Consider the following 71,409-nt stretch of genomic DNA (forward strand, 5'->3'; position numbering starts at 1 on the left):
CAAATTCGTTAAAAAAAACAGCTTAAAATTGAAATATAGACTCATACCTTTCAGGTATCATATTCATGAAAATAACCAAAAATTGAGGAATAAAGTTATCCCATTCTTGTCGCAAATTTGCAAAAAAAAAAAAAAAAAAAAAAAAAAACCCGACGAAAATCGAGCAGTAAGTTCATTCCTTGCTAGTGTCAAATTCTTGAAAATAGCAAAAAGTTGACCAATAAGTTCATTCCTTTCAGGTCTAAAATTCGCTAAAATAGCTAAAAATGAGCAATGAGTTGTTTTCCTTCTGGTGTCAGACTCGTGAAAGTCGCCAAAAATAGAGCAATAAGTTCACTCCCGTCTGGCCCCAGTTGTTCAAAGAGCGGATAATTTTATTTACTGGATATTTCGCTATCTGGCCGATAAAATGTGTGCAAAATTTTCTCTAGCGTCCTATAATTTGTTAATAGAGTAGAGGCATATGTCAAATTGAAGTACGTGATTATGTGGAAAACTTACCAAAAGCGTTGGTTGGAGTACATTAGCTCTTCTGGACAGCAACTTATCCAGTGGGTCATACAGTATATATAGTTACCCGTTCGATCTTTTCTGGTCTCAAATTCGTGAAAATAACCAAAAAATCGAGCAATCAGCTAATTCCTTTCTGGTCTCAAATTCCTTGATAATACTCAAATTCTTGATAATACCCGAAAATTGACCAATATAGTTGGTACCTTTCTGGTCTCAAACTGTTAAAAATAGCTTTAAATCGAGGGAAAAAAGCAAGATATTGAGCATGAAGTTTATTCCCTTCTGTTCTTAAATTTGTGAAAATAGCCAAAAATTCGGCAATACGTTCATTCCTATTTTGGTCTAAATTCGGGAAGATAGGAAAAACCGAGCAATAAGTTCATCCTTTTTTGGTCTAAATTTATGGAAATAGCTAAAATTAAGCAACACCTTCCGTCCTTTATGGTCTCAAAGTCGCGAAAATAGCCAAAAATGGAGCTATAAGTTCATTTCCTTTCTGGTCTCAAATTGTTGAAAATAGCTGGAAATCGAGGAGTAAATTCATTCCTTTCTGGTTTCAAATTCGTAAACATGGCTAGAAATCGAGCCATAAGTTCATTCCTTTCTGCTCTCCAGTTCTGGTAAAAAAAAGCAAAAATTCAATGAGTAAGTCCATTGGTTTTGCTCCCAACTTTATTGAAATAGCCAAAAAAGAGACCAATTAGTTGATTCTTTTTTTTAAAATAGCTAAGAATCGAGCAATAACTTTATTCCGTTTGGGTCACAAATACTTGAAAATAGTAAAAAGTCGACTTTTCAGTTCATTTATTTCTTGTCTCAAACTCTTGAAAATAACCATAAATCGAGCAATAAGTTGATGCCTTTTCTGGTCTCAAATTGGTCAAAATAGCTAGAAATTGAGGAATTAGTTCATTCTTTCTGGTCTCCAGTTCTCGAAAAAAGCCAAACTTCGATGAATGAATTCATTGATATCTGCTCTCAAGTTTATGGAGATAGCCAAAAAACGGAGCAATAAGTTGATTCTTTTGTTAAATTGGCTAAAATCGAGCAATAACTTTATTCCTTTCTAGTCTCAATTTCTTCAAAATAAGCAAAAATCGACTTTGCAGTTCATTCCTTTCTGGTCTTAAATTTGCGAAAATAGCCAAAAACTGATCACTATAGTTGATGCCTTACTGGTCACAAATTGGTGAAAATAGCTAGAAATCCAGGAAAAAGTTCATTCCTTTCTGGCCTGAGATTGGTGAAAATATCCGAAAATCGAGAAATAAGTTGCTTCCTTTCCGGTCTCAGATTCTTGAAAATAGCCAAACATTGAGCATTATCTTTAATCCTTTCTGGTCTCAAATTCGTGATAATGCCCAAAAATCGACCAATATAGTTGGTACCTTTCTGGTCTCAAATTGGTGAAAATAGCTTTAAATCGAGGAAAAAAGCTCATTCCTTTCTGGTCTTAGATTCGTGCATAAAATGTCCGAAAATCAAGCAACAAGTTGATTCTTTTCCGGTCTTAGATTCTTGAAAATGGCAAAAATCGAGCGTTAAGTTCATTCCTTTCTGATCTGGTCTCAAATTCGTTAAAATATCCAAACATCCACAAATAAGTGCATTCCTTCCTTGCCTGAAATTCGAAATAATTGCTTAAATTCGAACAATAACTTTATTCAGTTCCTGTCTCAAATTTGTGAAAATAACAAAAAAGAGCATCATGTTAATTTCTTTATGGTCTCAAATTCGCGAAAGTACCCAAAAATCGACCAATAAGTTCATTCGTTCCTGATGTCAATTTCGTAAAAAATAATCATAAATCAAGCAATGAAGTCATGCCTTTCTTCTCTCAAATTCATGGGGATAGCCAAGCAACAAAGCGATAAATTGATTCTTTTTGTTAAAATAGCTAAAAATCGAGCAATAACTTCATTCCTTTTTGGTCTCAAACTCCTGGAAATAGTCAAAATTGACTTTTCAGTTCTTTCCTTTTTAGTCCAAAATTCTTGATAATAGCCAAAAAACGAGTGATAAGTTAATTCGTATCTGGTCTCAAATTAGGGAAAACTGATCTAAATCACGAGCAATAAGTTGTTTTCTTCTAGGTCTCAAATTCATGAAAATGTCTAAGAATCGAGGAATACGTTTATTACTTTCTTGTTTCAAATTCGTGAAATTAAACGAAATTCGAGCAATAAGTTTATTCCCTACTGGTCTTAGATAACGTCACTTATAGCAAAAATCGAGGAATAAGTTCATTCCTGTCCTGTCGCAAATTCGCAAAAATAGCCAGAAATCGAGAATAAGTTCATTCCTCTCTGGTCTCAAATTCGTGAAAATAGCGGCCAATGGAGCAGTAAGTTCATTGCTTTCCTCTCGCAAAGTCGTGAAACTAGCCAAAAATTGAGTAATAAGTTCTTTTTACTGATCACAAATTCGTTGAAATAGTTAAAACACAAGAAACAAGTTGGTTCCTTTCTTGACTATAATTCATGAAAATAGTTAAAAATCAAGCCATAAGTTTATTCGTTTCTGGTCTAAAATTTGTCAAAATAGCCAAAAGTGAAGCAAAAAGTTCACTTCTTTGTGGTACTCAAATGCGTGAAACAGTAGTCAAAAAAAAAAACAAAAAAAAAAACAAGCAATGAGTTCATCCCTGTCTGATTTCAAATTCTAAATTAATTCCTTTCTGGTCTCAAAGTCGTAAAAACAGCCGACACTCGAGCAATAAGGTCGCTAATTTCTGCTCTCAGATTTGTGAAAAAAGCACTAAGTTGGATCCTTTAATTTCTGGCCTCAAATTTTTGAAATACCCCAAACTCGTTAAACGTTTATTCTCTTTCGTCTCAAACTCTAGAAAATAGCGAATGGAGTAATAGTTTCTTTCCTTTCAGGTTGAGTTCATGCTTTTCTTGTTTTTAAACAATTAAAATTGTTCTGTTGTGTTATGAGTTGAGTAGGTTTGTTTCTGTTGTTCATATGTTGTGTCCTGTTGTTGCATTTTGTTGAACAGAATTGAGTTTAGTAGGTCTATTCTGTCAGTTTTGTTCTTTTGTTGGGCTGTGTTGAGTGGAGTTGACTGTAGTAGGTTTATTATGTTTGTTTTGTTCTTTTGTTGTCTCCTATATTTTGTGTTGAGGTTTGCTCTTTTGTTGTGTTGAGGTTTTTTTTGCTCTTTTGTTGTGTTCTATTGTTGTGTTGTGTTGAATGAGTTGAGATGAATTGCGTTGAGTTGAGTAGGTTTGTGTCCTTTGTTTCGTGCTAGGCGCTTGTGTTGTGTGGAAGGGTTATTAGATGGAAGGTAATTGTATTATGTGGTGATTTGTAGTGTTTCACAAAAACCAATGGGTTCATTGAATAACAAAAGAGGAGGGTTCATTCTGTACACTGTGCGCTTAGTTTACTGATTCCGCCCAAACCATCCGGGTGGTGTCGCACTTTTATAGGCAAATAACAATAGCTTGATGGCAAAACCAATCAGAAGCAAATGGTGTCATCATGTAACCAACAAGAAAAAAGCAACAGAATAATTAATACAAAGAATTTGACATAATTAAAATGGAGTTACATAAGTGGCTGAAAACATAAAAAGAGAACTCAAGTACTTTAAGGTCTCCTTCAAAGACCCCCAGCAAAGATTTTAAGGAACCTCTATTCTCTGTCGAGAAAATAAATTACACCATAGAGGAAACTCATTCCATAAACTGCTTGACTTTCTTGACCAAACGGAAGTCTTACTAAGTGTCACGTGACATTCCTTGGTTGATGACGTCACATAACTTGTTTTTGAAAATGGGGAACATTTATACTCCAAAATTTTAAAAACGTTTTCCATTAAAATATTTAGTATGACTGTGCCAACCTAATTCCGCTTTTTAAGGTGGTACTCGTTATTTATCTTTTAAGATATTTGGACATTTATCATGTCACGTGGCCCATTTTCCTTAATTGACCGTTTCTCTTAAGATGTGGACATCATTAAAATGCGGGATGATAAAGCCCTCAGAAAGGCTCATCGAGTAAGCAACAAAAAAGATTGATATAATATAGCTTTTTGTTCCCCATTTTTCAGTAAAGATTTTAACCGTTATAAGTCGTTTTCAGGTCACGTGACTAGAATCTGATACAGCAAATTTTGGAAAGTTAATAAGGACACCGATAATAAAATGTTAGCCAAGTTTCACAGAGATCGGACAAATGCTCCCCCTCCAAATAAAAATGTGCATAACAATTAGGCTGGTCAAGCCTTAATACACTTGAGAATGAAGAAAGATTAGCAATATTATCGTAAATATTCGCATTTAGTAAACGCTTTCGCTACATAAGAATATAAATAGATTCCCGTGAGATATTTATGACATATTAAGCTATTTGAAGACAAGAATTCAATCATGGATTCTCCGCAAAATTGACCGGAAACAACCTTTGTTTCAGTCTTCGCAAGTAGGTTTCTTGACGAATTCGGTTTGCTGGTGGGTTGACGTTATTGCAAAACCAGTAGTGTTGATCGTTTGATATAAAGTCATTAACTACCTTCCAGTTTGTCCCTTCCAAAGCATAAAGTTAATTGTTCGATTCCTGCAATAAGCTTAAAGCATCGTAGTATGCAGATAGTTTCTGTAACAGTATATGATTTTATTGTGAATACCTTGCGCGCCACAATTTCTCTTCTCAAATTTGTAAAAAACAGCTTGAAATTGAAATATAGACTCATACCTTTCAGGTATCAGATTCATGAAAATAACCAAAAATCGAGGAATAAAGTCTTGTCGCAAATTTGCGAAACAAAAAGAAAAGAAAAAAAAAACTCGACGAAAATCGAGCAATAAGTTCATTTCTTTCAGGTCTTAAATTCATAAATAAAGCTAAAAATCGATTATTAAGGTCATTCATTTCTGGTCCTAAATTCTTGAAAATACGCTGAAATCGAGTAATAAGATCTGTCCATTCTGGTCTAAAATTTGCGAAAATAGCTAAAAATGGAGCAATAAGTTCACTCCCGTCTGGCCGCAGTTGTTCAAAGAGCGGATAATTTTATTCACTGGATATTTCGCCACCCGGTCGATGAAATGTGTGCAAAATTTTTCCTATAGTCCTATAATTTGTGAATAGAGTAGAAGCATAATATTATATCAAATTAAAGTATGGGATTATGTGGAAAACTTGCCAAAAGCGTTGGTTGGAGTACATTAGCTCTTATGGATAGCAACTTATCCGGTGGATAAAGTTACCCGGTCTTTGAACAATTGGGCCGGGTCTCCAATTCATGAAAAAGCCAAAATTTGATGAATAAATTCAATGATTTCTGCTCTTAACTTCATGCGAAAGAGCCAAAAAGGAAAGCAATAAGTTTATTTCTTTCTGGTCTCAAATTCTTTTAAACGACTAAAAATCAAGCAATAAGTTCGATCCTTTCTGGTCTCAAATTCGTGAAAAATAACCAAAAAATTGAGCAATCAGCTAATTCCTCTGTAGTCTCAAATTCATTGAAATAACAAAAATCGAGCAATAACTTCATTCCTTTCTGGAATCAAATTCATTAAAATAAGCAAGTTGTTCACGGCTCGGATAAAGAGAGCCGGAGAGATGAAAACGGTATGGGAACGTTATGCAAGCAGTATTGAAGGCAAACATAGGAATATTTTTGGACAAAATTGCAATTCAACCGTAAAAATAGTCTTACTTCGGGGCTGTTGCACTGTTTCTTCAAAACAGTGTTGTCATTGAAATTCATTTCCAGAACGAAAAGAGGAAAACCGTGTAAATAGTCATATTACTCAGAAACAAACAGGTACATGAAGTGGTAATGTCAGCTCCAGATTCCTGATTTGCAAGCCGATTAGACTGTAGACCTTGGTCTGATCCACTCTCCATGTGAAACTGGGATTGCCTGTAGCAAGAGGTCGGAGTTTCTTGCAAATTTACAACTTTGTTGCGCAAATATTTGATATCAGTTTTCTCTAGTATATCCTGAGCAAGTGGATAGTGTTTAAAATGCAAAATATATATAGACGGCAGATTAATCCTAACGGCGGTGGTGGTGAAAAATAAACAAAATGGCTAGAACAACTGAACTGTAGGATTTGGTCTGCTGTTTGTATATTTTGCCCTCGAAATAATTTACTGATCCAGGCCTAAGTTTTTCAAAGAGCGGATAACTTTATTCGGCGGATAAGACGCTATTTAGCGGATAAAATGTATTGTTTGGAGTACATTTTATCCGCTGGATAGCAATGTATCCACTGGATAGAGTTATCCGCTCTTTGATCAAGCAGAGCCAGGTCTACAAGAGATCCGGAACCACCTGGGATCGCGGATTGTCGCTGTGGTTTGGAAAATTTTAGTTGATAGTGTTTTATGCACTCTCTGGTGATACTCATCTTCCAGTGATACTTGGTGAATAGACCATTTTCGAGTTGGTTTGAACCTCATTGCAAAAGCGAGGCTATGTGCAAAGTTTTTGTCGTGAAAATAAGTTTTCATTCAAATGCAAACAAAACTTATTTTCATATGAAAAGTTTTGCACTTAGCCTCGCTTTTATAGTGAGGTTAACAGTAACTCGGAAATGGCCTCGGACAGGATCCCATTCTCCCATAACATCAGCTAGCGCACTTCTAAACTACGGCACGCCGGTGAGGCCCTGGGTCCTCTTGCCCTACAGATGCACTATGGGTAATACGCAGAAATCGAGCATGCGTGTTACTAGCACGTGTTCATATGATGTCACCACGGGCTCATGAAAAGAAAATTTCTGCTAGTTTTATGACTTCTAGGCAAGGACTTAATTCAGTTTCTACCGACTGAACGCTGCTTCAGTGCGAGTTAGTCATTAAACCTCGGAAGAAACCTCCAGTGACATTATTTATCCGTGCAAGATTTCGAAACGGGAGTTAACCACGACGAATTGGCATTCAAACGTTAAGAACTCTTCGGTCCAAGGCGGACGGAAGCGAGCGGCTTGCGGAGAAATGGCCATAAAATGTTTGCACACGGACCATTCATCCGCCGACCAACAGCACAAAAGCCAGAAGATTCAGCCTGAGGAAGCTCAAGAGTCCACAGTCTCTAAAGGTAATCGCTAGGATTGTACCGGAACGAAAGTTAATGAACGAAGAAAGAGTTGAAGTTCTTAAAATATGAATTTGTCAGGCCGGGGGAGAAACTTACGACTTAGTGGGCGGAAATTGATTGATCTTACATTTATTGTCACTCGTTTGTTAATTTTGCGTGATCAGTGATGTAAGAAGGCAAAACTTGTTGGTACCTTCGTTTAATAATCGTCTTGAAAGTTCATTAGTTTGTCGCTCTTGGAATCAACTTCTGCCGGTTTCTTCTTTCTTTCTTTGATCCCTACGTCAGACGGAAAAACATTGATCACGCGAAATGACAGTTTTGACAAGTATGTTCACGTGATAGTACAATTTAAATGTCTGGTCCACTCGGACTGGTGTTTTATGTGGATGTATGTTTTCATGATTTGATGAGCTGTGCCAAATTCTCCCATTATTTTGATACTGAGCCTACTGGCATGCCTGGGTAAGTTAAAATACACTTTAAAGTTTATAATTTTTTTATAACGTACAGTCATACTAGATGTGAAACCATCTGTTACATTTGAATATTGAAGTGAATAGGCCTTATCACGGTTTTCGACGCCATTTTGACGAGTAGGCAAACACGTCTGAAATTACAGTGTTTGTATGGAAATCCGTTGTCAAATAATTTTCATAAAACATCGCTTCTGAAAAATTCATGAATTGGAAACTTTTAGCACTAGTTAAAAGATTTTCAGAAAAAAAATTGGAGGGATGTAGCTGTGCTAGAAAGCGTCCAGTCGTGTTTTGAACTTTCCATACATTTGTCTCTATAGCGAACCAGCAGTGAACTGCTACTAAAAATAGTTCACGGGAAAAAATACAGAGAAATGCATTTCAGGGCCAAAACTGCTAACACATTGACATTAACACCCGTCTTGCTCCATGTCCTCTGATAAAGGTCTACATGAGTTTTACATTATTGAACCCTTACTGAATTGAGTTGTATAATTAAGGCTCTCAGTCGCTTTACTTGATATAGGTTACAAATTTATCTTCTCGTATATCTGGTGTAGTGTAACAGGTAAAGGAAATGTTATGTTACACTGTAATCACGACAATTTAGGTTTCTTTTGTTCTCATAATTATGACTTGCAAACGTGTACCAGATTGAAATATTACATACGAAATACATGTGTAAAATGTATATGTACTGCGGATGAAAGATTAGATAGAAGAAAAGGTTCTCGCAGTTACATGTATATATGCAACCAGACTGTTGTGAAAAACCTGAACGGGATTTGAGCCCATGACCTCTGCGATGCTAATGCCGTTCAAGCCTGAAATTTTTTTTAGGTTTTTCGGAACAGTCTGGTTGCGTATATAGCTGCGAGAACCTTTTCTTCTATCTGATATGTACCAGATTGCCATCAAAGCCTGGTTTGTGGCAATCTACCTGTGAGCACCTTACAGCACAAGCACATCAAAAGTAAGTGAAAATCAATTAACAAGAATGTTTGAAATAAACACCATTTTGTTATTCAGTGTATATATGGTCAAATGTTCTGACTGGCTCACTAAGGGATCCTGCAATAACAATGGATAAGTTATTTTTTAATAAATTAATAGACTGATATTCTTCTGCAGTGCAAGCTAACCTACATGTACAAGAAACATGGGATCTTCATCAGATGAAGTATGATTGGTTTAACAAGGTAAGTTGCTTATAATAATTATATAAGGCACCTCAACAGTTGTGGTAATGTTACAGATGTACACCTCTGTTAATGTGTTCAAGAGGTCATGTGTATTTTAATAAAGTACATTTCATGTTTTCAGATTAATGACTTTTGTCAAGTTCTTTGTGAGCTGTTCTTACATGTAACAACTGAATTTTAAATAAATTCAAGACTAGTAAAGAAATCTTTTTCTTTCAATGCCATTTGTTTGTTTGTCAAATCATGTAATAACACAACATACTTGTAAAAATGGATTATTGTACAGTAAGCTGTAACTGGCAAATTTGCTGCATACACGTGTACTGTACATGTGCATGCGCTCATACAACGACTGTAATTTGGTTTGACTGTTAATCTCTTGCATTAATTGATTGGCTTGAAATGCAACTCGTCTGACACAGTGTTAATAATTGTTTTCACTTTCTGGTTTGAAATAAAATAAGTATTATCCCAGTTGGGTTGGCCAGAAGATCAGCAATTGTGATTAATGCTTCTCTTAATTAATTATTTGTAGTTGCCAAAATGGACTTAAATAATATCTTGCTTTAAAAAATAAAAAAAAAGAAGCTGATCCCTCATCCTATTATATTTACATGTATTATAATAATTATTTTTTATTTACACACCAAATGTCAGGATAGCAGTAGGCAGGTTGAAAGTTTAAGAAGAACGAGAACAGGTTTGGTTTTTGAAAATGTGAAGAGCAGAAGAGCTGTCGAGACATGTTTGCAAAACTCAAAACTGTTGTCATTTTTGTTAAAAGTATTTGGTTATGACAATTTAATGGCCAAAATATGGAGTTACATATTAACAGAAACGCTTGTTGCAAGGTCATTGTTTACCAATCTTTGGTGATCTTCTGCAAATTGGTTGTAAAAATTGGGATCAAATGACATGTGTCTATTTTTCAAACTGCAGAGCTGGAATCAACAATATTATGAAGAAAGTTGAACTTCAAGATATTTAATACTATGTGTCTGAATTTGCTGCAGTTCGTAGAACGCACGAAGCAGCAAATGTTTTGTTGTTTTCACAGTTCACCTCTGTTTTGACAGTTACCATAAAGATTGTAGTGAGAAATAGGATAAAAGGGTGGAGTTTCACAGAGTAAAATCACTCTAGACTCACTGATGGCACTAGCACTGATTTTCATTTTTGTCTTCAGAAGCTTTGTCCATTGCAGTAGTCAGTTTCCTTTTTATAACTGTGCAAGTGAAAAGTTGTGTGGTTGGGAATAGGGCTAACCAGAAAAACTTACTAATGGCTGGTGACTTGCCAACAGTGCTTGTACAGTGCACAGCTGCTGTCCATGTAAGTGAACTCTCACCTTGCGGACACATCGCTATTACGGACACCCTGATAATACGGACAGCAGCTAAATCGCTGGCAAAAATAAATTATAGACCTTCGACTGAAGTAAATTCCTGCCATTACGGACTCGCGCTATCAAGGACACTAACTCGTGATCCTGAGGGTGTCTGCAATAAAGGGAGTTGACTGTACAGATACAACTGTAATAACGGAATTGGTCATAGCAAGTTTGTTCGGGACCCACATTGTTGGGTGAGTGGAGGGAAACAGGGAGTGGGGGGGGGGGGGGGTATAGAAAACACCACCTGTTTCATGAACATACTGTAACCAAAAAAAATTTATTGGCATTAAAATTTGAGTTGACACAAAAATTAATAGTCAGTAAGCAAGAGTCCGCATTGCTAGAATTAAACAAGAAAAGTGAAGTTTGAATCTCATTGTCACTTTGTACAGCTGCTTGATAGAGGGGTGGCTATGCAATACAGACACCATCTTCTGAGGTTGAGGGAGGGGGCTGTAGGCAGAGACCACCTTCTATTTTGTGGTTTGGTGGTTCAGTTCAGGTATAGTAGTTTTGATCACTTCCCTAATGCCATGCACTTCTGTATCCCATACATGTTGCAGCAGTGTTTGTTGTAATGTGCAGCCCTTATAAATGTCGACAACAAGACGCTCGAGTAAAGCAAGGAATTTGGCTTTTTTTATCAATAGACTTGTTGTGACACTGTGTAATTACTGCAGGTGTCCGGATTGACATTACTTTTTTGTTTGCTCTAGGGAGATACCATTGCTGTCCATGTGTATGTGAAAGATGTCATCAAACCGTGCCTTGATATAATCCTATATGATGACGAACTGCAAGTTAAATTTTCTACAAGGTTTGTTTTAGTTTTCTTAATACTGAAGGTACAGGGGAAGATCGTAAGCCATTAAAACAACTTAGATAAACTATGGGGCTGTGAAATTACATGTAAATGTTTGGTTTTATCAAACTCCAGAATTTATAATGTAAATTGCCAATGTAAAGGGGTACAAAAGCTGTTGTTCCAAGCATTCTTGTTCCTGAGTCATACAGTATACACTTAATGTGTGGTCCCAAGGGAAACAGTTAGTTTTGTTTTCCTGAGAGTCCTGGTTGAGGGAAACATCAGGACTCGAGTGAAAACAAAACTAACTAGTTTCCTGAGGGACCATGCATTAAGTGCTTTGAACTATAATATTATATTTAGACTTTCCCTTCAACAATCACCGCAAACAACTGAGAGGGCAACAACTGCGGAATTGTATCCCGGTCGGGATACATTTGTATTTATTTTGATCAGGGGCACGTGACCAGGAATCAACCAATCACAGTACTTGTTTAGTTGAGTGAAAGTCTAGGTATATAACAATATTTGTACATGTACTTTAGCTTTGATGATGGGATAATGTGTGAAGCATCAGTTTTTCTCTCTCTTCATGACCTCCAATTTACCTTATAATTTATTTGGTAAAATCAAACAGTCATCAAAACAAATATTCTATGCTCGGTTGAAGTATTTTGTGCATTGTTCAGTTAAAACCACCCTTTACATGTATATGCCTCTCTTCCACAAAGCCTTTTGGTTACAAATAAACAGATTGTCTGGAACCAAACTAAAATTGGCTATAGGTGATGATATCATAAGGGTTAACACCTTAATTTTAGTCGTATTAATTTGGTGACTCTTTCCCTAAATTTGACATAATTAATTTTGTTGCTTCAATAAATAGATAATGTAGCCACTGCTAATCACTCAGCTCTCTACTTTAACACTTTATTTGATATCTTCACCATTGCAAACTCATCCCGACGGTAAACAAATCCGTACCAGAACGGTTCTTGAAATACAAAGATTAAATAAAAGATGTTAAAAATAATACTACAAGTAACGACATGGAATAAGCAACTGAGAAACAATAGAAAAACAAACGACTAACACAAGAACGTACCTAATCGGTGATTCTACAGAAAATTAACCAAGACGGGAAGAACGGCGAGACACAACTATACAATACTGAAAATGATGCGCACACTGAAAACTTATGCAAAGAAAACTGGCTTAAAAAGGGTAAAAGGAGTGACAGAAAGGCTATTTACATACATAATGATCTATAAAGGTGTGGGGGCGAAAGGTATGAAAGATGTAACACACACAAATAAAACAAAAGTAGGTGAAAATTAGCCGCGCAGAAAAAGCTATAACTCGCTGTAACAGATAAGGTGATTAAGGTCGGTGCCTACTAATACCGACGGAAGTATTTTTGTCCGGCTTATGACTATGCGGGAAAAGCAGATCTTAGCAAGGGCTATTGGAATCCAAAAAGAAAATAAGGGGTAACCATGCATTTTTCAGAGATAACTAAGCAATAACATCTCCAAAAAACACCAAAATATAAAGCAATGTATGGGATTTTTTTTTTCCCAAATTGAAGCTTAATTATCTCTGAAAAATGCATGGTTACCCCCTATTTTCTTATGAGATACCAAAAGCATTTGCTAAGTTCTGCTTTCTCTGTATAGTTTTAAACAGCGCAAAAATATGCCTGTATTAGTAGGCACCACCCATAGGAAACCCAAGTATCTCGAGATGCGCAGAACGTACATGTATGCGCAGTAACAATAGTAGGCACCGTCCATAAAACTGTTGTTCTGCATTGTTAGCTTGGGGAATGGAAATGAATGTCTGGTGTTATCAACAAAGTTGATAAGGTACAGGTACATCTAATTTGGCCAACGTAGAGTACCTTTCAACTCTGTTGATCATTAACCAAACATTTTGCTTCAGTAAATAATCGCTTTGAGGTAATTTCTGTATTTTAACTTTTAAAACCAGGCCATCTGATAGGGTGCGATAAAAAATCAGAAATTGTGCGATATTTTCAGGGTAGATTGTGCGATAAGAAAGGACTATTATGCGGTAAATTATGCAAATTATGTGATTTTTCCCTCAACTATTTTAAGCTTGTTTTACTAGGATTCTGAGAAAGAAAACCACTTTCGTGCTGCAATGAAACTAAGTGCAGACGTGGAATTTTTTCAGATAAGGCATTTATTTATCACATTCTGGTTTATTTTTTAAGAATTGTGCGATCGGATGCGATTGCGAAATCGCGCCATCGCATAATATCAGATGGCCTTTAATACAAATAATTGTACATGTATGAAATAATTAGCTACCATTGCATGTGTACATGTATAATATGTGCATAATTTCTTTTTAATATTTTCAGCAACAAGGAATTTCTTAAGATGTATTCTGGCACATCAGCAAGCACACAGTTTTCGTGGAATCTCAAACTAAGGTTAGTCGATAATGTAAATAAAATATACACTGATGATGTCAATAAAAATTTATAAATTAATGGACTGCAATCTTGGTACGCGACACAAAACAATTGAATGTCAAGTTGTTCACCCTGCCTTAGTAGGTGAGTTGTGAGAGAGCCAGTCGCTGCTTACATGTACAAAAAATTTAAACCACCATGGTGACATGACCATTGATGACAAGGGAGTCAATTTCAGTTCTTCCATCCTCTTATAACAGTAGCTTTCTTGAGCTCCTTGACTTTAGTGCTTATGTTAATCATGATTGGAATGGCAGTGCTTACAGTGCGTGTTAATTATTACTCAGTGACTGTCAAAGAAAGAAAAATTGTACCTGGTTTGCTCACGTACAAGGTAACCCATTTAGCTCAGATGATCATTTTGACATTATTTTGATGCTTTGTTTCTTCTCTCCTGACTGTACAGGGACAAAGTGGACATAGCATCCTCAAGAAGCAGGGTAGCAAAGGCCTTCATAGAAATATCTCTTAAGAAGAAATCACCTGGATTATGGAGCGGCTTAGAGAAACCAAATATTCCAGGTATGAACTCCAGCATCTTTCAGTTACTGTAATTAAATTAATTGTTAACTTTACAAGTCATATAATGACTTTGTATGTACATGTATGTTAGTTGAATTTTGTGTTTTGGATTTGAGACACCATTTATCCGTGTACATGTACCTCTCTCCTAGTGTACAATGTACAAGTTTTTCTCCGCAAAGTATGTTTCATGAGTACATTTTTAATTATAAATGTGTACAGTATTTGCTCAACTGAATGCCCACGTTCGATTACACTGTTAGTACTATCTTCTCTCAAATGGGTGCCCCATTGTGAGGCTGTTATTGGCAACTGGTAGCCATTTATTTTGCTGGGAACACAGTCAATATGGCAGGCACCTCAGAATTTGCAAATGACCAAAAAGACTGTGACTGGCAGAGGAGACATTCTTTATTTCTGACTTACTACCTTTCTTGTGGAGTTTGAATTGTTAAATTTAATATCAGCCTCTCCCTTAGGTCGTAAAAACTTTCTAAGGAAGCGTACAAAAGTCCTCGGACCAGATCTTTTGAAATCGTTGTATTTATTCATGAAGGTGTACATGTAGAAGGCAAGCTTTGCTTTCCTTTTGTACCCCACTTTTTCTTCAAGTTGTGAGGTAAAGCCGTTCATTAATTACTTTTGCATTATTTTAATATTTAATAAATTATATGCAGTAAAATGACAAAAATGATGATGATGATGATTATACATGATTGTCCATTTGTTTATTGTTAAGTACATCCAAAAAACTATTCACTATTAGGTAAAAAAGGAGGCAGTATGTCAACGGACAGACCTTTCACACATCTTTTCAAGGCCACAAGTGTAGGTCAGAGTTCACTTTCAAAGGAGACAGTGTGTAATGGGGTACATAATAAACTTGCTGACAATACAGAGCACTCAGAGGCCTGTAGCAGCAGAGAAACCACACATGGCATTTCATCAAGAAGTAATTCAGATGCACAAGTGGATAAAGAAACTGTTGGTACCATTCCTGAGGAAAAGGTTCTCCCAAGTCAGGACCCTTCAGCAGTAGAGGGCTCTGCCTCTTGTTCATCATCAGGATCTGCTGGTGCAGTGGAAAATTCATGTGATGCTTGCGGTTCTTCTGATGGAACATTTATGTCCAAGAATGATGATGGAAAACTTTCACCAGAAATGTGTCATTTGAAAAATTGCGAGGAATCAAAACCAGAGTCAGACTTGAGTGAACTAAGAACTACAGATTCAACCGAATCAGTAAATGGACATTTAAATTTCGAAACTTCGACAAATCCTACTCCGTCGGAAAATGATTTGGTTAACGTTGCTTCAGGTTATCAAGCTCAGAAGGCTACTGGCACATCAACTGCAGAGAGTCTAACAACCACATTTAGCTCACTGTCAACTACTGTACAACCAAGTTCGTCCACATCAACCTTGCCTTCGGTTTCTTCTTTTGACCTGACAAAGACATCTGTAAGTGAAACAGCAATTCCCGTACCACCTCCCATCCCACCACCTCCCCCACAGTCATCATCTGTGCGGGGGTGTGGTGACGGCCAAGTCAAGACAGGAGTAATGGGTGGAAGTCAAAGTGACACCACTCACTTGTCATTCAGTGAGGCCATCAAGGCTGCGGCATCTAAAAATGAGGGTGTTGCTAGAGATGGTTTTGATGGCTTTAACAACCAGCCTGAGGAGCATGCTCATGTTGGTCTGACAGGGCTGGAAAATCTTGGAAATACATGTTATCTCAACTCTATAATCCAGTGCTTGGCAAACACTAGGCAGCTGAGGGACTTCTTTCTTGGTGAGTAGACCTTGACATTGCTTCTGGCAATTGTAACCTTCAAGTATTGATTTACTGTAGAAAAGTGAGCAAGGAGCAAGTTACATGTATGTAATTACCTTTAGAGCAAGTACTCCTCCAAGAGTAGTGCAGGTGTAAATCAGCAGGTCACATACAGTGCACGTACTCTTACACTGTACATGTAACTTTCCAAAGGTGAAGAACTCGGAAAAAAAGGAAAGTAGGGAAGATAAGAGATAATCAAGCAACAGTAATTAAAAAAAAAATCTTTAGAATGTAGAATATGATGCATGACATTTTCTGTCCATCTTGTAGCTCAATTATCTCTGAAAATGGGTGGTTACTCCAATTTTGTTTTTGGATACCAATACACATGGCCCTTGCTAAAATCTGCTTTTCTCTCATAGCCATAAACGGTGCAAAACGTACCTTCGTAATAGTAGATATTGTACTAAGTTTCAGACCATCTTTGAGATGTACAGAATGTTCAGTACATGTTTGTGTAAAAAAACTGCAGGAGGCACTGTCCTAAAACCAGGCACTTTTAAGTTCATACAGACAGATTTTTGTGGCCCATTGGTCACTGAATCAACTAGTCTGAAATGTCAGCCGTCTCCTCCCCCTAACCCACAGGGTGCACTCCCCCTGTGAGTTAGGGGGAGGAGACGGCTGACATTTCAGACTATGAATTAACAGGGTTTCACTGAATTTGATTTCAAGAGTGATTTTGATTTTAATTCCTCCCAGACTATCATTTCTTATAAAAAATGTACTGTATCTGGATTATTGCATTAATTAATATAATTATGATAATCTTTACTTAGCTGGCAGCCACAAAGATGACATTAACACAGAAAATCCCCTGGGCACTGGAGGAAAACTTGCTGTTATTTTTGCCAATTTGATGAGAAACCTGTGGTCTGGAAGAGAGAGGTCATTATCTCCTTACAAACTGAAGGTAAAAATTTACAGCTGTGTCCCTGTATGGACTGTGAATACTGTACATACATGAACATGTACATGACTTTACACATGTACAGCTGTATGTTTTCAGTTTAGTTCTTTGTTAAGGCTGATTTTTTGCATGCTACAAATTGTCTGCCAGACAGAACTAGAGTGCAATATTAATATTATAGTACATTACGTGTATTTAGACACCCGCTTTTGATTTTGAATTTCAAGTGAAATGGTAGTTTCTTTGAGATTGTCAGCCAGACAATCTGTTGCACTGCAAGAGATTTTCTGCTTCAGGCTGATTTCCAATGTACTTTTCATGAATCGATAACAAACTGGGTGTCAAAAAAACATCCGATTTGTGAGCAGGCATTGCTTTACTGCCGGGCAAGAATTTAATTAATAAGTTTATTTCTCATGTGTTTATGTTCTTGGTTTCAGGGTATCGTTGGTGAGAAGGTCTGCCAGTTTAGAGGTTTTATGCAGCAGGATGCGCAGGAATTCATGGCGTTCTTGTTGGATGGATTGCATGAGGTAGGACTAAATCTTATTGGCAATTACCATGCAATATTACATGTATGCTACATGTATATTGTAGCATCCATTTGACATTGAATGGAATTGCTTCACGCTGATGAAACTGAAATTTTTAGACCGCTGTAGACATGACGCATGTAGTCCTATAGTAACTTCACAACTCAACCAGTACAGCGAAGAAGGACTGTCAAAGGTTGAACCATCACCCTCCAGGTTGTTGTTACCAATAATAATAAAATAATCCTCCTTGCCTCTGTCTGCTAAGGTTTTTTTGGAGTCAGGTTTGTTACAAATGAACCCAGCAGCTTGCGATTTGAATTATGAATTATTGCAGGGTTATTCGCAGTGTTTCCTCAGTGACGAAATTGAGCCACCAACCGATTATTGCATGCTTGAAGATTAGCTACCTCATGTACATGTACATGTATGCCTGTGCATAGTTAACTGTTATTAATAATACCCTGACAAATTTTGTAGTTGCTTCAGGAAACTCCTCACAGTTTTGCTGTACTTGCATTGTGTCAAAAGTTACTCCTTTCAACTCGTACTACAGCAAAAGAAAAGTAAAGTTGGACTCGACCGTAATTACATGTATATGTATATGTTTTTCTCACATGTACAGTACCATGTACAGTACCACTTGAAAGTAAATGCGTAACCCATTTGCTGGTATTTTGCCTTGGTTGAGCAGTTTGACCTAAAACAATACCCTGTTCAACCACAACGAGAATCCCGGTTTGGCCTACATATACATGTAGGTTTTTTTCAGGTTGAGTTACTTGTCTTGCTATGGCGAATGGCAGGACATGGTTGGGTTTAAATACATGTACTGTAGGCTGGTGTTTTGCTTTGTCAAGTTCATTGTTATAAGCAAAAATACAGTGTAGCTGAACTTTCAAGCTTTGGTTTGATGCATTTCACATGTAAACATGATATTTGGAACAAGTTAGTGTTGTTGGATGCTCTCTCACTTAGAAGGAAAAGAGAAGTTACAGTAATAACACATTACTATTTGCACACAGGACCTGAACAGAATCAAGGAAAAGCCATATGTTGAGGAGGTTGAAGGAGCAGGCAAACCTGATGCTGAAGTAGCCAATGAGGCATGGAGAAGATACAAGAGCAGGAATGACTCAGTCATTGTGGACTTGTTCCAGGGACAGCTGAAATCTAAGCTGACTTGCCCAATGTGTAACGAGGTTGGTGAATAAATAGGTCTTTCCATTAAATTTGGACTAGAGTTTTAAAAACCGTCAGTTGTTTTGCACCTTAAGCCCTGGTCAAACAGCGCATGATAGTCGATGATAGCTGATGATAATCAAAACTATTATCACCTATCAAGCGGGTGGTCAAATGGCTCAAAGAATCTTGTGATAGCTGACGATAGTTTGGCATGAGCTTCTAGTGTAGGCACCTGCCAAGTGTAAACATTGCAACCAAAACTTTGTATGCATGAATTTTTTGCGGCAAAAGTGAGTAGCAGCCTGCGTTGTTTTCCGTCAGTTGTAGGAAGCGCTAACGAAAAATGAATCTAGAGAGCGCTGGTGGAGAAAACAGCTGACCGAAAAACTATCATTGACCATCATGAAGAATTTGAACATGCTCAAAGTGAATGATAGTCGATGATAGTCAATGATAGCCCGTGATAGTTGGTGGTCAAAAGTTTTAACTATCATTGACTCAACAATCTTCAGTTAAACCCCAAGCCATTCATGCCAGATGAGTTTATTTTTTATTTACATGTATTTTTGATGTTGTTGTCAGCTAATACTTAAATATGTATTTAAAATTTTGTTTGTTTCAGATCTCTATTAAATATGACCCTTTCATGAATCTATCAGTTCCATTGCCAAAACAACAGAAGCTTCTGCCGGTGATTATTTTCTTCAAAGACTGGAAGAGAGTTCCTCTTAAGGTACCTAAAATTATTATTAATATTTATTTAGTTTGCATTTTGTGGTTATTACATTTCATTTCTATTACTGTTCTACCCTCCCACATCCTGTACCTGACACACATACAGTACACTGACAGTCAATTCTAACAATAAAACAAGGCCTCTCAGTTTCCACAGGCTGACCAATGCTGACAGCCTTTAATCATTTTTTTCTTAGATTACAGTGAAAGTAACTCAAGATGCAAGTGTTGAACAACTTACAGCTGCTGTAGAAAGAGTGACTGCAATTCAACCAGAGCATGTATGACACTAGTTATATAACTATAGTTGTATATATATACATAATGAGTCTAACTAGACGTGCATCTGCAGATTTTAAGATGTGTATATGTGTCTGCAGCAGACGCATTATTAGCGTATCTTTTGGTTTGCTTAATTCTGACCTGCACTGTAGGTTTGGTGATTGATGGCATACAAAAAGGCAATTAGACCTGTTTTGATAGTGAAATTTCCAATCACTGGATCCCTACTGTAACTCATCAAGTCTAAATCACGATCAGCATCTACAATGTAATTTCTTCTTTCTCCTTGTCGGTCAGTTGTGATGGTTTCTCGTGTGCTAAATCTTCATGTGGATCTCATAAAAATGATTTTTCATGTGTTCACTTTCAGATGAGGGTGTATGAAATATTCCGTGGAAAATTCCATCGCATGTTTAAGCGTGGTTGCAGCTTGTCTTCAGTGGTTTCATCAGACACCATTGTTGTGTAAGTACAGTAGTTATTTGGTGTAAAGACTGAGTATAACTTTGGCCTACCTCTGATCAGAATGTGTTAGCACTAGTACCATTATTGTATAATGATTCTCCTTTGCTGACAATACAAGACCTCCTAACTTGCATTAAAATAATTCTTTGATTTGGACAGGTTGCCTTTTCTTAAATCATCACCTTACTATTTTGTTGTTACTTGTAGTATACAAACCATTTTCCCTTTAATTCACATGAATTTTTTTAAGCTGCATTTAATGCAAATTTTGAATCTTAATTAAAAGTTCAGTCTTAATAAATCCAATAGCAGTAAGTTAACACCCCTGGTGAAAATATTTAAAAGATCGACCTTGAAGTATTTTGTGAGGATCCTAAGAGGGCACCTTAACAATCTTCACTTCTAGTCCTCAAACATCTTTTAGGATCTTGCTAATTTTGCAAATTTATTATCCTTGGGGTCTCTGCAAACACCCTGCAGGGTCCTGCACAGAATGAAAGAGCCTCAGGGACAGCTGTACCTCCTACTTACACCATACACTGTAGATTATATTCCTAGCCTTTTTTTAATTTGAGTAGAGGTATTTTGTTACACGAGAACATGACGCAGAAGGACAGGTCAATTTTGAACCAGTGACCTTCAACTTAGAAGTGCAATTTGCTAATAATAATAGTAGTAGATAGGGGTAGTTTGGGTTACGGTGGACACAAGCCAATGAGATTACAGAGATCCTACCTTGTGAACAAAATCAACCAATCAGATTGAAGTTGTTGGTGTCATGATGATGTCACAGTATGTAATTTTAGAATGACATTGTTGATTATGCAAATGAGATGAGCATGCATAATGAAGGGGTCACCCCTATGTACTACTGATATTGCTCCTTGGCTACTCTTCTGGTGCAACTTTCATAACATTGAATGTTACCACACAGGTACGAAGTCCTCAGTGAAGAGGAAGCTGGTGAAGAAGTATATGAAGTACCAATTATACAGGTACGACTTGGTTGTATGTATGGTTGATATGCATGTATGTGGCCCGCAGTTGAGTTCGTTGTCAGGTTCCCTGGCATTCCTCCCTTCACAAAAACCAATATTTCCAAATTCCAATTCGACCCGGAAAGCGCGGTAACCTTTTGAAACGAGTTCCTAGAACTCTTTGGTGCTCCGTGGGTTAACAAATTACGTCTTTTTTTTTTTTTTTTTTTTTTTTTTTTTTTCAAGAAGAGCTTGGTACAGATGAATAAGGGGGGTAATTCGGTGGGGAGTAGAAACGAATGTTTGGTTTATCAACAAAGGTAAATTGGCCACGGTAAAGATATTCGAATCTCTCTACGGTGGCCAATTTAACTTTAGTTATCAAATCTCTTGATAAACCAAACATATTTTAGTACAGATGACATTGAGTACTGTATGTGGTATCAAATGTCACCCACTCTCATTTCTTGAGTTCTAGCTTGCCACTTTTCTCAGACATAATCCATGCATGCAAGACTATAGTAATACGTTTCGTATATGTATATTTTGAAGATTTTTAGGCGTTCTGACAATGTATTTGTGTTCCTATATCCCCGCAGAGAACCGTGTGTCCCCGTGTCATACCTTCTCACTGTGCAAACTGTTACAAACGATCTGGTGAAGTGCTACGGAGGTGTACACAGTGCTGGGGGATAGGATACTGTAACCAGTGAGTGATGGCGTCCTAAACTTCTCTTTACGGTTAATGATAACAATTAACAATTATTCAGTCCACGAGCGCGCATTGGGTGTGAGATGATAGATAGCCAACGAGGCGCGTAGCGCCGAGTTAGCTATCCATCATATCCAACAAGCGTGAGTGGAATAATTGTTTTATTAAAGACATATAATATTGCTAGATTTTGTTCATTTCGCTTTGCAAGAACAATTAGAAGACGATTAAATGGTTACCATTTCCCGGGCATGGTATAATGGCTCATATACCATGGCCGCTAAGCCATTCAAATCCCTGGAATTGCATTATACAATGAACCAGTTTTTATTTCATTCCTATTATTTACCTTTCGGCAGGGCTTCTTGCACAAGGTACAAGTTTGTGGGACCGAGCATTAAACTTCGCAAACAATTATTCAAAGTAAACACAACTTGGTTTAAAAAATAACCAACTGGCAGGAGGCAGACCAGCTGGCTATTTCCAAGTGTGGCCGAGCAAGTGAACTCGGAGCTACCGAAAAACAACCCCAGCTAGCGGCCAGAGCGGGACTTGAAAGCCGGAACTCCGGATTTCAATTCCAGCGCTTTGACTACTCGGCTACGCTGCCTCCTTCACTTCAATTTCAAAAGTGTACAACTTGTCAACGTCAAAATGGCGTTTTACTGTCTTGTTTACTTATCATAGCACTGACAGTTCTTGCCACCTGACATGCAAATACCTTTGATCCTCGCAGTGGCAACTGCATTAAACCTCCGATTACACCTTCGAACAGTTTCGAGTCAGGATTGCCTCCTGCATTGTCCCGTAATTTCCCTAAGCAAAAAAATGCACTCCACTTTGTCTCTCTCAAAACAGGCGTATCAATGGGTGCCAGCGAACCTTTAATTAATGCTGGTGCAGCCCTGCAATGCACTAACATTACTCGACTGTACTGTACAAGCTGTGTGAGAACGAAGAAATTGGCTCAAATGTCCATGTAACGTAGAGAAAACAGCAATCCTGGATCGCTCGTCAAGAATCAAAGCAGGCTATATTCCAACACATGCTTCCTACCTAAAAATTAATGTCAAGTGAAAATCTCATTCGGTTGTATATTTTTCCCCAGGGACTGCCAGAAGGGTCATTGGTCGACTCACAAGAGAAGCTGTAAGAGAGTGCCTCAGCCCATTGGCACTCCATTCGTTGTCAGCATTGCCGCTTCTCAGGCAACATTCAGTCAACTGCAAACCATGGCAGAGGAATATGCCAAGTAAGAAACGTTTCACCTGTATACACCATGGCCAATGTACGCATCAAAAGTTAAGCTGCAATTCCCCGTCGTCTTTAGCTCCTAAATTGTTACTTTCTCCGAAGTCCACTTGAATGTTGTGTACTTTATAATAAAGACCTTATATAGATTATGGTACGACTACGAGTACGACTACGGGTTTTTCCAATAGGCAAAGAGCGCGCGCGCGAACCAGTGTCATTTCGGCGGGAAAACTAGATAGCCGTCGTCATTTTACTACGATTTTTTTGTGAGAACGGCGTAATGGCGAAAATAAGTCCTCGAAACGTAGGAGATGTCGTCTTTTTGGAGTAACGAAAGGGCTTAGCTATCACTTTCATAACAACTTTGTCAAGTTCGTCGCTCACAAAGAGTAAAATGAAGCTTTCTGGGATATATCTCTTCTTAGTACTTCGGTAAAAACTTGAAGTCGAATCTCGTATTCATTGTCTTACTCAAACCAGAACTTACTGCAGTAAAGATATCTAATAGTTGGTTGTACAAGACAGACTGATAAAAACGCCCTCCAGCTCTACATTATTGTGAGCACAAGTAGTCGCCTTGTAACAGCGCACATATACAGTACAGTCGACTCCCGATAACTCGAACCCTCGCTAACTCGAACCAATTTTTCTCATCTTTCCTATATAATTTTACCCTTGATAACTCGAACCCCCGATAACTCGAACCTTTTTCAATTTCCCTTGAAGTTTCGAGTTATCGAGAGTCGACTGTATATCATTTTTAACGTAACAAATCATGTTTTTAGCCTTGGAAGACAGTTGAAAAACGTTCGTTAGGATCTTCGTAGTCTACTCTTTGTCAACAGCCGAGTAGGTAAAAGTTTTAGGCGCGCGTGCAAAAGACTTCTTGTGAGTGTTCGAACGTGCTCGCGTTTCGCTTCTCCTTCAAATCTTAGTCAGAGAAGAGAAAGACTTCTTATGGCCTACACTACATATGTTACTAATCGCACGCGCCCCAGCGTACTGCATTTCCTTTACCTTAAGTAGAGTTTTCGTGGGTGTCAATCAAAGAAAAGTCGTTACTAGAAAACAGAAGTTTAGCTCAACAGGATCAGTAGGTCGCCTTCGTACATGGCTTCGTTTACTCTGATAGTTGAATTTCGAACCTGTTTTTCACGGTCCGTTTGAAATTGTCATTGTTATAGTCAGACATGCTGATGGCTGCAAAGACGATAAACAGTTCGCAAAAGATCTTAATTGTTTATTGACTTCCTTACAGGTATTCTGTAGTTGTGCGTCCAGGTGAAAGCAGTAATGAGGACTCACCGAAGAAAGGGGACACATCCCCAAGTGAGAACGATTCAGGCGCTGGCAATCCCGCTGGACAAGGTACACATATGATTTTGGTTTCTTCTGTAGATAGTGCTTGCCATATATTCGGCCGTGAAGTCCGCTATAGTAACTTTGCTCTTTGTCGGAGCATGCAGTATGTTCTGACGGTTTAACGTGGACGCGAGGAGTTTGTAAGACTAATGATTATCACGGTCGCCTGGGAAATATGCTCTGCGGTTTGAAATTAGCGACCGGGAACTTATTTTTTCTGGGACTTTCTTTGGGGACCGTGCAAAACAGGGCTGTGGCCAAGAAATACCTCAGCGGCAGGCTCATTCAAAAACCCAGCCAGCTCTTAAATGGACTGTGCACTTTGGACTTTGTCTCAGTTCTTTACGTTTGAAACTGAGACAAAGTTAGAAGGATTTGTATGGAGTCATCATGGCATAACGGAGCTAATATCTCGCCCCCAAATTGCAATAAGATGCTGATTTTTAGGCATTTTTCATCATGCTCTTTCCGAATATACTAACAAATCCCATAATTTTAAAAATTCAAATATTTGTGATGTCACACTTTAGGTCTCCATACGCACCTTCCCATCGTCAGCCCCCACCCCCCGTCCCCTCCCCCACCCCGGCAGGTAACATAAGGACGGCTGTTTGAAAGTGAGATGAAGATTTCGCATTAACAGCTTCTGATGGAGAACGTTTCAAGCTGTTTTACCTACGGAACATAAAAGGTTAACGATTTACAAATGACTGTAGATGTCTAAATGTCAAGTTATGTGACTTTCCGGTGCAAGAACACTTCTGGCTTTTTTTTTTTTTTTTTTTTTTTTTTTTTGTCTTGTCCCGCCTCGACTAGCTTTGTGACTATTTGCGGGACAAGCCCTTTATATAATCTGAATCTGTAAATAAATTGTTGTTGTTGTTGTTGCACCAGAAGGAAGGAAAGGTGAAACGTACTGCCAGTTTCAAACTATTAATTTTATCCAGTTATTTTCCCAGGTGTGGCCGGTGCAGAATGTCCTGAAAAAGAGAATGTTCCGAAGTTTCACATCAAACCCGTCACCTCTTACGGCGATGGTATCATTGGACAAGAGGGCAGCCGGCTGTCAGATGAAGGTTACTGTAACTGTTTTGTTGTTTTTATACTATGTGTTGCTGAGCGACCAATTTAACTGTCGATTGGATTGATTGTACTAGAATCGATACTCCAAAGCAAGGATGTTTACACTACAGCGTTGAAAACTTATTTCAAACTTAACTGTGGTGAAATGTTAAAATCAAAATAATGTACGCCTCAAACCCCGGTCATTTGCCTCGTATCTCCCATCCATATGTACGCGTACTACACCAGCGAGGGCTACATGTAGCTGACGAAAATGGCAATTTTTAATTTTCACACAGTTGGCCATGACAACAAATGACAGCTATAAACCGTTTTCAAATGTTCTGTTCTCGTCTATGTCATAACTATGAGGACTGAGAAACAAATACTACATTGTGTAAACATCATAAAGTGTCCAACCTTTTTTGGAGTATCCATTCTGGAAACTACCCTCCATGTCACTGGGATTTGGTAAGATTGTGATTTTGAAAGTTTTTACCGTGACGGGCCTAGTGCGCTTGCGTTGTGAGTATAAACTCGTCAAGTTCTCTTGATAGGCCTCGTGCTTTGCTCTGGCCTTATACAAAGTTTAAAAGTGCAATTACATCACTAATTCGCTGCTGAAATTGCTGCGTCTCGCTGAGTCAAAACCCGGGACTGTTTTCACCACTGCTCCAACGTCGCCCCCCGATATCCGTCATATGTTAGTACACTGAGCTGTTTTGTAAAATGTAATGCTCGCTTATACCAACAGGACCAAACCTACTGAATTTAACAGGCAAATATTTTTCCATTGACTGGAGAAACCATCCACGGGCACCCGAGTATGTTGTCGTTGAAGAAAAAGACGTGGTATGTTCCAATAAACACTCAACGCAATTCTCTCTCTATCTCCAGTGAAGGGTACAGGTATAGATTTGTAAACTGTTGCAGTGGAACTGTTGGAAAAACTTTACAGTGCACAAACTCAACCGGGGCAACTGAAAAAAACCGACACTTTGAAATGTTCTCGTTTTTGATTGGTTTACAAACTACCAAAGCCAGACACCTTTGTTGTAAACGTGACCTGTAATTGACTGATCAATGTTGGATGGCCCTGGTTGAGTTGGTTGCACTGTGAATACAACTGATGCCTCGTTTCTCCATAGAAGGGGTTCGAGGGGATCATTAAGTGAATTGATCGTTGACAGAAGAGTTCTCTCTACGTTCTCAAATGCAAATGTCAAATGCTTTGTTTATTAGTGGAAATGCACCTAACTACCCAAGGCTAGTTTACAGGCATTCCACTCAGAAATAACGGGAAACAAGTATTAATAATCAAATCGAACATAACATGTTAAAAATCCCAACTGGCAGGAGGCAAACCAGCTGGCTATTTACAAGCGTGGCCGAGGCGGGACTTGAACCCGGGACCTCCGGATTTCAAGTCCGGCGCCCTAATCGCTGGGCCACGCCGCCTCCCAACTCTTTCTCGTTTCTTGTCTTACTTTGGGCTTGGGTTGGTGAAGGGGGAGGGGGGAGAGGAACGGGGAAGGGGTAAGGGGAATCCGTTAGTGTGAATTAAGCTGGTTAGTCTGCAGCAATAATTATTTAGAATTACGATCATCTTTGTTTCATTTTCTTCGGACCTGAAAGGAACGCACTACTTTGAATCCAGTACTATCGGAAACAATTTTGGCGCCGAATAGAACGGTGCTTCTGGTTAATCGCAACCGACTTGAAAGTAAACCCGTCCCATTCACGAGTTTTCTACGTAGACCAAAATCAATCAATCAAGTTTACGTCGGAGAAACTGGACCCGTGTAGGAATGGGCGAATGGAACGGTATTTTCCGGTTGTTCCGATTTTCCGGAACGTTAGGACAAACTCGCGAGGTATACTGTACCCAGAATTCCAAAATTTTATTCAGAAAAAGTTCTGTTCTATAGACCCAATGCAAAAGTGGCTGACATTTTGATATTCTTTTGTCTACATTCAAATTGGCCTCACTAGCCTCGTTCTTGAGTTCAAAAATCAAAAGAATATTTTACCTTGGACGAGGCTAGTGAGACTAATTTGAATGAAGACAAAAGGATATTAAAATGTCAGCCATTTTTGCATTGGGTGTATTCGATTCCATACCCGGAATGATTGGTTGAATGGAAAGCGTTTTTTTTTTTCTGCAACCCTTCTGCTTTTACTTGGCAATCTTCACCAAGTGCCTCAATCTTCTTACGGAGAGGTATCCTGTTGTAAATTGGTGCTTCCTCATTCACTGACTATTGTTGGTCTTTTCTTTTAGGAATGCGAAGAACATTCGTCTTTCCAGTCTGAAACGATTTCAGGTGAATATTGCGGGTTATCTTGTCAGAGTGATCGCCAATTAAGAGCCAATTGTCAATTGTCAATTGTTAATTGCCAATCATCTCCCTAGCAGTCTGTTTCCCAGTAATATTTATGAGAACAAGCGAAGCGTTTGTCTATTAAACCTTGCATTCCACTTGGGGCAAGTAAGTAACACATTCCAACCTAGCAGTATAAAGGATGTTTGTCCCATGAACCTACTTAAATGGCTTTGGCTCCCACGAGTCTCCTGTAGCTCAGTGGTAGCTCATCAAGCGATAGTGGTCTTGGTCTTCATGCTCCAGAAAAAACAATGTGGTTTAAGCTGTGGGAGTTGCAGGCCTGTGAGGGTAGGTGTAGTCCTTTCACGTTTTGCAACTTCCAGTTAATTGAAATGCGTCTTTTGTTTTCCAGAGTCATACAGTTGTTCGTTAACGGAGTGTTTGGAGCTTTTCACAGAACCTGAGACACTGAGTGAGAACGATGCTTGGTAAGCTAACTTGACGCTGACTTGTATCGTCTTGTTCGGATGAACATTTCTTCTGCCCCACAAGCATATGCGCAGCGTTGTTTACACGTACGATGAGCGTAAGCAACATGTGACCGAATGCCATTAGTTTTCAGGATATGCGGAAAGTCCAATTTGCAGACGCTGCGTACTGTTTGTGCTTGCGTTATCCTGGTTTATAGGGGGTAGACGTCGTTGGAAAATTCACTCGATATCAAACCCTTGTAGGTCTATATTTAGAAGCAAACGTGCGTTCAAAGTGATTGGACACATGTATGATTAGCATATCTCTTGTTTTTGAAGTCTGCTTTAGGAAAAAAAAAGAAAAACAAAACAGAAGCGCTCTTTTAGTTGCGCGTGTTTGACGTTTTGCCGCTGATTTGTAGGTACTGTCCCAAGTGCAAGGCTCATCGGGAGGCTACCAAGCAGTTGTCAGTGTGGCGTCTGCCGGAGATCCTCATTATCCACCTCAAGAGATTTTCCTTCAGGAACATCCTGTTCAAAGATAAGATCACCAAACTCGTGGAATTTCCGTTAAGGTTGGTCAGTTTTGATAAGCAGTGTGTACTAATGTACAGTTTCCGTTACATGGTTTGAGTCTTCTTTATTACAAAATGGGACGTGACTTATGCCCCTTCCAGGGTGGGGTAGTGCGTTGCACTTTGTGGCCCTTCCAGGATGGGGCAGTGCGTTAACCTTATGGCCCTTCCATGGTGGGGTAGTGCATTACACTTGGTGGCCCTTCCAGGGTGGGGTAGTGCGTTTGCGTTTCGCTGTTCACCTTGCTTTACATTTAATTACCGTTTCTCAAATGTTTAAGGGGGCTAGACATGTCTCGCTTTACTTTGGGTAAAGACGACAAGGAGGGATCGCTGTACGACCTGTTTGCCGTGGCTAACCACAGTGGCACTGTTAACTTTGGCCATTACACAGCATTTGGAAGACTGGCGGAGACAGATCACCCCACTGATGGACTGAAAAAGAACGGCCTTGGTAATATTATTATAACTGTTTGTGTTATGAGGGTATGTGTCACTCAGTGGCCAAGTCACATGTGCGTCAACTCTTGTTGGGGAACTCGCCGATGGTGGTTTAATAATTAACAATAATTCGCTGAAGGCGAAGTGGATGTTCTTGGTTTTACGAAACCTGAGGTGAACAGTAGACCAATTTCGATATATTAAACTTCTACCTTGACTACGAGGCGTAGGGCAATAAAACAACGGAAATCAATTACTCATCTCTGAACGTTAGTGTACTTTCTGTTGTTTTATACCCCTAAGCCTCGTAACCAAGTAGGAATTTTATTTTTTTTATCGAAATTGGTCTATTGTCGTAGGATAATTTTCAGGGTAAATCTTTAAATCCAACAAAAGATAAAGCTAATTATGAAGCACAATACGCTCAAGTACTAACCGCATAGATGCGCCGATACAGACAGGGTAGACATTTACAAGTAGTTTGGCTGTAAAATACTAAAACAACAAAAAACGATGCAAAGACAATGTTGTTGAGTAGCTTTGTTTGGCTACGGTTGAAAATGAAGTGGCATCCACTTCTCGATTGGACAGTTTTTTGTACGTTCTTGGAGCTAACGATTTCTGAAACCTTTCTCGATAAAGTCTGTCTTGAGTAATTTAGTCAATCCTTAGTCATTTGGCTTAATTCCTAATGTTCAACTTGAGAGTGATGATGATGATGAAATTCTTCAAAAAAACACCAGCCATGTAACTTGACGACAAAGATAAGTGGCCAGGCCTTCAACCGGAAATTGAAAATTCGGTATCGAATGGGCTTGCTCCCATAACATTTAAACAGAGTAGGTGAAATTTCATTTAATTTTTTTTTACTCAGGAATGGTACCCTTTTGCTTTTAGAGTATGTGAAAACATCATTTACTCTCTAACTTTGTTTTCCATCTCCTTACAGGCTGGCGATATTTTGACGACAGAAACGTCACGGAAACGTCCGAGGAACGCGTCGTGTCAAAATACGCTTACGTGTTGTTCTACAAGCGACGGCACGCGGTTCATTCACTTCAGACAAATGATCTCGAACCAATAGCCACGCGAGAAGAAACGGAAGAAATCGAGGAACGAACAAAAGCAAACCTTGCGGACGTCGACGAAAACGAGTTGGATTGAAGACAGATACCATTTAATGTACATGTATAAATACTTGCGCTGTAACTTATGTCGCTATAAATATCTACCGCTTAAAGCTTTAAGGTAATAACTAGCAGTGAGATGTTTGCTTGTAGCTAGCATTGCAATTGAAAGAAGTTTTCTAAAAACATTGAATTCTCGTAGCCCAACCAGCCTGTGCATGCATCCGGTTTTCATCGCTTGCGGCTGACAGTGGCTGTCGTGCGTACGCTACCGTCGAGGAGTTTACGCGCTAGAGATGTGTTTTTCAAATTTATTTTTACTGCAAACTAACGTAATGTATTTTTAATGTCTTCGCTTTCAAAATCGAATTCCCAGTAATTCATGAACATCGGGCTCGTATTTTTTTTTTGGCAGTCGAAATGTTTTTGGGTGTTTTGAGATTGTATTCGCAGGCTGTATTTAAGTATATCTCAGTAAATCGGAAGGTAGCAAGTTATCTAATGCTTTTGAGCAACAAGAAAGCGCGGAAAAGCAACACGTTATATTGCAGTGCTATTTGAATACACTGTTCGAAGGAAAAATTGTCTTATTCTGATTGGTCTGGAAACTTGTCATCCAATTTTTTAACTAAAATAGCTCTTTGGAAAAATTTGTGCTAATTCAATTTTTAGTGGTCACCGTTAAGGCCTCTTTGGTACATAGAACAGTTATTTTTGAACAATGGCAAAGGATAGCTCGAGCAGAAAAAGGCCACTCGCGAGGATTTAGGGAACTGGTCATAACAGGTTTGTTCGAAGAGGACCCACTTTGTCTGGGGGGGGGGGGGGGGGGTGCTCGAAGACAGCAGCTATCTCGTGAACATTACCGACAAAATTTTATTGGTTTTAAGATAAATTTGAGTTGATATGGAAATATTCAGCTAGCAAGAGTCAGCGTTGCCAGATAAACAAGAAAAGTGAGGTTTACATCTCATTGTCATTTTGTACAGCGTCTGGATAGAAGGGTGGCTATGCAATACAGACACCATCTTTTGAGGTTGAGGAAGGGGGGTGCAGACAGAGACCACCATCTATTTTGGGGTTTGGTGGGTCCTCTTCGAGTACAGTAGTTTTCACCACTTCCCTGTGGTTTCCCGAGGGAAATGTTCGGGGATGTAGCTAATTAAGAAAGTAGGTCATTACAGTGTTATTGAAATCCATTGCACGGCTCAACGGACTTTAGAACTGTCCGGCCAGGGACGACCTTCTCGGGTTCTAGACGTGGGGGCATCTTGTATGAGAATTGTTTATTGGTTTGTTTGTTTTTGTTTTCAAAATGAAGGTTAAACGGTGCATTTCTTGTGTTTTGGTCTTGTATAACAAAAGTAGAAAAACAAGTTGCTGCATCAACAATAGAGCGATTTTCCATTGAGTGTCAAAAGGAATTTCGCATTCGGTGTGGTTTTGCTCTGCTCTTCTCAGCGATTCGTTTGCAGAATTCGTGCCTCTTTCCCAGCCAATGAGAACCGAAACCAATAGTGATTTTGCTGCTAACATGCTCCTTTCCCGCGTTTGGCGCCGGTTGCATGTATTTGCTTCTAATTCTGATTGGTTCGTTGTGTGTCCGTTGTTACGTTTGGCTGGAGTAATAGGCCATTTCCGAGTTGCTGTGAACCTCATTGTAAAAGTGAGGCTAAGTGTAAAGCCTTTCACATGAAAATTAGTTTTGTCTGCAATTGAATGAAAACTAATACTTTGCACTTAGCCTCGCTTTCATAATGACGTTCAAAGCAACTTAGAAATGGCCTATTACTTTGGTCTCGGTTTTACGACACTCGATTGGAAGACCGCTCTTACCAGTAATCAGAAATACACCCTTCTCCAAAATGGCGGCCGAAAATTCAAATAAGTTAAAATTTAAAATGTATAACAGCACTAGAAAGGGCACTTTTACTTTAGTAACCCCGCTAAGTTTCAGCATATCAGGTGTAATATCAGCTAAGAAAATGTAAGTCGAAAAATGAAACATTTACAGACGTTTGTATGCCTGGGGGTATGACGTATACCCTCAGTCATACAAACGTCTGTAAATTTGTAAAATTTCATCTTACGCTTCCTAAGCTGATATAACACCTAATATGCTGAAACTTTGCAGGGTTACTAAAGTAAAGTTGCCCTTTCCAGTGCTGGTATCAGTTTTTCATTCAGTTCAATTTTAACTCATTCAAATTTGTTGCCGCCATTTTGGAGAAGGGCGGTCTATTTACAGGTCCAGACAAAAATAGCTGGTCCATGACAACGCGTCGCAGCTGGGGTAATGGACCGTGGACTACATTTATGAAACAATTTGAGGCCCAAGAGTGACCTGAAACGTATTTCTCGTTGCAATTTCATTTTCTGTTCAAACGTTTAGGTCATGGTAATAAAGGAAATGATCACTGAGGATAAAAGTCTTGATTTTGAAACAAATTCTCCCAACAAGTACGATGATAAATACACGGAGAGCAGTGAGGAGAAGATGTATGTTAAATGGGCCCTGTCACGGAGTTTTGTTGGTCAAAGCTGCTAAAATATTTGACTAAGAATCTCTTTTGTAACAGGAAATTGCTCTTACAGCACTGGGGAGAAAATATGAAATGACTTCTCTGGAAAGAACAACCTGTAATCAGCCTTTTGCAATTTTTCCAAAACACTTAGAAGGAACTTGAAAAAATTGGCCAATTTTTTAAAGTTGCAACCATTTCCATCTTAGCCATCCGCAGACAAAGATGAATAATACTTGTTTCTGTGCATTAGTAGGGTTATTGTTAACACAACTGAACCATTATTTGAACGTTTACAACCATAAAAATATGTTTTTTTGGCTATTTAAAGTGACACTGAAAATAGTTGGCACTGCCTCTTTAATACTGGGTGTTGAAGGTTGAAATACGACCCTGAAAAGATGCCATGTTCTTGTTAGACAGTTCACAGTCCCCTACTTTCCCGTGTGATTGTCGAGATCGAACTGTCGCCATGTTGGTATGTGATGACGACCGCAACCTGGGAAGAGTCCCCTTGATGTTCTTTGGGGCATTTCATGTACGAGAATAGGTATTAATTGCATTTTCTCTTGTTGCTGTACAGTTTTGACCCCCAAACGTAAACGCCTTCGGCACAGGCCCTTAAAGCGTCTGCAGACTAAGCGGGAGAGAGTAGATGCGAACTCGACAGTTAGTAGTCAAGCGTGAACTGTCTTATCTGGAGAAATAGCTTGAACTGTCATTAAATTGGACTGTAAAAATTTCAAAAGTCTTTGGAAAACATGGAAATATATTGTTTCAGTATGAGACGAAACGGGATATGATGATCGCCTGTTTTCACTCCGCGCACCGCCATCAGTTTGTGTTTTATAACTTGATGTACAAAAGAAACTATTAGTGACATCAACGGCACTTGGAATGTGAGGTTTGCAAGGCGTGGACTTAGCTGTTCCTTTCTTTCTTTTTTTTTTTTTTTAATTATTCGGCTAGCCATGCATTAGTAATATCTAGGAACATTGCTATCCTATCATACCAATTCAGCTTGCGTGTATTTAAGGTAGAAGTTAGATTACAATGAACATGTGCCTAGGCAAATGATCTAGAACATTGAGCGATTTCGACTTAGGTGCTGAATGGAACGTAATTTTCCTGGTTGTTCAGGAGTTGTCCACGTCAACCGAAACAACACAATTACATGTAACTTACGTCGGAGACACCACACGCGAGTAGAAATGAACGAATGGGACGTTATTCAGTCCGGTTGTACGGTTGCTCGGATTTTCCGGAGCGTTAGGCCGGACAACCTCGTAAGGTGTCAAAAATTCCGCAATTTTATTCAGAGCCCATGATGCTCAGGGTGCTTGGCCACCTCGATCTCGTACCGCTTGTACAGTTCGTCGACCATGTTTTCCTTTTTCTCTGGTGAACGTGAATCAGAGATCTGAATTGAAAAGAAACAATTTTCAACTTAAGGGGGCAGTGTCACCAAGTTTTAATGTGCCTTTGAACGACGAAAAAACATTTGTATCGATGGAAATCGCTTAAAACTGGCTAATAGTTCTTAGTGACAAAGCTCTCTTCATTAACTACTGACCTATTTCTGTTCTTCCGTGCTTTTCAAAGTTTTTGGAACGAATAATTTACAACCGTATTATAAATTATCTCAATGACTCCGATATCTTATGTGATAATCAATATGGCTTTCGAAAATATCGCTCTCCTAGCCTTGCGCTTATTGATTTGTGTGACAAAATTTCTTCTGCATTTGATAGAAAAGAACATGCCATTGGAGTATTCCTCAGAGATCTTTCGAAAGCGTTCGATACGATAAATCACGACATTCTTTTTGACAAACTCGATCATTATGGGATCCGTGGTCTGGCACTAGAATGGGTCAAAAGTTATTTTTCTGACAGGACACAATTTGTCGAATTTAAGAGTTAATGTCAGTAAAAATCAAAGAAATCGTGGCCACGGTCAAAAAATCGATTTCGCTCATACTTTGTCAGTTTGAAGGCCTAGGTAAGTAAGTAAAGGATATAAGGTTAGTTTTTTGAAATATTCCATATAACGGCAGAAAACCGCCAAAAACGGTCACCCTACCGGAAGCTCGGATTTCACCACGCGAGAACTCGAAATTTTACATTTTTCAGTTTCTCGCTACACAGCCATTTACATAGCTGTGAATCTTTCTTTAGTATAAGTTAATACATTGATTCTTCCTCAATCGAAACATAGTAATTATTTTCATCTCTGCTCGTTTGTGAGCGAACTGAGCTGGGATGAAGTGGACACACTTTTCCCTATCACGCAAAAGTCTAAAATAATCCAAAATCAACATAAAAAAAAGCTGACCGGTAGTTCTTCAAATCCTCTGATACTTTGACAAAAGACAGTTCAGTCATTGATTTTTAGGTGTACGCTTTGAAATCTTTAGGATCTAGCAGAACTTTTGCACGAACGCCGATCAAAGTTGGACAAAATTACAATTCAGCGCCATTGAAATCTACAACGCCACGTAACAAGGCAAAATTGAATAAATTAACTCCTCGGCCAAAGTTCGTATAAAAAAGACTTAAAACTATTTTCAACGCTTAAAACGTTTTAAAAATATATTGATGTTAAATATATTGTCTACACGGGTACAACAAACCAACAAACACCAAAATTACTACTAGACAAAATTAAATCTCACTCGCTCCCCAATCTGTAGTGTCCACGAGCGACTTGGCTACAATAACAAAGAGATATTTACATCCCTTGATTTAAAATAAGTCATATTTTAAAATATCTTACTAAACGATTTGCCAGATTTCCCGGTGAACTTGCTGAAGAAATAGAATATAACTTGATAGCAATACAACCTGGAACAACTAAATTTAATCCTATTAAGGATGAGAAGCTTTATCATCCTTCGATAGCCAATCGGAAGTAACCGTTCCACGAAAATTGCATCGTTCTCTAAATAACCAAATCTACATATCCATAGCTCTGAAACATCTAAAGCCCGAGTTTATTGTTGGGTAAGTTCACAGACATACAGAACAGCGGTGTCTTGTTCGTTTTTAACTATTATCGGTGGGATTTGCGTGGGGATTTGCGGCGGAGACGAAAGCACTAACTCCTCAACTTCCGTCACACCACCCAAGGAGTGAAAGTTTCCGGAGTTGAAACAAAAGTAGACTTGATTTTGGCAAGAATTCGTTTTTTTAAAAGCCAATGAATTTATTGGAGATGATTGTCTGTCCTATTCATCGTGCCAGGTTCAGCATAAAAGTAATTTCTGCACCATCCCGGAAGTTGTTTCGGGTCGCTCTGAAGGAGCTGTGGAAAGTAGCCGCATTGGAAAAAGAATATATTTATGCCAATCCAGTTGTCTCAGGTAAATGACCAGTTATAAGATGTACTACCAGACAGGAACTGTATCCAATGAGTTTTGTATTCTCTTCCTTCCGGTGACACGAGAATATACGACCATATATGGAAAAAATCGTTTATTTGAACAACGAAGAGATTTAATTTATGTTGGTGATGGTCATTTTGTTACTTATTTCTTCATTCTGTTATCCAATCAATTATCATAATGTACAATAATTATTATTCCACGAGCACACGTTCGATATGAGATGATAGATAGCCAACGAGACGCGTAGGCCATAATCATCTCATATCCTAATCTCGTTTCGACATTCCCGAACCGACTGAGATCAGAGTACGAGATTACTCATATCCAACAAGCGCGAGTGGAATAATTGTTTTATTAACAACAATCAAGAAATATTGGTAGGCCTTGCTGATTTCCTTTTCAAGAGCAACCAGAAAACAATTCATGGTCGCTACTTCTCGGGCATGGTAGAGGGTCTCCAACAGGTTTTTTGAGGTCCGGGATTCGGCTTTTTTATTGTCGGGATTCGGGATTTTAGTGGAAAAGGGCGGCGATATTCGGGACAGGACGCGGAATTTGACGATTTTACGAAACAGGATGCGGGAAGTGCGGCAAGTTTGGTGTCGAAAATGTACAATGAAAATCTAGTTTTCACCATCCTGGACGAGAAAAGAAATCTACAGGTCCTATGTCTTTACAGATAAAATTTCTTCAGTACTTCCTGAGACCCTGCAGTTCACTTGAGCCGATAAGCCTATACGAATGCCACAGAGCTAGCGTACTGAACGACATTAAGGGACTAATTCGCGCGAAAGGCACGTGAGTAGCAATGACCTTCAGACTTTGGCGGCCATTATCCCTGACTTGGAAAAGTTTCCAAGCATTAATGTGACAAGAAAGTCAGCCCTCGCCATTCAATTGAGCGAAAAAAAAAAAAAAATAAGGAAAAAGAACAAGCACTACTACGAAATTGCTGACTGACTTATTGACTGACGTGATTCGGGGAAAACTTTGAGAACGCCTTAAATGAACGATGCCGTCAAGAAATAGGACAAATCATCTGACAGCTAATTTGTCGGTGACCTAAGACCAGTGCAAAAATCAGAGCTCAGATTTGCAGTGGGAATTTACATCCAACTGAAAATGCCTTTTTTGTCGAGTTAATGGGCTTAAAAAATATTATGACCTGACCGGGATCGGGATTGGACTAACACAGCGGTCGGGGTTACGGGACTGAGAGAAAATTTTGTCCGGGATGGCGGGATTGCAGAACACTATTGGGGACCCTAATGGTATTTAAGCTAAGCTAAGCTCATTAAGCTAATCAAAACCCTGGAATTACATTATACAATGATCCACTTTTTAATAACAACCCTTATTAAAAACTGAATAATTGTATAACGCAATTCGAAAGATTTGATTGGCTTAGCGGCCTTAGTATATGAGCTATTATACCATGGACGAGAAATGGCGACCATTAAATTATCTGCTGGTTATTCTTGCACAGTGAAATCAGTAAGATCTAGCAATATTTCTTGCGCTTGTTGGATATGAGATGATTATAGCGAACTCGGCGCTTCGCGCCTTGTTGGCCATCTATCATCTCATATCCAACTCGCACTTGTGGAATAATTGTTAATTATTTCATGACTCCCATGTGTTATGTAAGCCAACATTCTGGTCTTTGATTAAAATAGTTCATTTCAGCTTCGCCAAAAAAACAAAATTCCTTCAGAAAGATATCAACAGAAAAAAAAAGGGATGGCAAACTTCATGGACTGGAACAAATAACTTCCTTTCCACAGCTGCCTCAGAGTGACCAGAAACAAGTTCCGGGAAAGTGCAAAAAATACTTTTTAACCTTCACGACAAGCTAAACAGATAGTCATTTCCAGTAAATCCGTCGCCTTTTGAAAACACTCATTCTTTCCAAAATCAATTCGCATTTCACATGTGCCGAATAAAACTCGAGAATTAACTGGACTTGGTTGTGTCGGTACGCTTGTTACACTACGTGGGTGGCGTGACGGAAGTTGAGGAGCTATTGCATTCGTCTGCGCCGCAAATCCCACCGACAATAGTAAAAAAAGAACAAGACATCGTTGTTCTGTATGTCTGTGAACTTGCCCAACAATAAACTCCGGCTTTAGATGTAAAGTTTCAGAGGGGGAATGAGTAGATTTGGTTATTTATAGAACGATGCAATATTTGCTTTTCGTGGGAAAGGTTACTTCCGATTGGCTATCGAAGGATGATAAAGCTTCTCATATTGTTCCAGGTTGTATTGCAATCAAGTTATTTTCTATTTCTTCAGCAAGTTCACCGGGAAATCTGGCACATCGTTTATCAAGGGATGCAAATATCTGTTTGTTATTGTAGCCAAGTCGGTGGTGCGTGACACTACAGATTGTATTGGGGAGCGAGTGAGATTTAATTTTGTCTAGTGGTAAATTTGGTGTTTGTTGGTTTGTCGTACCCGTGTAGACAATATATTTAACATCAATATATTTTTAAAACGTTTTAAGCGTTGAAAATAGTTTAAAGTCTTTTTTATACAAACTTTGGCCAAGGAGTTAATTTATTCAATTTTGCCTTGTTACGTGGCGTTGTAGATTTCAATGGCGCTGAATTGTAATTTTGTCCAACTTTGAGCGGCGTTCGTACAAAAGTTCTGCTAGATCCTAAAGATTTCAAAGCGTACACCTAAAAATCAATGACTGAACTGTCTTTTGTCAAAGTATCAGAGGATTTGAAGAACTACCGGTCAGCTTTTTTTTTATGCTGATTTTGGATTATTTTAGACTTTTGCGTGATAGGGAAAAGTGTGTCTACTTCATCCCAGCTCAGTTCGCTCACAAATGAATAGAGATGAAAATAATTACTATGTTTCGATTGAGGAAGGAACAATGTATTAACTTATACTAAAGAAAGATTCACAGCTATGTGTATGGCTGTGTAGCGAGAAACTGAAAAATGTAAAATTTCGAGTTCTCGCGTGGTGAAATCCGAGCTTCCGGTAGGGTGACCGTTTTTGGCGGTTTTCTGCCGTTATATGGAATATTTCAAAAAACTAACCTTATATCCTTTACTTACTTACCTAGGCCTTCAAACTGACAAAGTATGAGCGAAATCGATTTTTTGACCATGGCCACATGTTTCTAATTTTCCTCGATTCTTACAGACATTCACTCTTAATAGCGTTAGATCTGCCCCACAGGGGATTTCCTGTGGGGTGTCTCAAGGTTCCATTCTTGGTCCCTTATTTTTTATCCTGTGTGTTAATGATTTGAACAATGCGTCCCTGCTTGATGCAATCTTGTTTGCTGATGATACAAACCTATTTATCTCCCATAATGATCCTGTTTACCTAATTAACACATTAAATAGAGAACAAATTGTCAACCTGGTTTGCAGCAAACCGGCTCTCCTTGAATTTAGCCAAGACTAATTTTATGGTATTCAAGCCTTGGCAAAAGAAGCAATCCTTTGAATTTCAAGTTTTCATAAATGAGCAGCCTATCCTTCGTGTTTCTGAGACCATGTTTTGGGGTGTTTTATTAGATGACAATTTGACCTGGAAATCGCATATATCCTTAACAGCAAATAAATTATCCAAATCTATAGGTATTATTCATAAATCTAGATTCTTTCTCTCTACTCACTCCCTTCGTACTTTATACAATTCTACGATCCTTCCATATTTATATTATTGCAATTTAGCTTGGGCTGGTACCTATAAGTCAAACCTTCAAAGAATTGTAACCTTACAGAAACGTGCGTTAAGAATAGTAAGCAATTCTACATACATTGCCCATACTGGCCCTATTTTTAAGGGACTTAAACTCTTAAAATTTCATGATATCCATTCGTTTCAATTAGGTACTTTTATGTTTTCATTCAAGAACTCTACACTTCCTTCCAAATTCAATAACTTTTTTTTTACTGAATAGTCAAATCCATAATTATAATACTAGGAATGCTCAGTCCTTCCGCTTGCCACTGTGCAGAACGAACACCAGGAAGTTTTCAATTTACTTTCAAGGTCCAAACTTTTATAATTCGCTAAATTCTGACATAACTAGTTCTCCCTCCTCCGCTTCTTTTAAAAGAAAGCTTCTCTCTAGGTATTAACTTCTGTAAGGCTGTATTTCTTAACTAACTTACTTAATATGTGTGTGCGTGTGTGTGTGTACGTGTGCGCGGTCAAAGTTAATTGTCATAAGTCCATAAGTTTCTTTCAGGTTTTCTCGCCATTTATTTTCTTTCGTCAATTTTCATCATTTTTTTTCCATATGTAATTGTTGTATATGGCAAAATAAATATTGTATTGTATTGTATTGTATTGTATTGTATTGTATAGTTGGAGAAGTCATTCAATATTTTTCCTCCCGGTCGTCTACGAAAAATGTTATGTTAGAGAAAAGGTTCTATATAAGATGATGATGATGATACCGGTAGTACAATACAGTACCCCTTTAAACTAAATTAACATGCTGTACCGAGGTAAACCACCAAGTACAGCATGTTTGTTATAAGTCTCTCGTATTAATTTTCTTTTGTACCATATTTGTATGTGTCGCGTCTCTTTTGTTTTGGCTTCGGACATCCTTCTAAAAGCCTTTATTAACTCGCAGGATGGGCTCCAGAGACTGACCTTTCGACTTCACATGCTGGTTTCCACTGTGAGTTCTTCGGTCTTTCAAGTTTGCGTTTGCCGTTTTGTTGAGGCGAACAGTCTTGAGAGGCTTTTGCTATTTTTACTGGCACTTTGAATATCCACTCGCATTTTTTTTTTTTTGACGCTCTAGAAACAATTTCATGTTTGAGGAAAGGAACTTTGTTCAAGAACTCTGTGCAGTGTTAATTGATATAAATATATATATATATATATACATCAATTTTCAGTGGAAATGCACTCTCTTTTACACACACACAGAAAAAGAAAAACAATAACAACATAAAACAAACAAAAAGGGTACCTCGACCCCGTCCATAACAACCTCGTTCCCAGGATTTTTCCCCTTGTAAATTGGGAGGGGCGGAAACGGGGTTCCTCCCTACTGCGCACTGCTCCATACCAACCCATCCCCCTGCCCAAGCGAAAAAAAGAAAAAAAAAAAGAAAAAAAAAAAAAAAAACTCGTCATCGGGTTTCTAATCTCACTCAGTCGAGTTTTACAATTTTTTTTTCTTTTATTTGAGGCCGGAGACGCTTATTCGAGGATTTCTAGATACTTGCGCTTCCATTTAGCCGAAGCTTTCGATTAAAAAAAATGATGCCATTACTGATAATCTTATGTTTAGGAGGTGAACTGATTTTCTGTGATATTCTCCTTTCATTAAACAATGCCCACTCAAATTAAATGAATGTGTCATGGGTCTAACGTGCCGGAAAATTCAACAAGTGGATTTAATATATGGTACTGTTTCCGGGAACAAACGGACGACTTTCGGGAGGAACTCCTCGGCGTACTCCACTTTTTCCGTTTCAACCGTATACCCCCTCCCCCCCCCACCCCCCATCCTCCCCATCCCATCCCCACCTTCTGTCGTCCCAAAGCCTATGGATTCCGTTGAAAAGAAATTTAACAATTCTTACAAAACACTTCGTTCCGGCTATTGCGGTAGAGAAAGTGGATCCTGTTGTGTTGTTATGTTATGCAACGGGGTCTTTTGTGACAATTTAGGTCACAACTGTCACGCAACAAAAACAAAGCATTTGTCCATATTTGGGTTTCAGAGCCATATTTGGGATGCCGACTTTAGACTTTAGACTCCGCTGGATCGATTGAGATATCAACTTGCTCAACACTAGCTAGAATCTTCTTCCTTGGTTGAGAAGATGTCTTGGGGCTCGAAAAAAGTTGGCTGACCATCAGTTTATCCATGGTCTAATATTCTTATCATGGCTGCCAATCTTCCGTATGAAATAAGCAAGTTTCAAGAGCATTCCCGTCTTCTAAAGCAGATCAAGCGAGATACAAATCGATACTTTCAGGACATTCAAGAGTCTGGCCAATTCAGCCAAGATGTCCTATCTGCGTATTTTCCCGAAAACGAGTATCAGTCCTTGGCTAGAGTTTGCGAGAAACCTCCAACGATAATTGTCATTGGACAGACGTGCTTCGCTAAAGTTTGCGTGATAAACGAATTGCTTGGAGAACCCGTCTTACCCGTAGTCGGAGAATTGGACAGTCGAACATCATGGCGTATGATTCGCATAAAGTACGGGAACATTTCTAACGTGAGTCTCGTTTTACCGGACAGTTTTGAACTAGCTGCTAACTTAAACGCTTATGAAGGTTCGTGGGAATGTGTTCCCAGAGCAGATCTTGAACTAACAGAGGTACAACGAGACGACCCTGCAATGGCGAGCGCTGTAGCAGAGGTTTCTCTGAGTCACCCATTATTGAAAGCGGGGGCTGAATTGGTTTGCTCGCCGAGCAATCATGAGGGCGATGTGGAAAATATATTTCGTGCCTGTTGCGAGGATGTTCTTCCAATTGTTCTGTACGCCGTAGAGTTTGATATCTTGACAGAAAAGGTAGGTGAAATCTTGAACTTTTTTTTAATTTTTGTGAAACGCAATTAGGTTGAGCTCCGCTTTGTTGAACATTGCATCTGGTCTGCGCGTGAAAAACAGGTTAACACTTGTCCCGGGTAGTGGGTTCAGTAGCAAATCACTTGACATTACGTTAAAGCAAGTTAAGTGATCCAAATTTCGATTTCGAACGTGTTATTTGGTAGTTATTTAAAATCTTCTTAGTAAACGTATTTTATAGCTGAAAGCAAACCTACTGCACTGCACGTTTGCTTTCCTAAATTGTCTATAGTAAGCCTACGGGCAATATGGTTTTGATCATCCAGGTTGGTCTTTTTCCTTTAATTGTCTCGCTATGAATAATTGTTTTTCATTAAAGACCAAACACTTTCAAATTGATTTGGCCGAAGTATCGATGGAACCAATTTTCCATTGTTCTACTATAGTTATTGTGAAGAAAAAAAAAGGAATGTAATTTGATTGGCTAGTCAACTGGATCATCAGGTTATAGTTGGCTTCTAACCAGGGCTTTGTTCTAACTGAAGAAATTTTCCAAGTTTATTATGAAAAGGCAGGCATGGCAGATTGGTTGTTTGAGTTTATCCAACCCATCCGATTTTGTCTTCTTTCTCAACCTTTGGACTATATATTGTATTAATGGCAAAAAATGTGATTAAATTTGAGAAAGTCCAAAAAGTCATGTTACATGCATGGGGTCCAAAGCAAAACATGAGAGTCTTGAGCTAACTGGCTCAAACCCATGACCATCCGTATGCTTGTAAGAGACATACATGATCCTTATGCAAGTGGACCAAGATGCCTGGAGGCGTTTATGCAGGATGTTTTGGTTGATGCAAGTATTAACTTTGAATGGCTACCCACAGTCACAATCTGTTTATAAATACAATACAAATAATTTATCAAAGGCAGTCATTAGTGAGCTGGTGGATACAAACAGCCAGGTTCACTTGGTACTTGGACAGGTCACTTTAATACTTAGATGAGAAAGTCTTTAAACCTTGTGCTCTGATTTGAAATATTTGGTGAAAACATTGAAGAAAATGTAAGGGAATATATGCTTCAAATTAATACAAGAAAGCCATAAAGGCTTAATAAGCAGCCACATTTATTCCCATTGTACACCTCGCAGATTTTATAAAAACCTATCTTCCCTTTGTGATTGAGCTAATTGAATAGTTATAATCAAAAAGATAACGTAATATTGTTGCTGACATTATGTTATGTTACATGTACACCATTGTACTAGAAGTCATATTGGAAATTGCATTATGATAATGTAATGGTCGAGCCACACAGATACAGACCTGACTCGCATTTACTATTGAATCATTGCTTAATAGTGTAAAACCATCCAGGGCCCATGTAGTCTGAAATGTCAGCTGTCTCCTCCCCCTAACCCACAGGGGGTGCGGGAGAGAGATACGTCTGAATTCCGAGCGTTATAATGTCGTCCGTTGACGTCACACAGTAATTTATGCAAATTTGCATAAATAAAAACCTTTGAAACCACATGGCGGCCACTAGTCATGGAAGCACATGGAAGCATTGCAGCATGCATAACGTAGGAGGTTGTGTGCGTTTTGTAAGCCGTAAAATTTGAAGACGAAGCATCAAGAATGTATGAACGGGATCGCACTTCATTTTCCACCGAAGATGAATTGAAGAATGTTCCGATAAATGTTATTAGTAAATAAAGTGTTGACAGGCTATGGCCAGACACGACTCATATTAACGTGGTACGGTGGTTTGAAATGTGATTTCTCGTTATGGTTTTGCTTTTTTGGACTGTTTTTTTTTTGGTATGAAATAAGAGTAGGTCCTTCAGAATATTTCTTGAAGCAATGGTTGGTTTTGAATTAAAAGTCATTTGCTCCTCAAGATGTTTTTGAGGTTAGGCAACGCCGGGTGGTAAGTTGTGCCAAAAGAAAGAATTTTGTTTCGCACTTTATCGTTTTGTTGTAAACCCGACTTCCGTTCAGCGAAAATCAGAGGTTATTTTTGAAATGAGATTGTAAGGGTAGCCTCTAGCCCAAAAGTGCGTTTTGAAGTGGATGATGTTGTAATAGAATGATTTTGCAGAGTGTTTCGAAGAAGTCTCAGGGCTTCATTTTTTATTAGTCCTTTTCTGACCCGGGTGGGAGGCAGGAAGAAAAATGTGTAGTGGAAGATCTCTGTAGGTTTAAAGTGCGTGCGAATGTCAAGGATTCCCGCATGATTGTAGAATCGCTGAGACTTCTGAGAACCAACTACTCAGTGAGATTATTCTTTTGCAATACCACCAACTTCAAAACGCGCCTTTAGGCAAGAGGCTATCAACACAATCTCATTAAAAAAAATAACCTCTGAGATTAAAGACCCCCATTAAAATTCACTGAACGGAAGTCGGCTTTACAACAAAACGAGAAAGTGCGAAATAAAATTCTTCCCATCTTCACAACTTACCACCCCGCTCGAGAAATATTGAAAGAGCCTCTTACTTACCTCATACCAAAAAGGAAAATCTTTAAGAGATATACTCGCGAGAGCAAAACCACGTTAAAGACGTCGTTAAACGAGAAGTCACTTTTCACACCAGGAACTTACGAGTTGTGTCTGGCCTGTCAACACTTTATATTCGCCGCCGAAATGGAATATCTGTTTTCGCAAGTTCGACCAATAAGAAGTGGTTATCTATTTCAATTAGGGAAGAACCAATCAAAAACTACCTATCATATTCGCAAAAGTACGTGACATCAATGGACAACATTATAACGCTCGGAATTCAGACGTCTCTCTCTCCCGCGCCCCCTGTGGGCTAGGGGGAGGAGACGGCTGACATTTCAGACTAGGGCCCATGGTGCAATGACATTTACAATCAAACGACTTCACACGGTCAAAAATAACATCTTCTTCTCCTTCTCCTTCTCCTTCTCCTTCTCCTTCTCCTTCTCCTTCTCCTTCTCCTTCTCCTTCTCCTTCTCCTTCTCCTTCTCCTTCTCCTTCCCCTTCTCCTTTTCCTTCTCCTTCTCCTTCTCCTTCTCCTTCTCCTTCTCCTTCTCCTTCTCCTTCTCCTTCTCCTTCTCCTTCTCCTTCTCCTTCTCCTTCTTCTTCTTCTTCTTCTTCTTCTTCTTCTTCTTCTTCTTCTTCTTCTTCTTCTTCTTCTTCTTCTTCTTCTTCTTCTTCTTCTTCTTCTTCTTCTTCTTCTTCTTCTTCTTCTTCTTCTTCTTCTTCTTCTTCTTTGACCTTCCCTCTATTTCACCTGAAATCTCTGCCAGCTTAAACCACAATCTTGTTATATTTGAGCCTGTCAACAGGGCTCTTTTTTCACCAAAACAAATATGTATGAAGACTACAGATCTATTTCACGTTCATTTTATCGGATAGTGAGCTTCGGCTGCCAGTCAGAGTGTAATACCCAGTATTTGATAGAAAAGATAAATCTATACTCATCGTGGCCGAGACGCGAATGTTCTAAGCTTATGACCTTTCGGGTTCGCTTTGAGAACCACAATCTGTCTTGGGAATGTGTCCTTTGTCTTCGCCATGAATTCTGCAATTTTAACCATTAAAGCTGTCGAGTACTTCTTAGAAGTTATTCTTTTGATTTACTGCTTCAAGTTAGTGTCCTTTACAGTGAGAGTCCATAATAACAGGTGGAATTTATTTAGTAAGTCAAATGTCTGCAGTTTATCTTTGCCGGGGATTTAGCTGCTGTCTGTATTATCGGGGTGTCTGTAATAGTGAGGTGTATGCAAGGCAAGAGGTGACTGTACAGTCATGTAATATCATAGTTTGCTTTTCTCTCACACGTTACAGCTGTACAGTCATAGTAACCTAATATTTACTGTTACTGTAATTGCTTTCAGGACAAATCAGAACTCCTTCAAGTGAAGGCTTTAGCTCCAGACATGGCTGTTTTCTTTGTAAAGTGTAACAGAAAAGAGCTCACTGATTCCATGACAGAATCAGGGCAAAATGAAGTTTTGGACAGTTTGAGTGAAGATGACTTCAGTTCAGGTATGGGTGACGGGGAGACCAACATGGGAAACATAGGAATAGAACGCAACTCCAAAAATAGTAAAGCAAGACTGTTTGAGCAGCTGTGCGAGCTGAAGTACCTCTCCATGGAAACAGATAGGGAGAAAATGTCACAAAGCCATGAGCAGCAAACAAACTCTTCCATCTTGTTGGCTTGTAGACCAAAATCGAATCTCATTGAAGATTTTGCACTGTTTCCATGTTTTCTGCTGTTTGTGCGACAAGTGCTTCAGTACAATGTGGTTTGGGCGGCAACAGTCCTGAACGAAGCACATGTAAGAGTCCTAGGAATGTTCATTACAACTGCATTTGATATGGCCCGTGATATGGTCATCACGCCTCGCAGGCTTGATTATGCAAGGGAGAAGGAACAAGACCTGTACAAAGCACTTATGGAGAGTGCAAGCCGTAAGCAGGAAGAGATTAGAGATCTTATACATTCGGCCATTTCCTCATTGACTCCAGAGGTTTTGAAAGAAGTTGAGGAACTGAAATTTGAAGGTGTAAAACTTATCACAGACGAGGAACTTGCAAACCCCAAAGATCTACAGCACTGCACGACAGTCATCCAGGAGCTTGTTCTCGCACGGATCAACAACTCAGTTGCACAAGGCTTGATCAGCTCCGTGAGGTATCTCCAAGAAAATTTTGTTGGCACTCTGAGGAGGTGTGTTGAAAGCTTGGAGAAGATGGATGCTGAAGGAATTCATGAGAATGGGGAGACAGCAACTGCATCACTAAAGCATGTGAGTAGTGAAGGTCAGGTGTTTCAGGCCTTGAAGCCCAGATAGTGAACAGCATCTACATGTAATTTCAGTTTACAATATCACGATTGACCAATCATGCAGATCAGAACAACGAGGAAGATGAACACTAACGGCAAAATGTCTTCAGTTCATATTGAAACAAACTCTCCCAAATAAATTATTCCAAAAGAAATTGTACGTGTACATGTGCCAATAAAAGACGTGCCTATCAGTTGCTGCAACACACTCTTATCATTGATTTATACTTGAGTTCAAAGTTGCCAGAAAGGGCAATGCATTTGTCTTTGAGACTGCTCCATGATGCAGGGCAAAAACTGTTACCTAGATCAACTTTCCTTAAAAATCCAAGAGTGTAGATGTCTGTAATTTTCCCGATCAACACATAAAAATCTTCAGTTGGTGAGACATGTCTTGCTATGCAACAAAATCATTTGGATTGTACATTGTTATTGATGTCAGATGTGGTTTCCAAATGAGTGTAGAAATTAATTTTTTGCTGTGGTTTTGCTAAATACTTTGCTCTGTGATTGGTAGCAAAAGGCACACCACTTTGTCGACCAATGAGGACCAAAACCAAAACTAAGCGCCATTGGCATCTCTCTGATTGGCCAGAGTAATTACTTTAGTTTTGTTTTTAGGACACTCAACTGAAAACTGCTCAAGCCATTCAAGTACTAAATTACAGCTGTTTGGTAGGCTCATGTACATGTACAGTACTGTACTGGGCACATAATTTTTAGCAGGCACAATGTACATGTATGGACTTGCTGCTATGTGGCCTACTTTCTCTGGTGTTATTGTTTGGCGATCGCCTTGACTAATTAAATGTTGATAGTTTTTGCTATTGATGTACATTTTAGTGTTAGCATCACGTCAATCACAGCTGAGTGAAAAAGCCCTGGTATCCTAGTACATGTATTTCTTGGCTGCCACACATCCCATGAGGTTTCAACCTCATCTCAAATGTTCCACTTGCCCCTGAGTTTATCTGTGACTGGGTTAACAATAGTTTCAACACTGATGTGTCTGTTACTTGCTATTTATAACTGCAATCTGCTTCTGTAAACAGGTTCTAGACTCAGCCTACCAAATTGAGGTTACAGTGCGAGCTAGTTCATCGTTAGCTCGACTCTTGTGGGAGAAGATGAAACAAGCTCTCCAAACTCTGCCAGGACAAGCCCCTCCCAGGGTAGATGGAGCCTGGAAAAGGAAAGTGGCACAGGACATGCTGACAAGTCTGAGTGAAACACGACTGGCAAGGCACATATGTTCCCAGTTCAGACTGCGTCTGCAGAAATCCCACGAGGCCTTTGCTACTTCTTTGAGAATACTTGAAGCCCACCACTGTGGTAGACTTGAAAGAACCGAGGAGAAGCGGATGAGAGTGCGTAAATGCCATGCACCCAAGATTGCAAGACTTGCTTTGGAAAGCACTTCACTGAGAGACGTGGTGGTGTACGGAATGCCACAGATGGGTCGAGAGGTTGGCAGAGGGCAATATGGAGTTGTGTATTCCTGTGAGAGATGGGCTGGCCATCACCCCTGTGCTATCAAATCTGTTGTTCCACCTGACGACAAACACTGGAATGATTTGGCATTGGAATTCTTTTACACAAGGTAAACTGAAATTTAATAGTACTCGGAAAAAGGATGATTCAGTCTTAATTCTCACAGTGATCAGCATGAAATTTTTCCTTGTAATATCATTGATTACAGTAAGGAGAACATGCATGTTGATAATATAGAAATAGCTTGTGTTTCTCTTTTGGCTCTGGCTTTAGGGATTCATTGGTGCTCAGATTGTTTTTCTCTCTTGTTCTTGGTAGTGTTTGTTTTCGATGTACAGAGTAAACTACATTTTACAGTAATTGAAAATTGGCTATTCATGAAGTGTGTTCCTTCGTACTTGAAGCATTTTAAATGAAGTTTCATGTTCAAGAACTGGCTTTGCACCCGTAGTCTGCTTTTGACTAAAATCTTCTCTGCATGCTGGCCAGTATCTAGATAAATGCTATCAAAAGGCACTAATGAAATTGGAAGTTCAAACAAGCTATTGGTAACATTTAGATGTAAGCAATGAGGGCAAGTTCCATGCACACCAGAGCCTTGACTCTCAGCGGTGCTTCCTTTACAATATACTTGTGTACAAGTTTTGGGTAATGAATTGTTGCCTATGAAGAAGGGAATACATGTGCATGAGAGGTTATTGTGGTGGGAGAAGTTGGCACCCTTCCCTCTGCTATCCCACCTTCCCCCAGCCCCCAACCCCCTGGAATGGCAGGGTGAGAAGGGCTATTTACACCATCAGTGAAAGTAATAAATTGTCTCTTTCTGCTGTCTTGCACAGGTCCATTCCAAAACACAATCACATTGTCTCCATCATAGGCTCAGTCATCGACTACAGTTATGGTGGAGGCAGCTCCCCTGCTGTGCTGCTAGTCATGGACAGGTTACAGAGAGATCTGTACCAGGGGATCAAGACAGGGCTTAACTACAGAGGGAGGCTGATTGTTGCTCTTGATGTGGCTGAAGGCATCCGATTTCTGCACAGTCAAGGGTTGGTGCATCGCGATATCAAGCTCAAGAATGTACTGGTGAGTATACTGAATTGTGCCTTAATAAACATTATTGCGTTCAGTGTTAGGAAAACGCATACCTTTCTGGGTGCTATGCGATTTCATGGTTTGGGTGCCATCTTGGACTGGCTGACCACTCGCCTCGATTTCATGCGAGAGCTTTGAATCCCGTTGGCTAAGTGAAGTCCCGCGGGTTGAGTCGCTTCGGTCTGGATGCCATGAGATCGAATGCACCTTTACTAATTCATTTATTATTAGTTCCATAATGGCTTCCATTTTAAAATTATTTTGTTTGCATTCAATTTACCCCTTCTTGCCCCATTCAAGGTAAAACATTCTTTTGATTTTTGAGCTTAAGAAATCAAGTCAACAACAGCCGCCTACTCCAAACTTCGAATGTTCGGCGCCAAAACATGTCATGTTTGCACCCAACTAGAACATGTTTTTCCCTCCCTTGTACACACTTAGATGCAACCGACGGTAAAATGGTAGCCATTTTGGAATAAGGTTTTAACTCATAATTTGAAGTGCCTGTCCATACAGCTGCAAGCAGACTGAATCGAACGCACTTAACTAATTATTGAGTACTTCTAGCATATTATTGTATAGAATGAGTTGTGATGACTCCCCCAACCAAATATGAGGGGACCACTGTAATAAGCCTTAACTGTAGTGTTTCCCCAGCCATTTTGTTTGTTTGTTTTTTTGTTTTTAACACTTTGTATCGTCGTTATTTGTGTTCGCATGGCAAAGCTACATGTCAATAAAGCTAAATAAAGTTAAAACTAAAAGTGAAATAACATTTCATTTTCAGTTGGATGCCAGGAACCGTGGTAAGATCACCGACTTGGGATTCTGCAAGCCAGAGGCCATGATGTCCGGCTCGATTGTGGGTACTCCTATTCACATGGCTCCAGAGCTGTTTTCGGGGAGGTACGACAACAGCGTGGATGTTTACGCTTTCGGCATTCTCTTCTGGTACATCTGCGCAGGCACCGTGCGCCTTCCCTTGGCGTTTGAGCAGTGCGCTAGTAAAGATCACCTATGGTCGGCCGTTCGGCGCGGTGTCCGTCCCGAGCGCTTAGCGAACTTTGACGACGAATGTTGGGCATTGATGGAGCAGTGCTGGTGTGGGGACCCGAGCGGCCGACCCCTCCTTGGAGTCATTCAACCGAAGCTGTTCGAAATCATCAAACGGGCAGAAAACCGACGCGGCTCCTCGGTCAAGCAACGCCAGCAAAACAGGTCTTTTAAAGAACTCGAGGTGCTTTAGCAAAAAAGTCTCCGAAGAAAGATGTATTGCAAGGAAGTCAACCTATGAAATCAAGCAGACTCTATGCCCATTCTGAATCAACCTAGGAGCGCCTCATAAGGGTTCTTGGTTTTTAGTTTTGGCGTTGCAGGGTTGTCGCTAAGCGCCGGCTGCCGGCGAAATTCGCCGGCTGGGAAAGAGGTCATCGCCGGCTGAATTTTGGGTGGCAAGCACTCGGTTAAAAGGGCAATGAACAGTTCTTTAGTTACCCACAAGCAATTGTTCGATTTAGAATAATATATTTCAAGAGAAAAGGTTGAATAAACTCCTGACTACCTTGAGTATCGATGCCATAAAGTAATTGAAATAAAGTCTTGTTTTGAGAACTTGTTTACCGTGTCCTCTTTCCGTTTTCTGCGTCCGCCATCTTGTCAACACGAAGCTTGGTAGCCCCTTCAAGGCATTGCGAAAGATTGGGAACGAGTTTGTTACCAGGTATTTGTGTCAGATCGGAGAAAGAAGAAGTCTTTCTCTGTAGCATGACAGAGAAAAAAAAAACATGAAGGAACTTCTTCGTAATGTTTTAATACAGCTTTTAATTGGTTAAATTTTATTGCTTATAACATGTTTATGCTCATAAATAGCAAGAAGAACTGGGCAAACGGAGGAACAACTGAACAAACCAGAAACGTAAACGGTCCGCCGAGTGCTCACCTGCGAAAACGAACGAACGAGAAACCGAGTGAACGAACCCGCGAAACTGGATGAACAGCTGAACGACCGAGTGGACAGCTCTTTTGTTTGCAGTTCTAAGCGTTTATAAGAATCGATTTTCTGATATTCTAGTGCAAACTTAAAAGCACTTATCTTTTCGGAACGAATGGAAAGCGATGTAGCTTTCGTTCTCATTACTTTAATGTTAAGTAAATGTTGAAAATCTTATGCACGTATTTTCATTTTTAATGTTAGAGTATACACGGCATTCATGAAAAACGGGTTTTAGTTAGTTTAGATTAGTTGTAGTTAGGTTTTGAATTTTGTTTAGGAGAGTTAGGTTATTTCTAATTTTTATACTCCTGATGGATTTTACCGTGTTTAAATAAAGAACTGTTCTTCTAGTGAGCTCACCAAAAAGAGAATTAAGAAAACAGCATAGATTGACGAACTGAAGTAAAACAAAGCACTGTCTTCTCAGAAGCCAAGTCTGTAATTCTCCTTAGGGGCACAGTGAACAGACCTGGTAGTTCAAGGAACGCCAAACAACGAAAAACCACATGAAGGAAATATGGAAACGTCAAAGCGAGGGAGAAAATTTTGCAGGGTGAATCTCGGTACCACACGTTTCAAACTGCGGCACCACAGCTGACCTTCTCTTTAATGGTTATTTCTTTTTGCATAAAAGAGCCCCTAGATTTCACCAGAGTGCACCAAATTGAATTAAAATTTTCAAAATTTCCTGGGGAGGCCCCACAGACCCCCTAATGGGAGGGGGCGACCCCCTCCCATAACTACCCCTCCCCGTCGGCTACGCCGACGGCAGAAGGCACTTCGCGCGTTCTTTAGCCGGCTCAATTTCTCTGCTAACCGGCAGACAAATTTCTTAGCTACAACCCTGGCGTTGGCATCTCAGGGCGCCTTATTTTCATAAAGAGAACTGCTGCCTCGTACTTTCTTTATGCAAGGAATTAAAGCTAAAATCTGTTTTATTCAATTCCATGACGTTAATTAACTTTTGCTCAAAACACAACGTTGAATGCGGCTCGTTGTCTTTTTGAAACTCGTTCGCAGGTGAATTGGGTTTAATCCCGAATTGATTACAAATCGTTGTGGAACGCCACCGTCACGGAGGTGTTTGCATTCTTTTCCAGTTTTTTTCAATTTCTCATTGTAATATCAATTATTCAATTATTCAACCCTTGAGGTCATGAGAATTAAGGATATGATCACCCAAGGTTAATTTTCTTGATAGTTTAATAACTTCTCCACAGTACTTTTATAAGAAAAGTATGGAGACTAGATAGGAGAATTTGCTCTTTGACACTAGGGGTTAAAGGGTTTGAGGACTAAAGCAAGTCCAGAAGTATACTCGGCTGCTACACTTTGGTTTGAATTTAGCATTTGAATTTAATATGTAAATATTGAGCCATCCCATCGAGATGAGAATTTAAATAGATTTTTTAAATAAACTGTGGGAATCCGCGTGTATTTAAGTCACTTTAAAAGGAAAATCCTAGGGAAAGGCCAATGGCCAAACAAAAAAACAACAACAACAAAGGATAAACTAATTACATAGTAAATAATGAGCAAACAAGGGAAACGAATCGATTCGAAACAACTTTTTTTTTCTCATATACTGTACTGCGACTTAAGAATCGATAAGCATAATGTATATATCTTAACTCAATAAATTATTTTAGCTAGTAATTTGTCGTTTGGTTGTTAGATCCCCTTATGTCTGCACTATATCGGATAGCTCTTGTGCTGGCACCAAAAACAAATCGGATAGGGTTTTTGTTCACACACAAAACGCCGATTTTGGATCTATTTTGTGCCGGAGTGATGCTGCGCTGCTTTGGTCTTGAAAGCTAGTGTATCGTCACAAATATGGGACAGGTTTTCGTGACACTTTCTTGAGTAGTGTGAACAGAGAATCGAACCGAAACGGTAGTCAACAACGAGTAGCGAGGATTGGATTCTGGTGGAAACGGCGGTTTTGGGCCACTCCTGTTCACACCAGGCCAGAGTATTTTTCACAACGGCATAAAATGCTATCCAGCATAGTGTAGACATAGCCTTATAGTCGAAAGTAGAATTGTAAAGAGTGAAGCGGAATTGCCAAAAAACCTCGACGGAGCCTTGAACTGGCGCGTCCCCACAGCGACAGCTCGCTTAAAAGGAGAAAACAAAGTTCCCCTTCCGCCATTTCTCTGCATGGGGGAGTCTTATGTAATCAGATCAAAAAGAAAAAAGAATTCTCTACCCAGCAATAGGGTGAGTGGGTTTCCTTTTGATGTTGTTGGGGATTGAGTCCCGAACTTGGCCTCATTTGAGTTGAGGTTATTCGCGCCTTGTATCACTTTTTCCATGACACCCAGTTTCCCTCCCTTGTGGTGAATTTTTACTATAAAAGCCAACTTAAGGAAGTTCCTTTTTAAACTGACGATAGTGAACTGTATGAAAACCAGCCATGGATGATACGTGACTTTTAATTTCCCATCTAGGTATCTTGACTGATTTTTAGTTACAATTCAGGAACCAGATTTACGAAGCCCTGCTAAGTTAAGGACAGTACCAAATTGGGGTAACCTCGCATTTTGTAGAGATAATTAAGCAACAAATGTTCTAAAAAGCAGTAAAATACAAAGCAATGTATGGCGTCTTTTTTCTCTAAATTGAAGCTTTATTTTCTCTGAAAAATGCATAATTAAACCCAATTTTCTTTTTGGATACCAGAAGCACTTGCTAAGTTCTGCTTTCCCCGAATAGGTTTAAACCGCGAAAAAATATCCCTGAATTAGTGACCCCCACCCATAGGAAAACCGAGTATCACGAGATGCGCAGAACGTATGCGCAGTAACAATAGTAGGCAGCTGTACATGTTGACGCTGTTCTTTGGGGTGTGTTTGAGGGAGTATAGTTTTAATCCAGCAAGTGCGATCCAAACCAGTAGTTGGTGGTGGATTCGCGCCCAGACTGAGTGCACCGAAAGTTGGGGTTGAACTCGACGTAAAAACCAAAATTATCTTCTGAGGATACTGCTCCATATGTCGCATTAAACCCACACCGTACAAACTGGGTATCCATGTGTAGCATCTGATTGTCGTCTTGCCACCAGGCGACGTCGCAATCGCTACAACTGTGTCCTCGCACATTGACGTACTCTACACGCTTGCAATTTCCCAAGCCTTTGAAGTCTATGGGATCGAAATCAGAGATCCTTGCACGAACGTAATCCCGATAGACAAGGCCATCCAGCTGAAAACTGCAGGTTGCTCTCCAGTGGGTTGAATGGGACCGCAGTTGTTTCATCTTGGCCAGGGACGACCTGAAAGCATTCCAGTTGGGATTGGACTCGTTTACAGGTTTGTCTGCATAGAGGGGCGCCGATATGAAAAGGTAATTGAATCTCGGTGTATTTTCAGACATGACAAGTGTCCAGGCTGATCTGGGTTCGGACGTCAGGTCACAGTACACTGGGAATGAAGATCCTTCATCGTCGAAGATCTGGTAAAATCCCGAATGTCGCCTTCCTGAGTGCAGGAAATCAAGGCAGCTTCTTGGTTTCTGAGGAATGTAAATCAGTGAAAATAACACAGCCGCTACAACTGGAAAAAAAGCCCAAAGCCATGGGATTGTGAACCCGAGTAGCAAGGAGTTCCGTGAGCTTGCTGCACAAAACTTAGATTTCATAGTGTAATATTCTACCCTGGGTATTGTTGTTAATGAAATGGTAATAAGGTATGGAGAATCGCTCTGGCCTGGGACAAGCCCAAAACCAGGCGAAGATGGGAGCTATGAGGATCAACCCCGACTTACTAGAATGGGTGGGAGGGTGGGTTGCCAACCCTTCCCTTTTGCGGCCTCGAGTAGAGTGATGGGGTGGAGCACATGTAACCTCTTTTAAAGTCTAATCTACATAATCTCCAGGGTCTCAATTACCAATGCAAATTGAGTTTGCATAGGACGGAGAAAAGCAGGGGTAGAGGGGAGAGAGACCCTGGGAAGGACCCCACGCAATGCTTGCTACGTGGGATACAGTATTGTAATAACTACAGTCAACTTACTCCTAGCAATTGCTTTTTTTTTTTTACTTCAAGATGGCGGAAACTTATCGTGACAGACTGGCAACTAACAAAATAACACCCCAGTTGGTTGCCTAACATAGCACCCCGGTTAGCCTAAATAGCACTCTGGTTAGCATAATTTACTGTTAGGCAGCTTGCGGTTAACCTTTATATTTGTTTCTGTTTCTGCTAAGTGACCAACCAGCCCCATCCACCCCCTCCCTCCCTCCTCTTCAACAGATTCACATACACACACACCTCCCCGTCCCTGCCGTCTTTTTCAGTCCAGAGCCTTCTCCTCGGCTCACACGCTTCCCTATAATATGTATAAATAGTTTTTCCATTACTGGTCTTCCACTTCCAAAATTTTCCATTAAACCACTGAGACATTTGTAATGGAAACAGGTGGGTAGTCTCATCTTCTTTGAACACAGTATCAGGATAATAACGTTGCAAAAACTAAGCAGTAGCGTTGTCCATTGGCCTGATTTTTAGCCGGTCAAGTAACAACGTCATTTGATTCAGCGTTCTTCTTTTGGTGGCTTTTCCCGCAATTAATCACCTCCCGTTAGCGACAACGCTTTGGTGCACAAGGGAGAGTGTTGACTGTAATTGGGAATTACCCAAATATAGTGCTCAGAAGCTGACTGACAAGGCAAAATTTACAACCATGTTGCGTTAAGCTGCAGCTCAATAAACGAGTTTTTGCTGCCACAGGCCAACCAAGTTTTCGAAACCAACGTATTAGTAAGCACCCTCACACAAGCGACAAGACCGCTTCAAAGCCGCAGCGACTGAAACAGTCGCGAGATCTTTGCGACATTCTGCTGGGTTGTCGCAATATTCTACACGTGTGATTTTCGACGCGCACTGGCAATGCCACTTTACTGAAAAATCTTGTTGCCTTTGCAACTCGCTGGAGTAGCCATGGATGGATCTAAGAATTGTCAACCAGTAAAGACGCGCGTACTATTCATAAAGCAATGTTTTTGCTACTGCAGTAGGGCGGAAATTTTTGAATGCGGAGATTTTGCCAGATGTTAAGAATCGTCGCTTGCTGTGTTTCACAGAAACGATTTTTGTTGCGTTGAAAAATGTTTCGTTTAAGTATGAATTTATAAATTTACAAATAAACGAGTCTATTGAATGAAAACGTCTTGAAATTTACTTATGGCTGACAGCCATATACGACTAGTGCTCCCTCGTGCAAATATAAAATAACAACGTCAAACGCCGCACCAAAGAAAACATGAAATTTTGTTTTTTTAAAAACTTATTGTCGAAAATACGGCTTAGTGTTAAAATTAGGAGAGGGCTGGTTACTGTCGCTAAGGAAATCCACTTCTCGCCTCTTAGAATTTATTTACATCATTTTAATATTCACACTCCTTCGAATTTGCAGTTTGATGTTTGTTTTAGCTCCTTCTATTTTTATTTATTTATTGAATGTTAATTAAAATTTGTATTGGAACTAGCATCACTTTTTGCTCACTTGAAGTGTGTTTTCTTCAACCTGACATCACCCCGACATTCCCATTTATAAAATTGCACACCAAATTTTAAAATCCAGTTAAGGTTCATGGTTGTTTTCATTAAGTATTTATCTTTTTAAGTAATTTGGGAAGACATTTTTGCAAACTTTCGCTGACACATGGTAATATAAGAGCAGCCCGTGCTCCAGTAACTTTTAAAACTTCTTATGAGGGATTTCCTGCCGTCGTCGTATGTATTCTCATTCCGGAATAGGGTCAATCGAACCCACCCTAAAAGTAAATTAATGTATTATTAATATGTAATGATGAACAGAAATAGTGCTTTGTCATTAATTGGTTTTTCGTTGCATTGCATTTACTAAGACTGAGCTTGTTTAGCACACTGCTGTCATTGTTGGTGCATTCGATAACGATTCGTTGATCATCAAAACCATGTATCTTAAAAAAAAAAGGGAGAGAGAGAGAGAGAGAGTGACCCAGTTATGTACGCAACCAAAGAAAGCCTGGAAAAATTTCATTCTTGAATTGTGATTAATATTACGATAATCGAACCCATGCACTGCGGATTCCAACTGAGCTACCAAGCCAACTGGGAGCTAGTTGTTTTGTGAACGTATTTTGTTTTAAGGGTTACCATTAAATTTGTCCGGAGGGAATTCCTTATAAAATATATATCAAAAAGATCTGTATTATAATTTATTGCTTAGCGTGTGAAAGAAAAGTAGCAATAAAAGCAAAAACTCTTACCAGATCCTTCCTCGCTATTTGGACAAATACGAAGCCCGGCATCCTTGCCAGCGTCTCTCGTTCCTCTTGTGAGTTCAAGCCTTGTTCACTTAGCTCACACAAACCGCTGCCAAGTGACGAGACTTCGTAATTGAAAGAGACGCATTTATGATTTTGCAAGCATAGATGCCCGCATTGCAGCATGCTCCTGAGAGTATGGCGTTCAAGCTTAGGGCCTGTTGAAGAATAGCCATAAAGCGTTATAAACGCTCCGTTGGAAACGATGGTATCTGGTGTTGTTCGGCATGCTTCTTTCGAAAAGCACCACTGCAATACCAGCGAGAGCGTAATGACTCTTTCGACAAAACAGATTCCGAATTTAAAAAGGAGCATGTTTTTTCGTTTCGATCCAAGAAAATTATTGCGTATACAATACGATGTGCAACGAGAAAGTGACAAACCATTAGCCTTAGACAATTAATTTACATACATACATACATACATACATACATACATACATACATACATACATACATACATACATACATACATACATACATACATACATACATACATACATACATACATACATACATACATACATACATACATACATACCTACATACGTTTATTGACCACTTCCCCAAAGGGGCTTTTCAGTGCCAATTACAAAGAAAAAGGATAAAAATAAAAACATATACAAATTATATAAAGTTACAATTGCAAATCATTAGAATATCATTCCCCCTCTTAAATTTGTCTAAAAGCACCCCTCTAAGCTTATTCCTAAAACTATTGACATCAATACATAACTTAATATCATTATTTAAATTATTCCAGATGTTCGCTGTCCTATAGTAAAAAGTCTTCTGCCCAGTAGCAGTTGTAAGTAAAGGAATATTTAAAATATTTAGAATATTAAAAGAAATATTTAGAATATTTATCCTTTGTTATTAGGTAAATGCCAACGAGAAAAAAAAACAACAAATCAAATGAAACAGCTTGTCAAATAAATGGATTAGCAGCATACAAGCATGCTCTTTGTAATGGTAAGCTAAAATAAATAGTAAGCTCTTTCTGGTGTATCTGCACTAACAAATAAACATTTCGAAAAAATGTGTATTTGAAGATAGTTTGATCCTCAGAGGTTCTGGGTAGATTTTAAAAGTAGTTGACGCGAGCTGCATTGGCGTTAGTGCGACACCCATTCATAATGCCAGATTGAAGTTCAACAATGTAGCTTTCTAAGTTCAACATTTTCTCACTAAAAGACAACTGCGTCAATAGTCAATTGTCGTCTCAAATCTGCCTGTATTGACAATATAATCAATCTCGACTCTAATGCATGACGTTTTAAATAAATTAGCACCGTGTTATATTTGTAATCTTTCAGTTTTACTTTTCAAGAGAGACACATATAACTATAATACGAGATTCTAGAGCTCCTCAACTGGTAACTACCACATTAAATATTCGAGACTAAACCAACAATCTAAATCTTTTTTCTCGACTTGGGACTAAAATATGGAACAGTATTCCCTTAGAACGTCGAAAATTACCCAAGTACAGCTTTAAGAGGAAAATACAAGACCTGTTATTCCATATTTTAATAAAAGAAGATGATTATGTTGGCATTCCTACTCTTATCTCTGAGTTTTCAAAACTGAACGTTACAACATGATCGTAATTAAATCAATTTATTTAGAGTATAGCAATTGATATTAATTTCTTTTCTTCAAATGTTCACTTCTTTTCTTTTCTTTCTTCTTTTCAATGTTTGTATGGCTCACTGACAAATTGTATATAGATTTCTGTATACTGTAATTAATTCTTGTAAATTAGTCTTCTCACTACCCGCCTAGATTAGCTCTAGCTACTTGCGGGTTAGTGTTGTCTTTGAATTTTATGTTAAAATTTTTTGAATAAACTTGAACTTATAATCTTTATACGGTAAGTTACTTTACATTACTTTTTACTCTTTTGACAAATAATGTATTCAAAACTGACTTTTTTAACGCCTTCAAATAGTAATTCGTTTATGTATGTCCTTAACACCGCCTGCCTAGATTAGCTCGCTATTTGCAGGCGGTGTTCATTTGTAAGTAACGTTTGAAAAAACTTGAAATAAACGACTTGAAACTTGAAACTTGAAACTTTATGTGTTAGTTATTATTTAATATATGAGGCGTTCTCTTCCTCTTGCCGGCGAGAGTGAAACTCGCACAAAGGCGTAGAAACATTTCCAGTGTGCCATTCGTTGACATTACGGATTTGGCTGCGTCAAATATATCACTGAGTGAGTGGGAATGAAATTCCTGTCGCACATGTTATCTAAAATAACTAAAAATAGTCAAACCTAACAAATAAACACTAAAAACAATTAAAAATAAAATGCATATAAGTCAGGCCGCGGTTGTTCAAAGAGCGGATAACTTTATCTAGCGGATAAGTTGCTATCCAGTGGATAAACTGTACTGCAACTAATACATTGTATTATTCAACACAATTTGTAACAATGCCCAAATATCTATATTTGGGTTCTAAAACTAATCAGACTGACTGAAGACAGCCATTCAATGTTTTTCGATCCCAGATTTCTTTCGTATTATGAAGGCCTTGTCCAGCTTAAAGACTGTTCAAGAGATGTGAGAGCCCATCTTGCCAGGCACACTCTGACTCTGGGTTAGCATCTGTTTTTTCAAGCTAAAACGATACCATCCTTGAGGGAAATCTTTGTCGCACAATGGAGTTTGACCCCATTTCCACTGACTCCTCGCTCTTCGCCGAGAATTATGTTTCTCTTTGTGATTCCCTCTCCGGCAACAGTTGTTGCACGTTACAATTGGTTGATTGGACGATGCATTTAAGAAGGCGAGAAGGAGAAAAAGCCTTTTCAGAAGAAAACGACCAAGAGCCATCTTTCACAGAAATACTACCACTTTTGGCCTCTCTTCGTGTGATCTAATTTTTTTTGTAGCAAATTAAAACTTCCCCTTCATCTGATTCTGCTTCAGTTGTAGCGTACAACACTGAGAAATAGAAATACCACAAAACAACGCGGGGAACATCAACCAAACGTACAGAAAAGGAATATGTAACTGAGAAAAAGAAATACCACAAGACAATCGAAACATCACCAAAACGGGCAAGCAAACAAAAATAAAAATAAAAAAAGCAAAAGCGGATAAACTGTTGATGATGAAATACCAAAACACAAAGGGAATATCACCAAAACGTACAGAAAAGGAATCTGTAACTGAGAAAAAGAAATACCACAAGACAATCGAAAGGTCACCACAACGTGCAAACAAACATAAACAAAACAAAACAAAAAGCAAAAAAGCAGATATGTAACTGTAGACGATAAAATACCACAACACAAAGGGAATATCACCAAAGCGTGTTGAATAGGGATACGTAACTGATATGATGAAATACCACACTGACACAAAGGGAACATCACCAAAACATGAAAATAAAAAGAGGGAGATGCTTAATTGAGGAATACATATACAGGAATACCAACGGGAACATTGCCAAAGTGTGAAATAATAAAATAATAATCAGGAATGGAAAAATCAGTGCATTGCGATAACAGATAACAATTAAATAAACAAATGAATTAAAAAATGTTTCTTACTGAGAAATGGGTATATCGGAATACACCCGGAACATTGCTAAAGTGTTAAAAAAATCCATAGATGGAAATACCAATATATATTGCATTGAAGGAAGAACGCTTCTGAGCTGTCTTCCCAGTAGGAGGGTCGAAGCGCGCCTATCTAATTTATTCCAGAGGACTGTGTTGAGAATCCAGAGCTTGTGGCTTTTTTTTCCGGACAATTTACGCCTTTAGTCTAGTTTATATATTTAGCGACCTACTCTTTTTTTGTCTTACAAGAAACAGCATTGATTGTTTGTTTGTTCCGACCGCCTCCTTCTCAGTTCAAATTGAGACTGGGGACGAGTTTTAAGGTTTCCATTTAATCGGCAAGAATTAGAGACCATCACAAGAATTAGTCAGTTTAAAACAGATGCTCGAAATTACTAAGAACTTCGTTGTTCAAAAGTTGCTCCAAAATCTTGTATGATTTTTTGATTTTTCTCTGAAACCTCAAAAAATCTCCTATAAACTTTAAGAAGTTGCTAAGTACTCAACTAAATAAAGGTTTATTTTATTTCACTCAGTCCTTGGCTCCTGAGCTGTTCATGACTTGCTAAAACGAGATACATTTTTTCATTCAAGATTAATTGTAATAGCACGGGGGAATACAACTAAACTCAGTTAAGTTTCCTTTCACCAGTGAACTTTACCCTAACTGGAAAAACAGTTTTTGAGTTTCAAGAACATTTCACGTATCTGTTATTTTTTATCTTTTGTTCTCTTTTTTCCCCTCTTTTTACGGGTTCATTAACGGAAGTAAAGTAAAGTTTGTGATGGTGGGAGGTGGGGTGGGGTGGGGCACTGCTTTTTTTTTGCAATTGCTTGTCAAAAATTTGCGGATGTCATTTGCTATCTCATTGGCTTTTGTTTGTTCTTTTGTTATGGGAGCATTAAGGGCAAAAAATTTAGTAGCAATTCTCTTGGAAGGGGATGGGAGTTATAGTTGTCTTAAGCTTGTGAGTATATTTGGCTATCGGAAGTGATCTTTGTGTAACGCTCATCTCAAACGGCATCAAATGAAAAAAAGACTTACCATGTGCTGATTTCACCTGCAGATAAGCATAACTAACGGATTTTCAGCAGTGTTGAATGAGGTCTAAGAGTCATAATATTGACCAAAGGAAACGAATGCGTTGTGGGGAATTAGTAAGGATAGCCCACACTGTCTCGTCTTCACTAGATTTTTATTCTTCTCCTCTTCTATTCTCGCTAGGTTTCACAACTGTCACAACTCCTCGACTCGACTGATATAAAAGATTACTTCGACTGAAAGCTAAATAAATCACAGACAATTGTTCCTTATCTTTGCGGGACACCTTAGTTAAAAAGAACGCTGATTGGCTAGATACGAATCTTCCAGACATAAGAATAACAAAATTTCCAGACAAACTTTTCACAATCGCTATTTGATATCTATGCTATTATTCTGTTTCCGACACACTCCCCCCATGTGCCTTCCAAACGGAAGCACATGTAAACAGAGGAAACGGCTAGCTTAATTAATAATTAAATTGAAATCAGAAACAAAACAAAACAAAGTAATGAATGTCAAAGTTCGCTGAAATCACTTTATATTCTCCGTCCATCCGCACAGTTCTGTCCTGCGCTTAGTTTAGTTTTAAAGTTCTTCACTCTCTATAGCGTCACGAATACGCAAGTTTGCGGCGACCGCAGCATCTCTCCGTGGACGAAAGACTGGCGCTTTAGCATTCAGGGGGGTAAGGACTTCAGCTCTCTCCGGCGCTCTATCGCATGCTAGTTCCATGGGATAAAGGTGTTGAATCGGCCTCTCCAGAAACGTTTTCCCTGCGCGCAGCTTCACTCCACGTACAATTCCATCACGGCCGTTGAATAGTTTAACGACCACTCCTAATGGCCACTTTCCTCGGTTCTTTTCTTCTGAACGAATGAGAACGACGTCACCAGGCTTTAAGGGCCTCGCCTTGCCTTTTCCATTGCAGTTGTGACGCTCCCTGAGCGCCGCCAAGTACTCTCGAGACCAGCGTCTCCACACAGCGTCCTTACAAGACCTCAAATACTTGGCACGCTTTCGTAGGTCAGTTGTCTCCTCTCGCCATGGTTCTTGTTCAGGGAGGCGAATACATCTTTGGAATAGGAAAGAAGATGGGGTGAGTAGAGGGAGCTGGACGTCATCTTCTACGTAGGACAGGGGCGGCGATTTAGTTGAGTTTCAACATCCAGCACGACTTCGCACAGCTCTGACCAGGATAGCATTCCTCCACCAATTACTTTATAGAATGCACGTTTGAAGAAGCCCACTAGTCGCTCAAACTGGCCACCCCACCAGGGTGCTCGACTTAGGTTAAACCTCCAGATAATCTTCTCCGATGCAAGGTAGCCTTGAACTTGCTCATCTTTCTGGATTCCTTTCAGTAGGTTTGCCGCTCCTACGAACGTTTTTCCATTGTCTGAAAAGATCTTTAAAGGTCGTCCACGTCTAGCGATGAAACGCTTCAAGCTTGAAAGAAAGGTAGTAGTTTCCAGATTAGGCAGGACCTCCAAGTACAAGGCTTTCGTTAAACTGCACGTGTAGAGCACCAGATAGCCTTTTCCTTCTACACGAGAGGACTTGCGGTACTTAATCGGCCCAGCAAAATCTACGCCAACAATTTCAAAGGGAGTTGAGCCCTCAGTTCTCTCCAGAGGCAATAAACCGGGGGGGTGGAGCTGCGAGAGCAACAGCCTGGAAGCGTTTGCACCCATAACACTCCCTGATGACTTTCTTCGCGAGGCGCCTCAGGCGGGGAATCCAGAACTCTTCTCTCACTTTAGCCATAGTAAGCCCCACTCCCCGTGAAGAGTGGCTTTGTGGACGTGTTCGACATACTTGTTTGCGAACGTTGTGGTGTCTGGGATGTATATCGGATAGACCCCTTGCAGTCTCCCACGGCACTCAAGCAATCCATCTTTGTTCTTCTGTAAGTTTAGGCACAGGCGATCTTCCTCCATGCTCTCAATTTCCCGGCTCTGTACGCGTAGCAACCAAAAGTGTTTCTGCTTCTCAATTTCGTCTGTTGTCAGGGGTCCCTTTAATTGTTCTTGTCGCTCTTTTCGCTCTAGCGTTGTTTGCGAACCGCATAATACAAGCGCACACTCGCAAAGTCTTCCAGTAGTTGTGCTTGGCCAGAAGATGGTCTAGATCGTCATCAGCTTTAACGGCCATGGCAAAGAGCTCCTTTGTAGCTTTGAAATTCATTTCTGCGTTAGATTCAGCGGTGGGCGCGGTCACAAGGTCGGCTGGCCATTTCGCAGGATCACTTAGCCACTCTGGTCCCTTCCACCACAGTTACCAGTCCACCTCGGCTAGCAAGATCTGCAGGATTATCCTGAGTAGGTACGTGCCTCCAGACAACATCAGAGTGTTCTCTAATTTTTCGTACCCGGTTGGCCACAAACTGCTTATAGTCTCCTCCTCCTAGTATCCAATGTAAGGCAACGCTGCTGTCAAGTCAACAATTCAGCGAAGTCACAGGGAATCCTTGAAGTGCATCTTGTACGTTGGTCAGAAGATTTACAGCCATGTGACCGGAGACCAGTTCGCGGCGAGGTATTGTCAGCCCTTGTTTGGCCAGTCTTGCCTTTGCTTTAACCAGGCCTTGGTTGATTGCGCTTGACTGTTTGACCACAGCGTACACAGAAGCGGCCACGCCCTTTCCGCTCGCGTCTCCAAAAGCATGAAGTTTAATGTCCTCGATAGGTTCTTGGACGCTGGTAAGTGCTCGTGGACAAGTTACGTGTTGCGGCAAGAAACGTTCCCACTTCTGCCACTGCTGTTCTAGGGGGGTGGATAACAGAGCGTCCCATGCACGTTTCTCTTCACAGGCATCGCGGTACAGAAGCTTTCCTTGCAGGGTGATTGGAGCGATAAGACCAAGGGGGTCATAGATCCTCGCCACTTTTCCCAGAATCCCTCTCTTTGTCGGTTGGGCAACTTCCTCTGGAATTGTAATTCCAACTTCGTCCGTCAGTTTGTTCCACTTTAAACCAAGCAGCCCACATTCTCTCGGCTTGATTCCGAGTTGTTGCTTGGCGTAGCTTAAGTCATCCCCAGTTTCAGTTTCTTCAGTGAGCTCTAGTTCAATCACGTTTGAATGCCACTTGTGTAAGTGAAAGGTGGCCTGGTGGAACATCTCAGTTGCTGTAGCTTTCTTTTGTTTCGCTTCTTGGATAGTACCTCCACCAGAAATGAGATCGTCAACGTACAGTTCTCGCTCGATTTCTGCTACGCGATCAGGGTGTGCAGGTCTGCAAGTGTTCAGATGGTGCTGAATTACGCCGCCAAGCAGAAACGGCGAGGGTCCCAAACCAAACAGAGCTCTGTTGAATCGGTACGTGCGAACACGAAAAGGATCCTTGCTTTCCAACCAATGAAACCGCAGTGCATCTCGGTCCTGCTCTCGGATACGCACTTGAAGAAATGCTTTGCGAATATCACCAGCGATAGCCACTGAATGAAACCGTCCCCTTAGGAGTACCTTCCATAGTTGATTCTGCAGGGGTGGTCCAACTTCCAGACAGTCGTTTAGGGAAGGGGCTGAGTCGTACGCTCTTGCTGAGGCATCGTAGACAATACGCATCTTGGTAGTTTCTGCACTCTCTCTCACTACTGCTTTGTGCGGGATGTAGAATTCTCTTTGAGTTGCTGGCATCTCTGCTTCTTCAATAATTCCTTCATTAAGCTGTTCTTGTATGATAGCGTCATAGTCGTCTAGCCTTCCTGTCTTCTTAAGTCGTTGGACTAGGCTCCCCAGTCGCTTTAAGCTTCCAGACTTGTTAGAGGGCAACGGAGGATGGTCCCCTTTCCAGGGAAGGCCAGTTTCATACCAACCCTCAGGGCTGCGGCTGAGTTGTTCAAGGAATTCTTCATAAACAACGCTCTGATCGCCATTAGGTTTGTCTTCGAGTCCTAGGACGTCCATCCGGTAAAGCTCTTCATAGTCATTCGAGGCCGTCTGCGCTAGAAACATCTTGTCCAGGTCTGTCTCCGTTCCTGGTGACATGATGGTCAATCCAAAAAGAGTGTACTCAGCCACAGGCTCGCCGATAGCTCCGGTGCGTTGGGATTCTCGAGATTTTATCTTCGCGTAGTCACTCGCGCCCAGAATAACATGGACCGGAAGTAAGCTCTTAGTGTCGGTGTCTTCCATTGAAACGCCTTCCAGATGGCGGTATTTGCTGATCATTTCCTTATAGTTAGGATTTTCCACGGACAAAAGTTCAGCGCGGTCTACTCTAGTTACTCGTAATGAAATTGCATTGTTTCCTTTAGTGTCACTCACTTGCGTATTGTAAGTTTCTGTCCGCTTAGTCACTATGCCCACGATAGTTTGTATACGGCGTGTTAGAGTGCGAGCTGGTACGAGGTTTAGACGATCCAAGATGTATCCTGAAGCATAAGACGCAGTCGCACCGGTGTCCAGTAGGGATCTACAGGTCACGCCATTCAACTTGACAAGTACGATTGGATGGCAGACTTTCTCTCCTTCTTGAGTTGCAGTTAGAGCCACTCCGCCGTTGTTCGCTCTTTGGCGTCCAGTTGCCGACGGTCGGTCGCAAATAGATGAGTGGTGCCTTTGTTTGCAGTGTACGCAAGATGCGCGGCTTCGGCATTGTGAAGCGCTGTGTTGAGGCCCAGTGCAGTTGAAGCACAAGCGTTTGTTTTGTAGAATGCGACGGCGCTCCGCTGGAGATGTCACGTTCTCACACTCCCAAGATCTGTCTGTCACGCGATCGCAGTAGACACACGCGTGTTCGCCCTGTCGCGCGTAGAAACTTCTGTCACGAGGCAAACGTGGGGGACGCGGCGGACGCGGCGGGTGATAAATCGGCGGAGTCGGAGACGTTTCGTTTGCCTTTTCTATCCCCAAAGTTTCCATCGGATGAATGGCTTTCCATTCTTCTAAAGCGTGCATAAGGTCCCCGAAACCCCAATCTTGCCATCCCGGTTTTCCGCTCACGAGGTCTGCCTTTATGTCTGGCAATTTGTCTAGGACGCCACGCACCATTAATAAACACCCAGAAAGTTTACCTAGAGTCTCTAATGATTGAACATTGTAGTTCAAAGTCTGACAAAATTTATGAATTTCATTAGGGATGCATCCAGTTACCACAGGTAAACCATTGATGTTATCAATATACGCTCTCACAATCTCGGTTGTCTTGCCATAATTGGACTTCAAGATAATTTTGGCACGTTCATAACCTTCAGGACTAAATGGGAGGCCATCGTTTGATTCACAAACATCACTTTCCAGTAATTCTTTGAGATGAGCAAATTTAGTAACCGGGGGATTCGATTTCCGCTTTGAACTTGTTCCAAAAGGAAAGCCACTTTTCGTAGGTGCCGTCATATTTCGTAATTACCAGCTTTGGCATTTTGACATTTCCCTTACTTAGGAGTTTTTCGGCGGGCTGATCGGGCGACTGCATTTTTGATTTTTGCTCAAGTTTAAGTTTTTCAAAGTTCAGTTCATCCTCCCTCCTTTTGGCTAGAAGAGCCTCTTCCTCTTCCCGTTTTTTGTTTATTGCTTTTGCCCCAGCTTCTTCGAGATGACGATTTAAATCTTCTACTTCTTTATCTACATCATCAATCGTTTGCTCGATAATTTTTCCCCATTCATCAACTTCGTCAATGCTTTTCCCCGCTTCAAGCTTACCTTTCTCGATGTCTAGCTTCAAGTCTTCTATAGATGCCACAATCTTTCCCAGAGTTTCTTTATGTCGAGTGATCTTCTCGATATTTCCCTTCTCCACGACAGATTTCGTCCTTCCTCGTGTAAGCTTTAGAAGCTGAAGTTCTGCCTCCAGTTTAGCTTCGGTTGTCCAAATCACTGCAGGTCCCGTCGGAGGTGCCACTAATGTGGGGAATTAGTAAGGATAGCCCACACTGTCTCGTCTTCACTAGATTTTTATTCTTCTCCTCTTCTATTCTCGCTAGGTTTCACAACTGTCACAACTCCTTGACTCGACTGATATAAAAGATTACTTCGACTGAAAGCTAAATAAATCACAGACAATTGTTCCTTATCTTTGCGGGACACCTTAGTTAAAAAGAACGCTGATTGGCTAGATACGAATCTTCCAGACATAAGAATAACAAAATTTCCAGACAAACTTTTCACAATCGCTATTTGATATCTATGCTATTATTCTGTTTCCGACAGCGTTCCTGTTTAGTGGTGAGACAATCAGTCAGAGTATTCCTCTTCTATGAATTGCCACTGAATTAGTACCTTCAGGATTCGATTATGGATAGTATGTTCTTTAGCAGAAATGCAAATAATTTTGTCGTTTTAAACCAGAACAAACAGTCAAACTTTACAGTCAAACAGTTAAGAAAGTGAGGTAAGCCTTCTGTCGTTAAGTAGATAAAACAAATACTATTTAAAGCACGTAGGGTACAAAGCTGTCTTTGTATTTCGGATAAATTTAATTGACCCGCGATTGCCGGTGCGGTATGTGAATACGTTGTTGTTGCGTTTCAACTCTATAAATCGGCACAGAAAGCTAATAGATGTCTTGAAGATGAGCCATTTATCTTTTGAAATATTTTTTGATGTAGCTGGCAAAAGTATAATAATTAAAATTTGGTGAGATTTGACAGGAAGTTTGTATTGCCGGTTTTCACTGTCACGCCATTGCCGTGTGCATGAAAAAAAAAATTGAAACCATTCCATGAATGAAGTCAAGAAATTGACATGTTATAGATGATAAGTAAATAAGAAGCCTGTCCAAGTGTCAGATCTGTGCGGTATTCCGTACCCGAGTTATTTGTCAAAACGTTTCACACAAATTTATAGAGCTTAGTATGGGGACGCCATGTTGGTGTCCCTCTGAGGGACACAAACATGGCGGCCGGAAATAGGAAAAATCATCTGGAGTTCACTTTTGCCAGAAAAGAGGTTTGTTTTCCCTTGTGAATTTTTGAATGTGAAGGTAAATATTTCTCCTCAAAAGCCACCCGGAAAAGGCATTTTTAAGATACAGAACAGCTCTGTCACGGCCGTCCTCTCGATGTCACGCACGATGAAAAAACTCGGAAATTGAAACTGTTCTATTTTCAAAAGGAAGTACGACTCCGAGCTAAGAAATTGCGAAAAGACATATTTTTAGGTAATCTTTCCTTGAATGAAGGAAAAAAATTTTGTTGGCCTCCCGGTTTTGAATTCTAGATTTTGGTGACAACACGTGAAAACCAAGAATAGTGCGACGTCAACGTTTATGTCGGCAAAATGTATCATATAGATCGAGTCCCACGGTGGACTGGTTTCTAATATTTATTACTTTAAAAATTTGAAATAATGACGTGGTATTGTAAGGGAACTGAAATATTAAATACATGGCGATAATAGGGTTGACAGGCCTGCAAGACTCTCATGTACGTGTTTAGCCTAAATTAAAGTTTTGCCCTCACGGGTGTCTTTCAGAAACACCCTTTTCTCTATGAAACGAGATGCCTATACTGGCATTTACGTGTGATGCCCCTTGATTCTTATAATTGTATGCTTCGCAGACTATCCTAGCTAATGGAATATTTTGAGTCACAAAGATAGCGTTATGTTGTTTCCCTTGTGTTACGCGTCTTATCGTTATACCGGAATTTCTATTACAATAACGTGGCCTGACTCACGTTTCTGGTTATGTAAATAAAAGTGTAAGATTACAAATTGTTTTCGTTTCACCAAAAAAAAAAAAACAGAAAGAAAACAGGCAAAAAGCTTTCCTAAATGAAAACTTTTAGTACAAATGGACAATCAAGCCTTTAATCTTTTTGTAAAGTGGATATCCAGTTGCGTTCAAGCATCAATTCGACAAAGTGATGCGATCTGTGTTTTAGCTTAATACCAATGACCTTTCCCCCGCATATTCTGGATGGATCTACAACTGTCAAACAGAAGCATGATTCCTTCGCCTTGAACTCTCCGATTTCCACCG

The 71,409-nt window shown here is 39.7% G+C and overlaps 4 protein-coding genes and 1 pseudogene across 6 annotated transcripts in view; 2 read left to right on the forward strand and 3 right to left on the reverse strand.

Annotated features, from left to right (window-relative positions):
- The first annotated feature begins 7,226 nt into the window (after nt 1-7,226).
- LOC146476129 (ubiquitin carboxyl-terminal hydrolase 19-like) lies at nt 7,227-32,060 on the forward strand. 3 transcript variants are annotated; one of them, XM_085114952.1, is made up of 23 exons: nt 7,227-7,573; nt 9,184-9,251; nt 11,364-11,464; nt 13,839-13,910; nt 14,359-14,474; nt 15,241-16,269; nt 17,094-17,227; nt 17,665-17,757; nt 18,783-18,959; nt 19,565-19,675; nt 19,875-19,958; nt 20,330-20,424; nt 21,359-21,419; nt 22,001-22,110; nt 23,222-23,365; nt 24,626-24,735; nt 25,677-25,805; nt 26,546-26,643; nt 28,073-28,115; nt 28,528-28,603; nt 29,008-29,160; nt 29,442-29,614; nt 30,551-32,060. In XM_085114952.1, the coding sequence occupies exons 1-23, from the start codon at nt 7,471-7,473 to the stop codon at nt 30,763-30,765; spliced, it is 3,495 nt and encodes a 1,164-aa protein (XP_084971078.1). In that variant the 5' UTR covers nt 7,227-7,470; the 3' UTR covers nt 30,766-32,060. The 3 variants fall into 3 exon arrangements, with proteins under 3 accessions (XP_084971078.1, XP_084971080.1, XP_084971079.1); XM_085114954.1 differs by having other exon boundaries at nt 25,689-25,805; XM_085114953.1 differs by having other exon boundaries at nt 9,190-9,251.
- Nucleotides 32,061-42,401: 10,341 nt separating this feature from the next.
- LOC146476130 (dual serine/threonine and tyrosine protein kinase-like) lies at nt 42,402-51,930 on the forward strand. The gene is made up of 5 exons (XM_085114955.1): nt 42,402-43,157; nt 47,021-47,938; nt 49,029-49,576; nt 50,307-50,553; nt 51,350-51,930. The coding sequence occupies exons 1-5, from the start codon at nt 42,519-42,521 to the stop codon at nt 51,806-51,808; spliced, it is 2,811 nt and encodes a 936-aa protein (XP_084971081.1). The 5' UTR covers nt 42,402-42,518; the 3' UTR covers nt 51,809-51,930.
- Nucleotides 51,931-53,400: 1,470 nt separating this feature from the next.
- On the reverse strand, nt 53,401-59,191 carry LOC146476131 (uncharacterized). The gene is made up of 2 exons (XM_085114956.1): nt 58,812-59,191; nt 53,401-56,071 (listed from the first exon to the last, which is right to left on the reverse strand). The coding sequence occupies exons 1-2, from the start codon at nt 59,181-59,183 to the stop codon at nt 55,427-55,429; spliced, it is 1,017 nt and encodes a 338-aa protein (XP_084971082.1). The 5' UTR covers nt 59,184-59,191; the 3' UTR covers nt 53,401-55,426.
- A 4,881-nt stretch (nt 59,192-64,072) lies between these two features.
- Nucleotides 64,073-65,178, reverse strand: LOC146476132 (uncharacterized; annotated as a pseudogene).
- A 731-nt stretch (nt 65,179-65,909) lies between these two features.
- The window catches only part of LOC146476133 (uncharacterized), an 8,328-nt gene continuing 2,828 nt past the window's right edge, over nt 65,910-71,409 (reverse strand). The window contains exons 2-3 of the mRNA XM_085114972.1: nt 68,868-69,329; nt 65,910-68,734 (exon numbers count right to left, since the gene is read on the reverse strand). Coding sequence (XP_084971098.1) covers nt 65,925-68,734; nt 68,868-69,329 — 3,272 coding nt within the window. The 3' untranslated portion in view covers nt 65,910-65,924. The remainder of the gene's footprint in view (nt 68,735-68,867; nt 69,330-71,409) is intronic.

The sequence above is a fragment of the Pavona decussata genome, unplaced genomic scaffold (genome assembly GCF_977016875.1).
Source record: "Pavona decussata unplaced genomic scaffold, jaPavDecu1.1 SCAFFOLD_79, whole genome shotgun sequence".
NCBI classification, from domain to species: Eukaryota; Metazoa; Cnidaria; class Anthozoa; order Scleractinia; family Agariciidae; genus Pavona; species Pavona decussata.

Bases quoted from the DNA above. Each gene is read 5' to 3' on its own strand.
- LOC146476130 (XM_085114955.1), top strand. From the start codon at position 42,519: ATGGCTGCCAATCTTCCGTATGAAATAAGCAAGTTTCAAGAGCATTCC. The intron at 43,158-47,020 runs GTAGGTGAAATC...AATTGCTTTCAG, and splicing joins TTGATATCTTGACAGAAAAG to GACAAATCAGAACTCCTTCA. The intron at 49,577-50,306 runs GTAAACTGAAAT...TGTCTTGCACAG, and splicing joins TTGGAATTCTTTTACACAAG to GTCCATTCCAAAACACAATC.
- LOC146476129 (XM_085114952.1), top strand. From the start codon at position 7,471: ATGGCCATAAAATGTTTGCACACGGACCATTCATCCGCCGACCAACAG. The intron at 13,911-14,358 runs GTTAGTCGATAA...CTGACTGTACAG, and splicing joins TCGTGGAATCTCAAACTAAG to GGACAAAGTGGACATAGCAT. The intron at 22,111-23,221 runs GTGAGTGATGGC...ATTTTTCCCCAG, and splicing joins GGGATAGGATACTGTAACCA to GGACTGCCAGAAGGGTCATT.
- LOC146476131 (XM_085114956.1), bottom strand. From the start codon at position 59,183: ATGCTCCTTTTTAAATTCGGAATCTGTTTTGTCGAAAGAGTCATTACG. The intron at 56,072-58,811 runs GTAAGAGTTTTT...TACATTCCTCAG, and splicing joins AAATAGCGAGGAAGGATCTG to AAACCAAGAAGCTGCCTTGA.